The sequence below is a fragment of the Nicotiana tomentosiformis genome, chromosome 6, assembly GCF_000390325.3.
Source record: "Nicotiana tomentosiformis chromosome 6, ASM39032v3, whole genome shotgun sequence".
NCBI classification, from domain to species: domain Eukaryota; kingdom Viridiplantae; phylum Streptophyta; class Magnoliopsida; order Solanales; family Solanaceae; genus Nicotiana; species Nicotiana tomentosiformis.
In genome coordinates, this window is record NC_090817.1 from 129169221 (window position 1) to 129241309 (window position 72089).

General features: G+C 36.0%; 2 protein-coding genes and 2 long non-coding RNA genes across 4 annotated transcripts; 3 read left to right on the top strand and 1 right to left on the bottom strand.

Moving 5' to 3' along the window:
• Positions 1–17604: 17604 nt before the first annotated feature.
• Positions 17605–20819, top strand: LOC104087895 (inositol oxygenase 1-like). Its single transcript, XM_009592459.4, has 10 exons — positions 17605–17791; positions 17904–18006; positions 18625–18706; positions 18837–19041; positions 19524–19636; positions 19733–19855; positions 19983–20052; positions 20170–20248; positions 20333–20414; positions 20567–20819. The coding sequence occupies exons 1-10, from the start codon at positions 17761–17763 to the stop codon at positions 20591–20593; spliced, it is 915 nt and encodes a 304-aa protein (XP_009590754.1). The 5' UTR covers positions 17605–17760; the 3' UTR covers positions 20594–20819.
• Positions 20820–33156: 12337 nt separating this feature from the next.
• LOC104087894 (uncharacterized) lies at positions 33157–33949 on the top strand. Its single transcript, XR_684403.4, has 2 exons — positions 33157–33416; positions 33597–33949. It is a non-coding gene; the product is annotated as an uncharacterized lncRNA (long non-coding RNA).
• Positions 33950–36690: 2741 nt separating this feature from the next.
• LOC104087893 (protein CHUP1, chloroplastic-like) lies at positions 36691–40084 on the bottom strand. The gene is made up of 4 exons (XM_009592458.4): positions 39580–40084; positions 39341–39423; positions 37917–38687; positions 36691–37839 (listed from the first exon to the last, which is right to left on the bottom strand). The coding sequence occupies exons 1-4, from the start codon at positions 39719–39721 to the stop codon at positions 36970–36972; spliced, it is 1866 nt and encodes a 621-aa protein (XP_009590753.1). The 5' UTR covers positions 39722–40084; the 3' UTR covers positions 36691–36969.
• Positions 40085–42516: 2432 nt separating this feature from the next.
• Positions 42517–45245, top strand: LOC104101486 (uncharacterized). Its single transcript, XR_004508330.2, has 3 exons — positions 42517–42599; positions 43545–43625; positions 44984–45245. It is a non-coding gene; the product is annotated as an uncharacterized lncRNA (long non-coding RNA).
• Positions 45246–72089: the final 26844 nt, after the last annotated feature.

Sequence of the window (72089 nt, forward strand, 5' to 3'; positions counted from 1 at the left end):
CATCAAGCCTCTGAGGGCATCCCATCATATCATCTCAGCCACTGCGGGCAAAATCATCAACGTATACCAGCTGATCAAGTGGTGGTGCGTATATAATGCCTTAACCTTTTCCCATATCCCATATACATATAATATACGCTTATATAACGCCTTCTGGTTATGGGTCAATGTACATGTATAAATGCATGAAATCCATAAGAAATACGTCAATAAGATTTCTCGAATATCATAAAATTAATATTCCTTTCGGACAAACTTTATCAAATATATATTTTTCTGGAATCCATGAACAGAGGATATAATAATAATAATTCACATTGAGAATTAAGAATATAGACACCCGTAGTATTTCTATAAATAGAGTCATTTATGAAAGTTGCATATTTTGCTCGTTTCTTTTGTATCATTTGGATCATGCCAAAAAGAAAGAAGAGATAGCCTTAACATACCTGAATTAGGAAAAAGTTCGTATGATGTTCTTGAAAAAGGTTGCACCGTACTCCTTTAGACCCGCAAAATTTTACGTTGCTATGATTTCAATAATTCTCATTGGATTTTTTTTTTGTGTAGGAATTTGAAGAATCACGTTGCTAGTGTAAGGTTTAGAATCTGATTTGAAGTGTTTTTAGAATGAGATTTGTTGAAAACTTGCTAAGTGTAGCGTCTATTTGAAATGCTTAAATTAGGAAGATGTTATAAGACTTCTTACAGAAAACTTGCTAGATTGAGTGTTCTGTTTGAAATGGTTGAATTAGGAAAAAAAATATTATAAGATCTCTTATTTTGTTTCTTTAAGTCCAATGAAGCCAAATACTAAATGACTTACACGTACTCACTTATGATGCCACCTTTTAATTAAGAAATCATTATCAGATTACTACTTGAATATCTAATGTCCAAAGAAGCCTAAATGCTCATTTCTTTATTTAATGAGTATGACTCATGCTCTTTAAGTCTTTTCACATAATCATAGTGACTTATGAGTCACAATCCTTAGATGGCTTTGCTGCCACGTTATGGAGTTCAAAATTTATCCAAAATCATTATTAATCAACCATTAATCCTTAATTAATTGGGTAATATCTCATTACCCAATAATTAACCAATTACCCACATAATTAAGAATTATCTCAAATTACTTAAAATACTACTCACTTTTAACACACTTTATACATCTAACTATCATGGCCATGTGGTACCTTGTATGGTACTAGTCCATATATAGCGGGTATTTTAGCTTGGGTCATATTTTATCCCAAAATGTCAAACTTCGACGAAATTCATTTTCTTCGATTTGCTTATCCTCTCACCTTCACTAATTTACTCATCACTTGTTTAAAATAGCATAATGCTCATAATCACAAAATAAATTTTATTCCCGAACTTGTGTCGATTAACCTACGACGAAACTTTAACGTTCGAAAATGCGAGATGTAACATCTCATTCCGAGCTTTCATTAATTTATTTATGGCATGCTTTTATGTACGAAAATATGGGGTGTAACATCATTCCCCCCTTTGAAATATTCGTCCTCGAATGTTGACTGATGCACTTATCATTCTCATAACCCCTAGCTCTTGCGAATACTTTAATATTTTTCTTGCCATTTAGGCAACTGTTCTGTAAATAATTCCAAAGGCCAGGGCATTCCCCCCTTTAGGCCTCTTTCTCACACCATGACTTGTGGTCGAAATTCTTCCAATCTCGTAACTGTTGCTACCTTTTATCCCGCAGCCTGTATGACTTTTTTCTTGTATGCGTGCCTATGCGACTCTTCTCTCCTCTTTCCTCCAGCTTTTAGTCAATCTCTAGGACTCATTTCGCAAACATATACAGAGCTTAATAAGATGTCACTCTGGGCATCTATAGGTATATTGAAGTTCTTCGCTCGGTACTTTGTCGAACTTACGATTATTGTTATATCTTATTTCATAGATCCGGTTATCCATCCGTATGACTTTACTGCATCAAGGTAGGTCATATTATACTATAACTCTTACTTCATTTTATCGTTACTGAGGTCTGCTACCAAACTTCAAGCTACTTTCGTTACTTATCCCATATGTATAAATCTAAGTCCTTTAATGCTTCGTCATTACTTGATCGTCTTAAGAATGACAGCCTAATCTCACCTCATACTTTGTGACTTTTGTCCATCCACTGTTGATTCACCTTAATGTTGATCTATCATCTACCATTGATAAATTGATTTATAATGTAACACTGCCGCTAGGGCTCACGTCTCATCAGGGACATCTGGAGTAATTAGATTGATCCACCTAGGGGCGATACTATACTTCCATAACCTGTATTTTATAGCATCCCAATATGACTCACCTTCTTTCTTGTCATTTCTCATCCTTACTCATGTCATAAAACTTCGTCGCTTTACTATACTTTAGCTTGCAATCTCTATGTATCTATTTATCCTGTTCGCAACCTTCTTTCAACTTGCTTGCACCATAGATTTCCTTATATTATTCCGGAACATCAAGTGAGACATCACATTGTCTCAAACTCTTCTTTACTCTTTTAGCTAGACCTTTCGATATTTAAAAACCACAGGTTGGAAGATATGCCACTAACGACGCCGCTATCATTCCCATATACTAAATCCTAGTGCTTCTAGCCTTCTATCAGAAGCATGGACTATTCTCAACCTTTTGCTTTTGAGTATCTCATAGGTTGTTCACCTTTACCTTACTTACCTTAAAATCTCACATCACATATTGTATCTCTTTCATGACCTCCCTTCCATAGAGGTATGATTCACATCCACAACTTGAACCTCTATTATAATACTTGCACCTCTTTACATGATTCGGTGAGAGCTTCATACTGATTTCTTATGAGGCTGGTACTCTTCTAACTGGCTTTATCATAGAGCCGTTATAGAATATGATTGTTGTACTATCTCTCTTATACTTGTGATATTACGGGTGATCATGTAATGTTCTCACTCACGATTTCTATAATTTTTTGGGTCCAATAATCAGACTCCTGATTTACTTAGTTGATGTAACTCTTTAGTTTCCTCTTCATTCTGATCAGCCTTTATGTAGGCTTAAGCTATCTTCCGATCTGCGGCTCCTGGTATTAGTTATTACTTTAGCCTTTCATGGGCACTGGGGGATATCCATGATACAATCCTCTAACAATTCAATCCTTCGTATATGACCTGGGCTCAATTCTTTCTTTTAACGTATACCATAATCTTCTACGGCTATATATGCTGCAGGTATAAAACTCCAAACTCTTAAGTGCATTCATAACGTCGCCAACTCGGGATCATTGATCGAATAATTCCTCTCGTTCCTTCTTATCTTTCTTTAACGTAACCTATTACTTTTCCTGGTCTTTCTACCCTCTTGTTGCATGCATACTTAGCTTATCTTAGTTCCTATGCATGCCAGAGTTTTCGTGCAACTCATATGATCTCGAATATTACTTTTAATTTTACTTCCCGTTCATTAGCCATGGTATGTACCATTTTCCTTTGGAGTTCTTATAATGTTGTTGTGAGACTGTTGTTACACGACCATTTCCTCTTTAGGTCATTGTACTTAGGTTGAAGCCTTCTTCCTTATTTCCTCAGCTAGTCTTTCGTTGTAGTACTTAGGGAGGATCCTCTGACTCTTGTAAAACTATGAGCTTATTACATTGTATGCTTGACGGAATTTTTGATGTTCTTCCTCTCCTATTTAATGGCCGTAGTTACTTATCTCCACACTCTTGTGCTTGTAGGGTTGCTTCTGAAACTGATATTTTTACTGTCTTCCCAACGGTATTCTCTTTTATTTCTGTAATACTCAACATACAGTACTTTTAACTACCCCGACTCCTATTTGAGTATTTCTCAAGGTTACAATATCATACCTGCGAGACTGAATGCTTTATATTGGGGTTCACTATTTGTATCTTGCACGATCTGTTGATTTGTCCGTATCTTCTTGTCTAGCCATAACTAGGCTTCTCCTGAATCAACTACTGACTACTCGTTGGCCCATTCTCATATCAATATTCCGTGTAATCTTTCTTGGGTTATTTCCTTTGTCTTAACTTACGTCTCGCACTGACTCCTCGTCTATCAATAACATCTTGGGCAGGGACCCTTACTTCCTTTCCTTGACGTCGTGTTTGCATAATGTTCTGGAATCGTAGCATATCTGTAGGCTTTGAATCAGTGCACTCTCGTCCCTTTTTCATTCTTATCACATTCTTCCTTTACCATTTCCATAGTTACTAGAACTACTTAATTATGACCTAATCCCACATCACACCATATTCCCCCCTTTAGGGGAGCACTAAGATTTAGTGCTACGATGATCTACGTATAGATGTTTTACCCTCTCATCTTTGACGTCTTTTCACATCATCGATGATCCTTACTCGCCTCGTGGTAATCCTCCAGTACAAAGGATAACAAAATTCCTTATTCATGAGGGTGACACTTAGTGTAATTGGCACACACAGTCCCTTAAGCTTAACCTTACTCACCTTGCTTGCTTTAGGGAAGCGTCTTCTTGAATGACCTTTCTCTGAATTTCTTATGAATCATCTTCTGTTGTCGATTCTATTATCATTGGAATGCAAATCTAAAATTCTCATGATACCGACCATTATCAAATCACTCGGTCCTTAATTCATGTTTAGTTTATCTTGTTCACCAGTCCATATTGATTTCTATTACTTAGAGGTCTAATTTTTTTTTCTTCTGGTAATCACGTTAGCATCACGAACGTATTTCTCAAAATGAGGATACGACTTTATGGCCTATACTCTTTTGTCGTCTCAAGGCATGTCATCTCTCGTCCTTTCCTTCACTTGACTATAGACTCTATAATACTGTCATCTTTTTGATCTACCGTTGTCATCTATGTATCACAACTTACTCATAATGCTTCATTAACTTTCTTCTTATTTCCCGCTTATATTTATGTCTATCGCTTTATTCCGAAAACTTCAACAAGACATTGTTTTGCTTTTAGCTCCCCTTGCTCCATCCACTGGCTCTTCGGTTGCCTAACATTCTCTCTCTACTAGGGATGGGAGTCACACTAAGATAATATTTATCCCTTCCAGGCTTCCAGTGCTTATCTTTGTAGTATTCATATCTAGCTGTACTATTTTAGGGTGCACCATCGAGGTGTCTCACAAGGAGATCCATTACCATGTTTGCACCATCCTTCTGAAATTGTCAACTAACTCTACCAATCCATCCACTATTTTGGGTTACTCTATCCTCAACCGGATCCTGATAACCCGTCCTTCTCTTAAAATATGTCGGTTAGCTCCCATATGGCATAACTGAGATCGGTGTGGCCAATTGTACATACATCTGTCACTGTTGAAGGTAACTCAAAATGCTTATATCTCCCTTCCTGAATAATGATAATCTTTATTAACTGGGTACCTCGTACCTTTCTTCATCTTGTTTCTTTTACTCCTTGAAACTTGTATTTATCTTCTGAATATCTCATTGTCTTTCGCCATAAAGGTGGATAAATATTCTTGCCTTAAGGCTCCTTATCAAGAGGCTTACACGTCTTAGTACAGACATGATCTGCTGAATACCTCATGTTTATCCATCATAAGCATGATGCAAAAATTGAGTCCCTCTGACTCAACTCTTCCACAGCTATATCTCTTACCAACTGTCGTTCTGAATCTAGGCATCGTTGTATTATGACTAGGATAGCATTTAGGAAATTGAGTTCTTACAACTGAGCTCTACCACACGATCTAGAGTAAGAAGAAAGAGTGACAGTCCTGAATTCCCTGTAGCCTCCTGCTTATAAGTGTGGTGCATGACACACCCATAAACAAGACTCTACTAGACACGGCTTGTAGACTCCCTAGGACAGAACTGCTCTGATACCACTTCTGTCACGACCCAAACCGATGGGCCGCAACGGGCAATCAGTACCTTACTCAACCGAGTACCAACGTAATGTATCTTTCATATCATATTATCATAGGTAATTGAGCCGGAGAGGCTGTCGTGAGATAAGTAGAATAAAACATAAGGAAATACTCAATATAGGGTGACCCAACTTGATATACTGATTTATACATATGACATACTGGCCTATAAGGCCATACTAGTATTCGTATATATGACATTTGTATACAAGCCTCTCAGAGTACATAAATATCATAAAGGTCGGGACAGAGCCCCGCCATAACAAACAACACATATTCAAATCATACTGACCAAATAGGCAACTCCGGAGCAAGTGGAGTGCACAAACACCTTATGCTGAGCTGATAGCCTACTAGGAGAACTCTCAACCTGTCTATCGGGACCTGCAGGCATGAAACGCAGCGTCCCCAGGCAAAAGGAATGTCAGTAAAAATAAAGTACCGAGTATGTAAGGCATGGCAGTAGCATATAAAAGACATGAAAGAAACATGGAGTAAAGAACTCAACCTGTAATTCTGAATAGCTCTGTGAATCATGAAAATTTATAATGTCATGCATGTGCATATAAATGTCATACCATGCATAGGTATATGCGTACATAACATCATCAAGCCTCTGAGGGCATCCCATCATATCATCTCAGCCACTGTGGGCAAAATCATCAACGTATACCAGCTGATCAGGTGGTGGTGCGTATATAACGCCTTAACATTTTCCCATATCCCATATACATATAATATACGCATATATAACGCCTTCTGATCATGGTTCAATATACATGTATAAATGCATGAAATGCATAAGAAATACGTTAATAAGACTTCTCGAATATCATAAAATTAATATTCCTTTCGGACAAACTTTATAAAATACATATTTTTCTGGAACCCATGAACAGAGGATATAATAATAACAATTCACATGGGGAATTAAGAATATAGATACTCCTAGTATTTCTATGAATAGAGTCATTTATGAAAGTTACATTTTTTGCTCGTTTCGTTTGTATCAGGATCATGCCAAAAAGAAAGAAGGGATAGCCTTAACATACCTTTATTAGGGAAAAGTCCGTATGATATTCTTGAAAAAGGTTGCACCGTACTCCTTTAGAACCGCAAAATTTTACGTTGCTATGATTTCAATAATTCTTGTTGGATTTTTTTTTTTGTGTAGGAATTTGAAGAATCACGTTGCTAGTGTAAGGTTTAGAATCTGATTTGAAGTATTTTTGAGAATGAGATTTGTTGAAAACTTGCTAAGTGTAGCGTCTGTTTGAAATGCTTAAATTAGGAAGATGTTATAAGACTTCTTACAGAAAACTTGCTAGATTGAGTGTTCTGTTTGAAATTGTTGAATTAGGAAACAAATGGTATAAGATCTCTTACTTTGTTTCTTTAAGTCCAATGAAGCCAAATACTAAAGGACTTACACGTACTCACTTATGATGCCACCTTTCTATTAAGAAATTATTATCATTACTACTTGAATATCTAATGTCCAAAGAAGCCAAAATGCCCATTTCTTTATTTAATTTGTATGACTCATGCTCTTTAAGTCTTTCCACATAATCATAGTGACTTATGAGTCACAATCCTTAGATGGGTTTGCTTCCATGTTATGGAGTTCAAACTTTATCCAAAATCATTATTAATCAACCACTAATCCTTAATTAATTATGTAATATCATATTTCCTAATAATTAACCAATTACCCACATAATTAAGAATTATCTACAATTACTTAAAATGCTACTCACTTTTAACATACTTTATACACCTTACTATCATGGCCATGGGGTATCTTGTATGGTACTAGTCCATAAATACCGGGTATTTTAGCTCGGGCCATATTTTATCCCAAAATGTCAAACTTCGATGAAATTCATTTTCTTCGATTTGCTTATCCTCTCACCTTCACCAATTTACTCATCACTTGTTTAAAACAGCATAATGCTTATAATCACAAAATAAATTTCATTCCCGAACTTGCGTCGATTAACCTACGACGAAACTTTAACGTTCGAAAATGCAGGATGTAACGTCTCATTTCCGAGCTTCCATTAATTTATTTATGACATACTTTAATGTACGAAAACATGGGGTGTAACACAATCCTAGCGTATTTCTCTTATTTGTTACAACTACATCTTTACTCGCACGCCAAGTGTTCGATAAAATTCCTATACTAATTTTTGTAGTAATTTTAGAAGTAACTTTAGAAGTAATTGAACAACCACTATTTGTTTGAAGATTACATTAAGAATTACTAAGTTTACATGCATTTGGACACTCTAACACACACCTACTCCTTATGGGATTCGACCCCAACCTTTGTTGGGTTTATTACTGCTAACGACCGTACTACGCTTTCTTTAGAGGTGTAGGATTGGACGTCACCAGAACGGGCAGGTGAAATCGACGAACAAAACTATACTCCAAAATCGAAAAAGAGACGGACCAGTTCGAAAGGAAAATGGAAGGAAATCTTGTCTGAAGTCCTATAGGCATACCATACGACTTTGAAATCAAGCGCCGGGGCCACCCCATTTTCTTTAGTCTACGGAGCTGAAGCCTTAATACTAGTCGAGGTGGGAGAACCGAGCCTAAGGTTCTAGTATTCTACCGAAGAGCCAAATGGCGAGGCCCTGATCACGAGCTTGGAACTATTGGATGAAAGGTGGGAGGTTGTCCTGGTCCGGTTGGCCGCCCAGAAGCAGCGAATAGAAAGGTATTACAACCGAAGAGCCAGCCTCCGACACTTTCAAGTCAGGGACTTAGTATTAATAAAGGTAACACTACACACCAGGATCCCGAACAAAGGGAAACTGGGCCCGAATTGGGAAGGACCGCATCAAGTTATCGAAATAACCGACAAAGGCTCGTATAAACTCGAAGCGGGAAACGGTGTACAACTACCAAATAATGGAATGTGACACATTTAAAGCGGTACTACTACTAAGGTACGGACTTAATTCCTTTTTTAATTTTGTTATAAATCGGACTAACGTATGCAAGTAATCGGCCAAGGACGGATGCGGCTATTAGGTCTGAAAGCACGTTTTGCACTCTTTTTCCCTTGAACCGATTTTTTCCTGAAGTGGATTTTTCTGCAAGGTTTTTAACGAAGAAACAATAAACATGCTACCTTAGTTTTGAAGATCGGTCTTAAACCGGAATCGATGATCGTTTACATCAGATCAACAGTATCCGAGCCCTTACGAGTTCAGCCTCGAATATTGGGGGCCATTACCCCCAAATTAAGATCTTTAGCAAGGGGAAAAAAAATTGTATGTACCAAAAGCTAAGGCTTGGTGTTTAGGATTCATTGTAAAGGTCAAACGGTCATATGAACTATGCCCACATAGTCCACTCAAGCCACTACACAAGTTTTATGCGCCTTCGATCATGTACCTTGTATATTAAGCAATGAAAGAAATTTCTACTTCCCTCACACTTTGTTACTTCGTATTTTTCTTCTTCGATCCTGGATCCTAAAGCCTAAAGCCCACGGACTACCCCTGCTCGGGGACTTTCAATCCCAAGGGCTACCCATACTTGGGAACTATCGTCCAAAGCAAATTCGGATGATTCGGGCTACCTAATCCCGGAGGCACCAAGCCCATTAGGCGGTGCCCGAATATGAAAGGCTACAGCCACCATAAAAACGGATAAGAGACGTCCAATGTCCGTAACCAGAAAGTAAGGCCCTTACTAAAAATTGAAACCAATTAAAAGGTTGCCCTCAGCAAAAACATCATCTAAAAACACTTTAGCATCTTAAAGGCCTTCGGTTTTACCGAAGATTCGAAGCCACAAGTAACCTGAAATTGCATAGAAGTCGGGCTCCGTCCGGACCTTCAAAAAATGAATGCTCTTGAACTATATCTGATTTTATGCTAAGGCATTAAAAATAATACGCAAATAGAAAATTGCAAGATGCCGGAAAAGTAAAGACACGGTATTGCCAAAAATGAGAAAATTTTATATATTCCAAAATATGTTTACAAAGGCACAATAGAATGGCCTCGAAATAAAGAAAAACATACATAAGGAAAAATTGAAAAAGAACTAAGGCATCTATGCCTGGTCTTCACTGGGGCTCGACTCGTCGCCAGAATAGTCGGAACCCTCAGGCTTGTAGAGCTCCTTTGCCTCTGCCTCGAGTCTCCTGGCTTCCTCAATCTCGGTCGATAGGTCAAAACCTCGGGCATGGATCTATTCAAGGATCTCTCTCTGGGATAGTCGCTTTATGTACTCAGTCTTCATCTTTAAGCGGGTCTCGGCTACCACCATATCAACCTCTCCTCGACGCTAGAAGAGGTTGCACAATTTGGTCCTCAGTGCGGCATATTCTTGCCCAAGGTCATCCCGTTCGGTAACGGCCAAGCTCATCTATGCCCGGAGATCATCATTTAGCTGAGACCACTTATCGGCTTTGCCCTCTGCCACCTGGAGTTGGTTCTCGGCCGATGCCAGCTCCACTTTTGCAGCTTCTTTCTCCGAAGCCAGCAAGTCTATCCTGCCCCTCCATGCCTCGGTCGTGGCCTGGACCTCATCTATCTCAGCCCAAAGCTGGTTGATCAGTTCTATCTTCTCTTGGACATGCGAAGTTATTTTGTTACTCACCACGACTAGATACTCATTTTTAGCCTCAAAGATCTTTACCTTCTCAACCAAATCGGCGTATTCCTGCTTTAGGGTCGAGGCCTCCTTCTAGGCTTTTTCCATCTCGGCCTGAAGAATCAAGAGGTCCTTGAGGGCCTCGTCTTGCTGCTCACTAAGAGCCCTATATATGTCCTTCTTTCGGACCTTCTCTTTGAGCTCGAACTCGAGCGGGCTGATCTCCAAGCGGGACCAGAGGAAACTTTCATGATGAAGTACTGAAGCTTGAAAAAATAATGAAGTTAATAGAGCACAACAAAAACCAAAGTAAGATTCACAAAGGGGTACAAAGGGCTGGCGCCTTACCCGATTCAGCACCTGTTGCGCCTCATTGAAGAAGCTCGACGTGCACACTTCGTTCATCTTTGCCTGGTCCTTCTTAGTCACCGAGCATCGAAGGTAGCTGGCTATGCCCACCAGAGCAAATAAGACTCGGGCGTCCTTCGGGATTATAAGAACGACCGTTCTCTTGCGCTCGAGGTCCACGATCAGAGCAGGATATTGCTTCACTAGTTTTGGGCTCGAACTCGGCTCGCTCTCTCCTGATGGCACATCATTTTTTGGGACCTCCAGGTGACCAAGACTGAAAAAGTCCTCCAGTGCGTCCATATCTATGCCATCGAAGAACGTGTTAATGGCGTCGTCTTGGCCTCCACCATGTCGTTTGACTTTTTTTTCCCCGCTTGGGCCTCTTCGAGCATGGACTCAGTATAGGAGGGTGTCTCCACGATGTCAATGACACCAGCTGCCTCTTTCGGGACAGGAGCCGCTTCCTGGGGGCTGTAGCCTCTGTCTCTTCCTCTGGTTCCCAAGTTAGAGGGGAATAAACCTCGTGGTCCCCTTTCCCGGTCATCGCCTGCTCCCCCTTGTTAAGGGTCGACCCATGAGCAATAAAAAGGCCGTCATCCTCGGGCTCATCCCTCATACGGTAGAGGGAATCAGAGTCCAGTGCCCTGGACTTAGTGCCCTTCTTGGTTTTCTGAACCCGGATGGTCACTTTCTTCTTCTTCACCTTGGCATTCGGGGAACCCGAGGACTTTCTTTTTTCTTCTTCTTCTTTTTCTTCTCCTCCTTTGCGCCAGACCCGGGCTATCCCCAAACGGAGGGTTCGGCAAACGAGGACGGATCCTCGTCCTCATCCAACGGCCTGAGTTCGGTGGTCTTGGGCAAACCTGTAAGAAAAAAGAAGGCTTGGTAATGTGTAAGCTAAAAGTACGAAAGAAATTATTCGGGAAATAACCTCACCATGGGAACGGGCCACCCATTTTCCCTTCGAGAGCTTACGCCATGTGTGCTTGGAGTATGGCATCTATTTGCAGATCCCCTCGATCCACTCCTTGAAGCACAAAACTGCATTGGGAACTTGGGCAACAGCTGCACGGCGACAAACATATGCAATGAGAGAAAGAACAAAAGGAAATGACAAATACTCGAGAAGGAAAATACTTACGGGATGCGTTCCACTTCTCGGGGAATGGCAGAAACTCGGAAGAGATGAGGTCTTCAGTTTTTACCCGAACGAACTACCCTGCCATCCTCGATCTCAGTCCTCGTCGATGCTCAAGAACGGAGCCTTGCTTGCTCGGCGAACAAGCTTGATCAGGCCCCCTTGGAAGATTCGGGGACTGTATAGTTGGAGTAGGTGGTCGAGGGTGAACTGAGTGGCTTCAGTATTGTTCTTGAAATTTCGTAAGAGGATCACGATCCTCCAAAAGGACGGATGGATTTGCCCAAGGCATACCTCGTACCTTTTGCATAAGGCAGGGACTATGGGATCTACCGGGTCGAGCATGAAAGGGTAAGTGTAACCACTTAAGTACCTCTCCACATGAGTAGTGATATCGTCATCAAGCCCGAGGATGACTACCTCCTTACCCTCCCAGTTACAGTCTGCTCGGACTATGGGTAGTGTTTCCTCAGTAACGGAGCATATGTATCTCCATGCTCTCTCGCCTCGGTCCTGTTGACTAGAGGCCTTCTCGATGTTGAAGTCGTTCCCGATAGAGCAGATCCCAGGTATAAAATTCTTCAAGGGGGCTCCTGAGCCACCTCGGAAACGGCCACCTCGGCATCTGTGGTCGGGTGGGAAGATGAAGGAGCAATCTGCTGAGGCACTGACTTGGAGGTTTTCGCCATCATAATCTGGGAAATATGAAGGTTTGAAGAAAAATATGAAGATTTGAAGATGGTATGAAGGTATAAGGTCTGGGTTGAAGATCCAAAGAAAATGTATGAGGATTGAAAGATGAAGATATGAAGGTTTAAGGAGCAATGTATGAAGATTTGGAGGAGTTAAAAGCAATTAAAGAGTTCGAGGGTAAATTCTGGAATCGAAAAGTGAAAGAAGTGAAAAAAGGTCGGAACTTTTATAGAGGAAGAACAATCAATGCGTGACGTTTCGCATTCGAGGACAGTCAACCGGCGGCTGACACGTCTCCAAAGTCAGAATGACAAGACTGATGGGACTTTTCGATTGACCCGCCATCTTGGTTGTAACGTACGAGGGTTCATCTATCGCTTCGCATCATTTCGATAAACCTACTCTCCGGAAAACGAGAGGACTATCTATGTACGGGTAAAATCGGGGATAATGTCTACCCCCATTTTCGGGTGAGAAAATGGAGGAAGGGCACGGATGCACGAGATTGTAATCGAGGTTAGAGACCCTTCGTATTGAGATTCAAGAAGAGTGAACGATGTGCTCGCTATCGGGTATGATAAAGTGACGCGCCCCGGGCCGAGAATGAGTTCTAAGACTTTGAGAAATACGATAAACGGTTACACATGACGGATAGAGGGTCGTGATATTCGCACTCAACCGGATATCACAGCACGGATTTCGCTCGAGGTCGATTATGGACTAGTAATTACTGAAAAAGGAAGATTCTTACCTTTTTTAGACTTACACTAAGGATGAAACTCTCCTACTATATAAAAGTGAATTTTTTCTTTTGTAAGACACATTGTAACACGTAAATCAAAGCAATACAAGTTTATTTTTTGCCTTTTAGCTACTGTTAAAGTTCTTGTTCACTTATTCTATTTTTCGTTCACGACTGGGCTGGAACCGAGGTCCAATTGAGAATGAGGTCATTGTTCAATCTAAGTTCAGGCTTGGCCATAACATCACAATTGGTTTGATCGCTTATTTCTTCTTTAATTCATTATCTAATATTCTTTACTATTTTTGTTGAATCAAACCACGTATTCTTAAAATCGCGTACAAATTTAATTATTATCCAATTTTGGGGTAAACAAAACTAAAAAAGATAGGAGTAGTATACAACACAAATAATAGTCTGTTTGGCCAAGCTTCTTCTTAGCGATACGTGATTTTTTTGCCCCAAAAGTATTTTTCTCTCAAAGTTAAGATGTTTGGTCAAACTTTTAGAAGAAAAAAAAAGTACTTTTAAGTAGAAGTATAAGTAATTTTTGAGTGGTAGAAAAAAGTAATTTCTTTCCAACAGCACTTGTTTTTAAAAAATATATTTGAGAAAATAAATTTAGAAGTACTTTTTAAAAGTTTGGTTAATATTAATTACTGTTTAAAAATACTTTTTAAACTAATTAGTCAAATATAAATTATTTCTTATTAAAAAAATTTAATTTTTTTTTTAAAAATAAACTGATTTTATAAGCTTGACCAAATATGCTATAAGTACGGTTAGGAGAGGATATCAAAAGAGGAATGATGATTGAGGTGTCGCCCGAGCACACAGCCCACCGATTTGGTGACAAAAGCACGTTTTGTTTTATTAGTTCAACAAATTGACAGGTATCTTCACCTAAGAGTTTTCTCATAAGTGAATCCAATTTTTCAACAGCAGATGTAAGTGCATCAGTTATTACAATTCGGATATATATATATATATATATATATATATATAATTAAAACCTTTTAGACTACTTTTTTTTTAATAATATATGTAGGATTATTTAAATACTTTATGCGTATTTAATTATGTATCAAAAGTCTGTTTGCATTCAACCCCTCAAACTAATTACATTTCTTCTTCAGATATTGCACCCACTTTCGGTCCCTCCAAGCCATTCTCTTTAAAGGTCAATTGGCACAACGGTGGGATATCCCAAGATATCTCATGGGGATATCTCATAAAATTAATTATATCAATTTTTATATTGAATAATTAATCTCATCATTTTAATGTATCAAAATTAGCTAATACTTCAAACTAAACATAAAATAAAATCAATTCCAAACTTTATTCTGAATTTATTATCCTTATCTTATGTATCAAACTAACCTCTTAGGGATCATTTGGTTGAGAAATAAGTTATCCAGTAATTAATTATTCCAGAATTAATTATCTCACCCTTTCATGGGGTCTCACGGGGATAAAAAAATACAATCCTGGAATAACTAATCTCAGAATTAATTATACCGCGATTTTATCTCAACCAAACGTAGGATAAACTCATCTCAAATTTAATTTCGGAATTAGTTATTTCTTATACCTGTACCAATCGAGCCCTTATAATTTTCACACAGTCCCATACAAGTTCTTGTGATCACCACTCTCTACAAGTAAATATCCCACCAACTATAAACGGGTCGGATAGACTTATTTTTAGGAAATTTTACCTCATATAACAAAGGTATACAACCTATTTATTATAAAATAAAATCATTCTAAAATATTATTTTCTATAGCTACCTTTTATATTTTATAGCAAAATAGGTATTTATGGTATATACTACCATTGAGGCATGAAATACGATATTTATGTTTTTCCTCTCTCTTTCTTTCAATTAACACACGATTCTCTCTTAGAATTTTTCTTCTCTCTCTCTCTCTCTCTCTCTCTCTCTCTCTCTCTCTCTCTCTCTTCCTTCTTTCTCTCTATTCGAGCAACTTAAGATACACACCCTAGTATTGATGGCCGACGATACATTAGAATCTCTCTCTCTCTTCGAGCAACTAGTATTGATGACCGACGAGACATTAGAATAGAGTAGAAGGCAGCCAGGAAACAGAAAAGAGTGAATTTTTCGAATGGAAAGGAGCAATGTGATAAACTCTTATCAGAAATTTGTTGTACGAATTCGACAAACTTTCTTCTCTTCTTGGTCGGAAAACGCCATCTCCGACGAACTTTCTTCTCTTCTTTGCTTTTTTAGTCACATACAATAATACAAATACATTGTATTTTGTACAAATTCACTCAAACACATTGTATTTTTGTATAAATATATTTTTTTGCATGTATTTATGATTTCGAAGGTCTGTATTTTTTTAATACAACTGAATACACATGTATATTGTACATACAGTATGCATGAATATATGATATAAACATTAAAATACACTGAATACAAACTTTGAAATAGAATAGAATATAAACAGTGAATACATTTAATTTAAAATACAGTAAAATACATTGAATACAAATAGAAATACAGTGAATACAACCAATGAAATATATTGAATACATCAGCAATAACATGTATTAGGAATAACTAAAATATTGTTAATACAAATACATTTGAATACACTGAATATAAAATAGTGAATACGGTAAATACAAATATTAAATCTAATGAATGCAACAGTAAAAAAACAAATATCGAAACACATTAAATACAAAAGTTAAATACAACAGTTATATACAACTGAAAAATCATTCTAATTAATTGGGTTGATAATGAGACATATTAGAATTGATTTTGTTGAGTTATATTAGGCGTGTATCACACTAATTGATCATATTTTCGTTATTAGATAGCTGGACAAATCTATTTTTAAGGTGATTGTCGTTACTGTATTCATGAATACATGACGCGAATACATGTGAATACAGTCGCGTACAGTTGTAACCCCCTATTTTTAAGATGACTTTTGCTACTATATGAATACACTACCATAACAATTGAATAATAACTATAATAAATAATTATATATGATAGTTATAGAAAATTAATAATCACCAAAGAATAGTGATTTCTGAAAATTAATTGGAGTTGAACAGCTACGGCCCAATAGTTAACGGCCACAAATTGGCGTGAACAACTGGTAAATATCTAAAAAGCGTCGGCGCTCGCGAAGAGTAGTCATAGTCCTTGACTGGGATCCACCTCAGAAGTGGGTCCCGTTCCTCGAAATACGTAATCAAGTAGATATATGATATCCTACTCAAAGCTGAGTCATTTTGGACCCTACCTCCACCAAAATACTGCCAACTAATTACCGCGACAACAAATATAATACCGATGTAATCCCAAATAAATTAGGATCAGCTACATAAATTTTTATTATTTACGTCGACTAAATTTAGAAAAAAAACTTTCATATCAACAGCAATTTTTGGGAAATCTCTAAAATTTAACATAGTATAAAAAATAGTACTAATATTTTCTCATATATACACAATATAAATTACGACAAATAATATTCAACCGATCCTTTGATTATATGCTGCTCTGCCATTATATAAATCTCCAATGAAATAAAAACATTTGTTAAATATTAGATTTAAAGTACGTGTACTAATATACAATTACTTGTCTGCCTAATTTGATGAATAATAAATTTGTCTTTTGTTAAGCGTGAAATTGCGGACGAGATTAAAAGTATGACAAGAACTAATTACTTGTCTACCTAATTCTATGAATAATAAATTTGTTTTGTTTGTGCGAAAACAAAGAAAAAGAAAAAAGAAAATGGAGTTCCATACCTACTTGCATGGGCAGCCCCACATCCCCTAGAGTTGCAACTTGCTCTGGCTTTTCTCATAGGAGTAATACACTTACAGAGGAAGAAGCTAAGGCCTAAGGGGGTGGAGATTTGTATGTAGTGACATTGTTGTTTTATCCTCCTAACGTAATCCTAACACTTGGAAAACATGAATACAATACTATATAGTAATAAAAAATAGAAAAAAAAGTTAGGGGAGTTGAAATAAGTTTGAGAGATTTTCAGGGAAGGACTCAAGACGTCCGAAATCTCAGGGAAGGACTTTCCGGCAGTTATAAATACTGTCTTTCTTTTAACCTAAAAAATGCCACCGCCTATTTTCCTTCCTTTGCTTTCTCTATTGTCCCTCTTTGATTTTTATTTTTTATTTTTTATCTTTTACTTTATTACTATCAATTACTCAAAGTTTAGATTTAGGTCCTTGTGTTTTGGTTTGTTGGTTGCCTCTATCTTTCTTTCACCATGACTATCCTCATTGAACAGCCTCAGTTTGGTAAAGATTTCTCTCTTTACTTTTTAAATTTTTTGATATATGTATTGATTTTTTTTTTTGTTCTTCGAAATTTATATTTTTGTTCATAAACAATGTTCTACAATTTCCTCAGAGATCCAAGCAGAGGAAAAGAAATTCCACGACAATGAAAAGGAATTGGTATTGGATGGTGGATTTGCGGTGCCCGAAACCAATGCGTTTGGCCATAACTTTAGGTCATTGTCTTACTTTTGCGGTTTATTTTCTTAAGCTCTTATTAATCTTTGCTTTGAAATATCATATGCAAAAAAACAAAGATCTACCGGCAAAATGTTTGTGTATTTGGGACGATATTCATAAATCAGAACCCCTACTCTGATTAACCGGAACAAACAAATAAATAAATTCAAAGACGTCATATTACTTTCAGATTTGTACTAATTAATCATTTGATTAATTGTAAACACGAAGACAAAATTTGGTGATATGAACACATGGCTCAGAATTGGGAAAACTGAAGAAGGAAAAAAAAACATGGCTCTGATTTGATGAGGATGTTTAAAATTTAAATAAGTTTACTGTTTTATTAGCCCAAGTCAGGATTTGCTGAAAAGCTTGTTACCGTGGCTGTCTGTTACAAGAAATAAATAGTCCTTCAGATTCAGTACTATTTTCTTCAACCAATGAAGTTTTGAATAAATAAACCAACAGCCTATTATCTCTAAATTTTCTTTTTATTTTATTTAATTTTCTTTTTCCGGGAGGAAAAAAAAAAGAGAGGAAAAGAACTTGTTTTCAAGATGTGTTTTCTTTTTGTGGGGCATAAATTGACCGATTGGAAATATTTGAAACAGGGACTACAATGTAGAAAGTGCAAGGCAAGAAGGGGTAGAAACTTTTTACAAGATCAATCACATAAATCAGACCTATGATTATGTAAGTGACTCTATTTTTCTTTTTCTTCATTTGGCTTATAAAATAAGTATTATATCAGCTTCATTTGTTTCCTTTTAGGATTTTCCAACTTTTTTTCATGTGCATTAACTTTGACCCTGATATGTTGCAGATAAGAAAGATGAGGGAAAAATATGCAAAATGTGACAAGGCAGAAATGAGCATCTGGGAATGCTGCGAACTACTCAACGATGTTGTCGATGATAGTGACCCTGATTTAGACGAACCTCAAATTCAACACTTGTTACAAAGTGCTGAAGCCATTAGGAAAGACTACCCCGACGAAGATTGGCTCCATTTGACTGCCCTTATTCATGGTACTAATTCACTTTAACACAACTATAGTTTTAATTAATCCAATACTCTTACTCATTTCATATTCAGTATTATAATCATTATAATCGGAAGTGGAAGATCTATGATTTCTAGTACATGGCCGCACTACTAAAAAAAGAGGTAAAAATGTACTAAGTGGGACTTGATCTCTATTTCTCTTGGTAAATAACTCAATCTTCAATCAAGTGCATCATTCACCCTTGGAACATGAGCGTCAACAGTTAATATTATACCAATTTTAGAAAATATGTACATAAAATATATAATTTTGCGGAGAAACCATGAGTTCACGTGCCCTATAATCTCTTCTATAAATTTAATTTGCCCCTTGTTCGGGATTTTAATCTTTTCAGTTACCCGAGTTCTAAATTAATAATTATATATATTCAATTGATTTTTAAATTTTTTGTTGTATTAAAATTAAATGAACTAAGATTCATGTACTATTTTTTTGTTCTATAAGATCTGGGAAAAGTTCTGCTTCTTCCTAGCTTTGGAGAGCTTCCTCAATGGGCTGTTGTAGGTGACACATATCCTGTTGGCTGTGCTTTCAATGACTCTATTGTTCACTCCAAGGTTTCTTTTTCACAATATCAAATCGCATTTGAATTTTGGTTAGTACTATTTTTTTCCCTAAAGAACTAATTTTGAGTATTTTGGTTGTTAATGCAGTATTTTAAGGAAAATCCTGACTACAATAATCCAGCTTACAATTCCAAATATGGAGTTTACTCAGAGGGTTGTGGACTAGACAAGGTTATGATGTCATGGGGACACGATGATTATATGTATTTGGTATATTCTTTATATCAGAATCCTTTTAATTAATCTGAATAATTTGAAGATTGTATAACATAGACTAAGATACGACAGTCATTATTAGATGGTACGTGATTTAATTAGTAGTCTTAATCACGTGCAGGTTGCAAAGGAGAATGAGACAACATTGCCATCAGCTGGTCTTTTCATCATTAGATACCATTCATTTTATGGTACGTGAAAAACAATAACAAAAAACTAAGATTGAGACGCTTGAAATTTCTGTAAAATTTAATTTAGAGATTTATTACCGACAAATTAATGTTAATGGAATTTGTTTAATCTTGCAGCCCTGCATAGATCTGGAGCTTACAAGCACCTAATGAATGAGGAAGATAAGGAAAATCTCAAGTGGCTTCATATTTTTAAGTAAGATTACATCTTATTAATTCTTCTTTAAATCTATTAATTATATGCTTAGTGCCTGATTGTGTTGCTATACTGCGTCTGCAGCAAATATGACTTATACAGCAAAAGCAAAGTTTTGGTTGACGTAGAAGAGGTCAAGCCTTACTACATGTCTCTCATTGAAAAGGTGAGTAACAACTTTTGCTGCCTAATGTAACACTTCGTTACATTCCATTTGCGAAAATTACTCGTTCAACTAATTCAGATTCGAAATCAATAGGCCTCTTGGTTAGCATATACTCTGCTGATTTTCTAATAGATTGGCATGTTATCTTGTAGTATTTCCCGGCGAAGCTAAAATGGTGAGGAGCTGAATTTATGGAAAAGAGACATATGGAAGAGCTGACAAAATAAATGAGAAAATACTATAGATGTGATGGTATAGTAGAGGAATAACGAAGACTGTATAACTCTATCGTTGAGTAAAATTGCTTGTTTTATTTATTTATCTATATATCTTTCTGTCTTTTTAAATGTTTCGGGCGGTGTAAATATGGTCTGTCTATGGAATAAAGTTGTTATTTAAGTTTAATTGTTCTACGATATCTTTCCACATCAATGACCTTTGCTATTGCAACTGCATTCTCTTTAAAAATGAACATACGAAAAATAAGGATAAAGACAATTTGAAGACCCAATTTCAGTTCATTATTTTCTTACAAATCATTGCTCATCATGAGCAATAATTACTCTATAAATCTTGAACACAGAGCAGTGAAAGAAAATAAAAGATATTGTCTTTATCCGTTTAAAGGAAAAAGAGAAAGAAAGTTCAAATTAAGACAAATTGTTTAAGGTATAGGAAATAATTTCATGTAAAAAATTTGAATAGATTTCTTCCTACTGTTTTGCCTATCAAGTTTACCTATCAAGTGAAAGATAAAAGTTTTCAGAGAAAGATATTACAGACAAACTCTTATAATATCAAAAGACGCATGTTGGATCGGACAAATTCAATGATTAGAGAGTCGTGCACTTCTCTCTCTCTCCCCCTATCCTGTTATTTGCTTCGGTCCATAATAAATAATTATTGTATCTTTGACACATTCGTTAAGAAAATACGAATTCTCAGAGAAAAAAAAATATATTTATCAAATTAATCTTAATTAATTGTTATACTAACACATTGTAATATGTAAATAAGGGTAAATTTTGGAAAAATAAAATTAATTCTTTCTTGATTATATAAATAAATGCTTATTTTGAACAAAAATAAAAGGATAAAATAATGTGTACCGAAGGGAGTATTAATTTTTCTCCACTTTTAGAGAGTTGTTTGACTTTCTATTGTCCGTTGATTTACTTAGGTCAAACATAAGATGCATTTGAGTTTTTATGCAATTGCTATAGGATCGCTGGAACAAGTGGCGACCTACCAAAAAAAATTAAACCCCCGCCCCCGGGCTGGAGATAACTAAATCGCCATTTTTACCTCCCAAACCTCCAAATTGGGTTGAAGGTTCATGACAATGAAGGTTTGGAAGCTTTGTCAAATTTGAGATTTTTCAAAAGAGGTAATTTTCTTTTCAGTAGTATTTACTCCCTCCGTTCACTTTTACTTGGCATGTATACTAAAAATAGATTTTTATTTTTATTTGTCACTTTACACATATCAAGAGAAGACAAAAAGAAATTTCCTTTTATACCTATAGTATTTATTACTCATTTCAAATCATTTTCTCAAATCTAATAAAATATGCATCAATTAATATGGGTACCATGGTAAATTATGCATTTTATTTATTATTTTTCTTAAGGAACGTGAAAAGTCAAAACATGCCAAGTAAAAGTGAACGGATGAAGTAACTTTAAGATGTTAAATCAAAGCATACCCCGCAATGTTAAAATAAAATGTTATACTTGAATAGAAGCATAATTCGCAATGTTAAATGTTAATTTTACCACTTAGAAAGTAATTGTACGCATAATATTATTTTTGATTAAACAATAATTGAATTTATGCCAATCACAAAGTGAATTAGCTTAATAGCATTTCCTTTCTAATTAATGACACAATATAATGATAATTGCGACTTTTATGGTTTTATTCTCTATTTTCCTTTTATGTTAAGAAAAAACAGTATACAAATTAGCATCGGTATTCAATAAAAATGCAATGCATATGAACTTGTATAAAATCATAACAAAGTATATTGAGCTACTCATTCCTTTATCCGGTGAAAATAGACAGCGAACTTGGCAACCCTACTCTAAATTCGTCTTCTATCATTAAAAGGCATGCTGAAAGCTTGCAACTAAATGATTAGTATGACAACTTCTTATAGCTTAAATTTTATTTCAAAGATATGAGAGTAACTAACATGTGAACTTAATAGAATACAAACTAGATTATAAATATGAGAAAATGACACTGTATAGTCGCTCTCAAAATAATAGTCGAAAAAAAAAATATATATATATATATATATATATATACAAAAATTATACAAACTTTATAAACTTTTTCGGCAACCGAATGTAAATAATTTCTGTCACGGGCTAAAAGCGAAAAAAGTCCCTATAAATATCATAAAGAATGAGAAGTAAAAACTGGGCAAGTCGGGCGGATTGAGCTATATATTATTCATTATTTAGCCCATTAGGTGCTAACTTATCTCAGCCCATATGATTTTAGACAAGGTTGAGCGATAACTAATTTTCACTCGCTTAAATTCGGGCCAAACCGCACCCGTACACTTTAGGGAGAACTATATTTGTTGCTACATTTGCGTGAATACCAAAAAGGGGAAGTTACATGGTATACACATTTGTATAACTCACTTTCATGGTATACCTAAGTTTTAAAAATATATCATATATCCCAAAAATTATACCTCCATATATTCTAAAACATATCACAATATTCTACTTTGAAATACAATCCAAACCTAATTTACTATAATATTCTAACTAAACAGACCATAATATTTTAATTTAGATTATAATATTCAAACTAATAATACCACAATATTTCAATTAAAAATCCAAACATAGCTTACCATAATATTCTAATGAAGAATACAATATCCAAACTAAACATATCATAATATTCTAATAAAACAATTACAGTATTCTACTTTGGAATACAATATTCAAACCCAATATATTACAATATAGCTTACCATAATATTCTAATGAAGAATACAATATCCAAACTAAATATACCATAATATTCTAATAAAACATACTACAGTATTCTAATTTGGAATACAATATTCAAACTAAATATATTATAATATTTTAATTTGGAATACAATATTACAATATAGCCTACCATAATATTCTAATGAAGAATACAATATCCAAACTAAACATACCATAATATTCTAATAAAACATACTACAATATTCAAACCAAATATATTATAATATTTTAATTTAGAATACAGTATCCGAACCAAATATACTACAATATTTTAATTTAGAATATAGTATCCAAAGCAAATATGCCATAATTTTTCTAAACATGCTACAGTATTCTAATGAAGAATACAATATTCAAACTAAACATACCATAATATTCTAATAAAATATACTACGGTATTCTAATTTGGAATACAGTATCTGAACCAAACACACTACAATATTTTAATTTGGAATATAAAATCCAAAGCAAATATGCCATAATTTTTCTAAATATGCTACAATATTCTAATTTAGAATACAATTTCAAATTAAATATATCACAATATTCTAATTTGAAATATACAGTATTATATTTTAAAATAAATTAGGTATACATGGTAAAATAATTTTATAAAATAGGTATACAGAATAAAATAAATATTTTAATTATATATGGTGTTAACTGATATTTTCAATGAGCATACCACATAGATTCCCCTACCAAAAAACTATAGGTCTTTCAAAACAAGAAGTGAATTGTCAAACCCAATTAACAAATGCCCATTCTTGTAGTGGGCTGGTGCAGTCAGCATTTAGCCATGCGTTCTTTTCGTGTTAAGTTCACTAATGACTTTACAAGGAGTTGGTCTTGATATTAAGGGAAAAAACTTCAAGTTTAACAAACTTTGTCCTATGAGAAAATCTTTTTAACTTTTGACCTTAAATATTTGTCTATTAATTAATTGACATGCCCCCGAGAAAGAACTTAAAGACCCCCTTATAGTGTCATATTTTTGCCATTTTTTGGTTCTCTTCCTCCTCAGGCATAGCATGGAAAGTGCCATAAGCATAGCAAGTCTGTGGATTATGGACTCGTATGCGGAGAAGTAATTAAGTAAATAAGTGTCCTCCTTATGCGTGTTTGATCATATCTTTTAGGTTAACATCTAAGTTCCAACAAAATTGGAAGTACAATCTTCAGTAATGTAAGGTGATCCAGTAATTATACACAAAATATATTAATACTACTTTTTTATTGATAATATAATTGGGCAATTGGTACAATTCCCTGTCATAATTTGATAGCGAATTTTGGTTTTGTAAGATGTATTCCTAATCACCTGTTGGAATAGATTTGATCATTTTCACTAGGGTATCAAGTTCTCCGACCAAAGCCTAATAACATATAAGCACCAAAAAAGGACTTAAAACAGATAGTCCAAGTATAAAATATTAGAATCCCACTTCATGTGGCAAGCAAGTGCATGACAAAAGCAATCATATAGCCTAGCGTGTAGATATATTGGGTTGGTTCAGAAATTTCAATTACCAAACTAAATTAATAGTGTCGGATTTTTAAATCTACAAACCAAACCAAACTAGACCAAACCAACAAAGTCGGGTTTTTTATTTTTTTATGGATTTTCGGGGGTTTTCCGGTAAAATATTCATAACACAAAATATGTAACTTGTGCTCCAAATATTTTTTTAGTCCAAGTAAGATCCAGCTACATAATGTATTTTTCAAAAAAATAACACAATAATATGAGATAATTCATAGCATTATACTAAAATATGTAAGCACGTAATTTTCGACCCGCACATATTTTAAAGATAGTTTTAGCATTCTTAGTATTTTAAAATATTTACTTGAGTTACTATAGAATTTTAGTTTATTTTTATTTTTAATTTCAAAACATAAATTTGAAAACAAAAAAATAGTTTCATTTTTATTTTTATTATATATTTTCTCATTTACTTAAGGTCATTAGTATTTTTGTAGTGATAATTATTTTAATTTTACTATGATTTTAACCTATTGTTCTCCACTTTTATTTAGTATAATCCTTGAAAATACAAAAAAATAGTTACATTTTATAGTATAGTTTAATTTAATTTAGTACTTTATTTTATTTGACTAAGATTTATTAGTAATTTATTTTAATTCATTTTTAAGAAAAAGAGTTGATTTAGACTAAGTTCTTGTCCTAATGTCTTGCCCAATTCAAAAGTCCAACAAAACCTAGGCCCAACTAATTCTCTTCAGCCCATAACCCATAAAACCCGCCCATCCAACAATCCATTTCTCAGTGCCATCTCATATATATGAACCTCGTTATAGCCTCATCCCAAACTCTAATCACCAAAGCTGCTGAAAATACCCAGCAAAAATGTCTCTCTCAATTCCCACAGACTCCAGATGTTTATCTTGTTTTGAAATTCTGAAATTTAAATTTTGTCAAGGATGCACGTTTCAGATCATTGTGATGAATCAAACTTGGGTGATTAATGTTTGGTTGATTACTTTGGAGGAGAATTAATTTTTCACGCTAATTTTCTACGACTTCAAATTGTTGAGGACATGAAGTATTTTATCGAGACTCGTCTGAAGGAGTCGTCTGTTTAGGAAGAGGACAAGAAAGGTAGATGTGGGGCCTATATAGCCTCTCTCGAAAGGAAAATTGAAGAACTAAAAATTGGAACTAAGATCACTATTTCCTCTCTGGTTTCTAATTTGTTTTTGGGTCACGGTGAGCTTGCCACTTTCAAGCTAGAGGCTGACATTTGTAGCATTAAAGATTGCATGTTTTACGTTACATGTAAAACATGTAATGATATGGTTACCATTCGATTGTCGAAGGGCTTTAGGTGTCCCAACTGCGTTCGAGATGATTATGCTACTGTTAGATGCTCTTTGACTTTTGAAGTTGTTGATGCTAGCAGGGAAATAATAGGGACAGTAGAAAAATCCCTAGCGCAACAATACACCTTCTCCATTAGGTTCATTCACAATAACTAAAAATTTCATCATTTTTGACATCCTTCTCCCTCATGTAGATCCCCTTCATAGTTAGCCATGAAGCCATCTTAGCAGTACTAAAATTCAACCATAAACCCGCAAAAAATACAATCCACTCGTCTATGACTCTAACACCATAGCACACCTATTTTTATCTAAAAACCTCAGTTTTGTTTTCGTTTATTGAGTTAATGGAGTTAATTTAATTAAAAGTGTGGGCTTGATGTGAAGAAATAGATGGCGGATAAGATTATTAGACCGTGGGATTATTTGAGTTGAGAATGGGCTTGAAATATTTTTGTTGCTCTTTTATTCCGACTCTTATTAATTGGACCGTTAGGAGCCGATCACATTTGGGTAGGCAATATTAGGACACTTATTTTAGTTTTGATTTCAAGGCAAGAGGTTGTCCCCTTTAGTTTATTTATTATTTATCAGGGGATGTCCCGAAGTGTTTGTATATTTTTATCAGGGGAATGCCCCGAAATACATGTACATGAAAGCTGAAGATGGATGTTCTCATGGAGGTGTAGTGTAGGATAGTTTAGATGTATTTTTGTTATTTTTCTTTCTCTTTTATTAGGTTGGGTCCCCATTGTCCAATATGACAAGATAAAATTATCGAGATAGGACAGGACGAAATTTTATCGGGATGGTGATGGGACGGGATAAACAAGACAACCCGGTAGGTCCATCTCATCCTACTAACAAACGGGATGGGACGGGACGTGATATGGATAAAATTGGAGCTTGTGTTGCTGGACTAGTAGGTGTTTTATCTAATTCTTCTTCCTTATTTAAAATATAATTGTCAAATTATCTTTGTAAAGTTTCATGATTTACTTGTTCTCCGGATTAATGTTATAAAATACAGGAGGTTGGGTGAATGAAGTTTTATCAATATGAGTCCTTTCATCTATATATTTTCTAATTCTAGGAGAAAGAGTAGGATTACTACAACTAGCACATTTACTACTTTTTATAAATGGGTTAATTATGCCAAATACTTTTTTATGAGCCATAATTTAAATATAAAAATAAATACGAAAAGTTAACACAAATATTAAACACACAAATATAGCACGAAAACAAAACACGTAAAGTAAACAAAAAAATTAAGCACTAAAATGATACGCAAAATTTAAATATTAAAATTAATAGATGGAACGAGTGCACCGTGATTAAATATTAAAACTTGAAGAAATTGCCCAAAAATTATTCCAAATACTTGACGAATAAATCTGAAGCTTGAAAGTTACTCCAAATATTTGCCCAAATACTTGAAACGTAGTTGATTATGAGAAAATTGAGAGAAGAATATAGATAGAATCTAAGACATTTGAGAGAGAGTGACTAATATTTTGTAAAAAAAAACTTAGGAGTTCAATTAAAATTTTTTTTGGAGGGGTGTGTGTGTGGGGGGAGGGGAGGGGGGGGCGTATATGTAAGGTCACGAGTGTATAAGCGTAATTTTGAAAAAAGCCTTTGGCCAACGATTCCTTTTTAAAAAAAAATAAAATAAAATAAAATAAAAGTGGGACGGGATGGGACAGGACCGGGGCCTTAACGGGCCAGCCTGCCGGGACCAAATGACAGCTTATCCCATCTCATATATCGTTTAATATAGACCCAGTCCTATTTACTTTTTAGTAGGCCGGGATGGGATCGGGATGAGACCAGGATGGGTCGTGCCGCCCCGTCCCATTGTCCAGCCATGGGTGGGGATAATCTTGAACCTTCTTTTATTTCTGTATTTTGTTTGCATGTTTTGTTTGTGCGGTCTCTATTTGAGTACTCTTTAAAGTCAATTCGATCAAGTATGCAACCGTGATTTTCGCGGGATTTGGGGAATGCCTAACACCTTCTCCCCTAGTCAATTGAATCCTCTTACGTGGAATCTTTTCGCAAATCGGTTTTTAGAGTCAAATGTGTTTGAAGGAAAATAGTTTTTTTAAGTGGTGACTTGGCAAATCAAAATTTTATGTGAAGTGGTGAGTCTGTAATATCCCTTGTGAATACAATTTTTGTTATTTTCAAATTGAAAGCCCTTTTGGTCTTAAAAAATATAATAACATTTATCTATTTTAGAGGGTTCAGTATAAAGGGGCATGACATAACCAAATTTTTTTTTCGCAACAAGTTTTCTGGAGTATGTTTGGGCATACACGGCCTTTTCGTGAGTCACCCATAATATTAGGGGGTGACGTGGGAGTGTGGAGTGGGCGGACAGGCAGAGCAGCCGCCATCGATCACATGCCGCTCCGAATCCCATTCTAGTCAAACCCTCAACTTAGCTCAGCCTTTGGGATATTTTTATTTACATCATATCATTTCGACCTAGTAGGACTCGGTCCCATGCACCGTGTCCCTTTGTAGGAGACCTATCCAAATCATGCCAAAATGGGCCCTCGGTCTAAAAAGGTATTAAATCATCCCTATGTGATATTTGTTATATTCTTTAAGAGTAAAAAGGTTATTTGGCAGACCAATATTTATTGGAGACGGACGGAAAAGAAAATAGGGTGAAGTATAAAAAATAAAGCAAGTAGGGCCCATTTATGTTTTTCTTTCAAAGTTTTTCCAAAAAAAAAGAGTGGGGCAACTGTAAGCACGTAATGTTAAAATATTTACTTGAGTTACTATAGGATTTTAGTTTATTTTTATTTTTAAATTCAAAATATAAATTTGAAAACACAAAAATAGTTTCATTTTTATTTTTATTATATATTTTCTCATTTACTTAAGGTCATTAGTATTTTGTAGTGATATTATTTTAATTTTATTATAATTTTAACCTATTTTTCTCCACTTTTATTTTAGCATAATCCTTGAAAATACCAAAAAAGTTATATTTTATAGTATAGTTTAATTTAATTTAGTACTTTATTTTATTTGATTAAGATTTATTAGTAATTTGTTTTAATTCATTTTTAGGAAAAAGAGTTGATTTGGACTAAGTTCTTGTCATAATGTCTTGCTCAATTCAAACATCCAACAAAACCTAGGCCCAACTAATTCTCTTCAGCCCATAATCCGTGAAACCTGCCCATCCAACGGTCCGTTTCTCAGTGCCATATCATATATATGAACCTCGTTATAACCTCATCCCAAACCCTAATCACCAAAACTGCTAAAACAACCCAAAATAATGTCTCTCTCATTTCCCATAAGCTCCATATGTTTACCTTGTTATGAAAATTTAAATTTTGTCAATGATGCACTTTTTGGGAAGAGGACAAGTAAGGTAATTCGAGGAGAATTGATTTTTCAAGCTAATTTTCTACGGCTTCAAATTGTTGAGGACAAGAAGTATTTTATCGAGACTCGTTTGAAGGAGGCGACTGTTTGGGAAGAGGATAAGAAAGGTAGATGCGGGGCCTATATAGTCTCTCTCGAAAGAGAAACTGAAGAACTAAAAATTGGGAATATGATCATTATTTTCTCTTTGGTTTCTGATCCGTTTTTGGGTCATGATGAGCCTGTCACTTTCAAGCTAAAGATTGGCATTTGTAGCATTAAAGATTGCGTGTTTTACGTTATATATAATACATGTAATGATATGGTTACCATTCGACTGTAGAAGGGCTTTAGGTGTCCCAACTGTGCTGGGAATGATTATGCTACTGTTAGATGCTCTTTGACTTTTGAAGTTGTTGATTCTAGTAGGGAAACAATACGGACAGTAGAAAAATCCCTAGCGCAACAACACACCTTCTCCATTAGGTTCATTCACAATAACCAAAAACTTCATCATTTTTGACATCCTTCTCCCTCATGTAGACCTCTTCGTAGTTAGCCATGAATCCATCTTAGTAGTACCAACATTCAATCATAAACTCGCAACAAATACAATCTACTCATCTATGACTCTAACACCATAGCACGGCTATTTTTATCACAAAAATAAAAACCTTACCTTTTTTTTTTTGTTTATTAGTTACGGATTTCTATCCAAACCTCTGCTAACCTCAGGATAATTTAGATGTATTTTCGTTATATTTCTTTCTCTTTTATTATGTGGGGACAATCTTGAACTTTTTTTTATTTGTGTGTTTCGTTTGCGTGTTTTGTTTGAGTGGTTTCGATTTGAGTACTCGTTAAAGCCAATTCGATCAAGTATGCAACCGTGGTCTTCACGGGACTTGAAAAATGTCTAACACCTTCTCCCCTAATCAAATAAATTTCTTGTTCGGAATCTTTTCACAAATCACTTTTTAGAGTCAAATGTGTTTGAAAAAAAATTATTATTTTTTTAAATGGTGACTTGACACAACAAAATATTATGTCAATTGGTGACTATGTAATATCCCTTTTGCACACAAATTTGTCATTTTCAAATTGAAAGCCCTTTTGCTCTTAAAAATAAAATACCTTTTATCTTTTTTAGAGGGTTGGGTAAAAAGGGGTGTGATAAAATATTCAATAACAAAGATAATATAACTAGCTACATAAAGCAAATATTTCTAATTAATAAGCATAATAAAAATTAACATAATTTAAAAATACTATATAAGTCATACTAAAATAAGTTTAGCTAATAAGTACTATTAATTACATAACTAATTACTAGAGAAAAAGATAAACTAAGTTATGCATTTTTATTATAAACTAATATAAAACTAAAAAATAGATATTCAACACTATCATCATTCCTAGTGTTGAATTGAATTTCTTTTGTTAGCATTAGTATTGATTTGAACTTTGTTTGAGTTACTACCTATGAGTTATAAAATTTATTTACCATTCAAGAATGTTAAGTCCAGATTTGAAATAATACTTTAAAAGATAAAATTGTGAAAAAGTTTAAGAAATATTCATAAGTTACATTACAATAAATATTTATATGTATAAAATATTTTTAAAAGTTGTATAAATGTACTATCGGATTGGTTTGGTTTTGGTTTGACTTTTTTTTAGTTAAAACCAAACCAAACCAATGATGATCGAATTTTTTTTTTCAATACCAAAACAAGGCCCAATTTGTCCATAAATATTTTTTCATTTTTTTTTTCAAAAATGTGTTTGTACATGAAATTTACAAGTTTTTGGAAATTTTTCGAAAATGAGTTTTTCAAAAAACTTTCAAAACTTTTAGAATTTTTTTTCCTTCACAAAACTTCAACATTGTTTTCAAGTGAAATGCATGTCCAAACAAAATTTCAAAACCATTTTTCAACTTAACTTCAAATACTACTTTTTTCAAAAATTATAATTTTTATGTCCAAACGCTTATCAAATTTAACCAAATCACAATCGAATTTTTTTTTTTCCGATTTGACTCGGATTATCGATTTAGTACGATTTATTAGTTTTTTTTTTGTACACCCCTAATATTACCATCTAATCCCACCCTCACACACGGAAGGAGATCCACTACTAAAAATATGATCTTTTTTAGAGAGACGGTTATCGATGGATCTCGCCAGGACAGTTTTTCGATAGAAAAAGCGAAAGAGATGCACGGAAATAGCAAATCATATTTTTTAAGGAGCCGATGAACAGCCGTTGGTTTTTCTTTTTTAACTCCAAAACCTGAAAAATAATTTTTCTTACCGTGTAAATTAAATGGAATGAGGGCCCGAAATTTGTTGTTTCATAAATCGATGGACATTGTTGGTTTCGTATTTAAAACAAACGAAAAGGATAGGAACGAAGCAAATTTCTTAATAGATAATGCATAAAAGATGAAAGTTAAATTACCTAATCAGCTCGGCCACGGAAACTACATAAAGTTTGTTTAAGCACTAAAAAGATTTAGTTCTGTTCTAGTATCAATCAGTCAAATTAGTACTTAATACTAGTATATAGGAAGAATTTTTAGTTTAAAAGCCTAACGTATGCTAAAAATAAACACAAGTAAACTTCGAGACGTGTATGACAAATGAATTTAGGAACTTGAAAGAGTACAATACTTGGGGTCCAAGTCAATTTTTTGACAAAAATAATTTGCACGGAAGTTCCTCATTTTGGATTATTTTGATAATACAATTTCATGAAACAATTACTGAGAACAGAATTTGCGCAAGAAGAAACTTGTGTTAAAGTTATGGAATTTGTTATTTGTTTACACTCCACACCCCACCCCCACCCCCCCCAAAAAAAAGCAAAAAAAAAAAAAACAAAAAAACAAAAAAACAAATACCATTTGGCATCTAAATTGCACTTGCCAACTAATAATTAATAAGTGTAACACTTTCAAAAAGATGGTGAACATAAAGCTCCCAATATACGAATTTTAAGTCACAGATTATTGTCAAGTTAAATACAGGATGATATCAGCAAACCATTTATAAAAATGAGGGTAAACGCAGAAACAAAGAAAATAAGGAAAGGTGGAAATTTCTTGTTCTATTCTGAATAAAGACCTTAGTAAACTCATCTAAATCAGCTTAGGCACGAAAAACAAAAACTTAGGCACGAAACTATACAAGGTCGTCTCTAAGCATTAATTTAAAGTTTAGAACACGGCAGAAAGTCTGTTAAAATAGAAAAGTAAGCAGCAGGAAGACTTTTTTGATAAAAAGCCTAACGTGTCTAAATTAAACACAAATTAACTAGAACAATTAGTTAATCATGTTTAAAAACACAAGTGACAGACATTATTCTTCTTATAAAAAAAAACTTCTATTATTTTGACTAAATGTGGTCGTCCATTGATTAAGTCGACGGTTTCATACCAATTAAGTATCATAAGTACCAAAACAATGTACATATTAAATGATATCATCAGAATAATATTTAAGATTGAGGATAAATTAAACCGTGTGCACTACGTCAAAATTCATATAAATACTTCCATAGGCATTGCTCGAAATTCAACTCCTAAAACATTTTCAAAATTGTTGGTACTTTCGTATAGTATAGGTTTAAGCAATGGCATCACTTTCAACCTCCGTAAGGTCCGTAGTGATAACACTTATGATCTATGCTATTCTCCTCTCTTCTTTGCTACTATCGTCATGTGACGCAGCCAGAGCCCCTCGAGGTATATTTTACGTTCATTTATAAACATATATATAGTACTACTAGACACTTATAAATTCAATTTTTTTTGTGACATTAATATTATGAATTTAGACCGAGGCGGATCTCGCATATAAGTACTAGGTATACGTACATAATTGCCATAATTAATACATGTATTTTTCTGTTCGCGTGTATGCAGTACTCTTGGGGAGAAGCAGTTTTTCCGTTGCATGTCTTCACTGTGTGGGATGTTGCGAACCAACGCCCCTAGGTACCTGTTGTACCCGCTGTGGTTGTTGAAGATGATCACCAATGAAGTCACCATATATGGCTGTGAAGCTCTGAAATTTATCTTTTGTACGAATCACAGAAAAAGTCTGATCAGCGAATTGGTGCATCTTGGAGTAATATGTGCATGTTATTCAATAAAGAAACAACTTGGTTTCTTTAGGTTATTAGGCCTGTTTTCTGTACACTTGTTGGAGATGTCGCGTTTGTAACGTTTTGTGTTTCAATTGAATAAATTACGAAAGAGAGGGATTGAAGAGGAAAGCCTTATGCGTTATCTTTTTTTGTTGGTTTGCTTATATCTATTTAACTAAAATATGGAAAGAGGGGGAAAAAAGAAAAAACACCGCAGGAAAACTTTCATTCTTCTGATCTAATTTTTTCCATGTCTTTTGATATAATTGAAGATCTAAATCACTTACAAATCGGTAGGACGTAGTAACTCAAACTTAGTTCGATTCTGTATTATAGTAGTTTCTAATTCCATTTTGATAATAACTTTTAGGTTAACGTTTATGGCCGAAGAACAATTATCGATATTCATATTTGTTGGTCAACAATTTTGAGTCGGTTGAGTTAGACAGTTGTAAAAGTCGAATTTACCATACGATGATTTACAATCACCTTTTGGCAATTGCATTGAGAAGTAAACTATGCTCCTTGACTATGGATTAATAAGATATACTATAGAACATGAATAGCAAGTTAAAGAAAAAACTGATGGATTAGTTTAGATTTAGAACATGTGCGCTTTAACCAATTTTTTTTTTTTAAAATTTCATATTCCTTACCTTATACCATAAGTAAGGATATTCGTGGTATTTCAGAATAAATAAAGAGATAATTGCATAAAAGTACAGTTCACATAGGTGCTTTTCATCCGCATAGCCATCATTTTATATTTTCATCCGTATAGCCCATGAAACTCTCATAATATGACATTATCGCATGGATATAATTTTATAGATCTATATGTGATTATTTTGTTCTTTGCACATAACCAGCTTAAATCGATCATATATATTCCTATTGCAACTACAACAATGCAATCCAACTATAATGCAACTTGAAAAAAATATAAATTTTCTTCTTTTCCAAGTTCTAAATAGCAGAAACAAAAGAATAAAAAATAAAAATTGAAAAAAATTGCTACAAGTTCGCAATTTGGTAGAGAAATCAACAAAAAATTGACTTTATTCATCGATTGTTCGAGAAAAAGTGAGAAAAATTTATTTTCAGTTTTAAGTCCGCATATATTGTACATGTATAAAAATGTATAACTATGTATAAACTCGTATGTGAAAGAGGAACTTACTTCAAAGAGAAAAACCACTGCACTAAAGTCGAACATAAATCGCGAATAGAAAGAGTAATGTTGTATAACACTATTTACACACCTAATATACAACATTATATACTTATTATAATTTTGTATAATGTTGTATAATATTGTATAATGATGTATAATGTTGTATAATGTTGTATACGAAAAGTGAATTTCACCTTTAATTTTCTTTTTCAACTGGTATAATTCTCAAAACCAACGTTAATTATGCTCAATCAACCCAGTATTCTAGATTTAAGTTACTAAAAGCTTTTTCAATATTTTTAGCTTCACCCAAATAATTTCACCGGTATTAATCAACACCCATTTGATTTTTTTCACCAAAATACATCTTCCTCAAATTTGTTTAAAAAAACTCATAAATTGAAATAGCTTTAAAATTTCAGTCCAGAACTTCATTCTTGAAGAAATTTCAACAAAAATCAAGAACCCGGTTCGGCTTTTTCAATCAAGAATTTTAATCTTGAAGAAATTTCAAAGAGTTGCAATGTAGTCCAAATGAACCAAATCTCTAGGTTGAAGCTTCTTGGATCAATTAATTTCAATAGCACCCACTCAAATTTGAGCACGATTCTTTCACAAATTTTCAGATCTGAAAAGCTTCTAATTCCCTCAACCTAATTTTTGGTTTGGATATCAAAATCTTGACTTCATAACAAACTTAGGATAGGTGGCCACCGAAGTGGAGAGAAAAAGAGGAGAAAATATAGAAGAGATGAGTGAAGATTGTTTAGGTTAAACATTGAAACTTTTATTTCAAGATATATACAATATGGGTCTCAGCGGGTAAAATCTCAAAATATGGGCTCTTTATGGTTATAGAACTGGGTCGGATGATATACAGTGTAATTGTTCCATAAATAAACATATACGCCAAATAAGAATTTGAGATTTCACGTTTGAAGAGGCCGTGGAGAAGATCTTTTCTATTTTCTCTTTTGTTATAAAGTAAACTAGACAAGTTGAGTATGACAAGCAATAATTTTCTAAGATGATGATGAGGAGGAGGATTGTGGCTTCCTTGTAAACATGTCTAAGCATCTTTGAAAATTAAGCATGTTTTACTCCTCATCAGTCATCAGTAAGCACTAAATATGTAAATCTTATCACAGGCAACATATCCCTCTAATTTTTAATTTCCAACCCCCGTTTTTTCATTTTACTTTCCATTTTCCATATTTTTGGGCTATCTTTGAAAAATCGTATTTAAATGGTTAAATGGCCACTAAATACTTATAAGGAATGCAAAGGCTCTTTTTAGGGGTTTTCCAGCAACACACGTAGTTGCTTTATTCTTGCATTAATGAGAATTGACATATAACAGAAATAATAAAAGGGCAGTAATAGCTCAGTAGATACTTAACACAAGTTGCATTAATGGATGGAAGCTGAAAACTGAAATTGACCGAGCAACACATTTGAATCAGAAGATTTCACATGAACTTGGTTCCTTGTCCTCCACATGAAAAAAATCACTTTCTCCTTTCTGTCATAATTAAGAGATCAAAATGTTTATTGAAACAATATTTAATTTCATTTTTAAACGTATATGACAACGAATAAGCACTCGTGTCAAGGGGTTAATTGGATTAAAGAAAAAACACCAGAAGCTACATAGAAAACCAAATATTTATATCTAATACAGTAATACACACAAGTATAATCTTCTCTCTGTTTCCTTTTGCTAATCAAAATTTCCTCATTATAACTTCCATGTAAGAAGGTGCACTAGTTTTTATGTTACACTGGGAACTACATACACTAACAACTGAAGTAATCATGTTGCAGTAAGTTTATTCCCATTATAAAGGGATTCCCCACCACTGAACCTATGCTATCTCTATCCCTGAAGAGGGGCAATAATGTTGGGGAAACAGAAAAATGAAAGAAGCAACAAACATGTTGCGCACACTGGTATAGTCTTTTATATTTACAAAAGTTAGAAGAAACTAACTGATGCTGATCTCTTACGAAATGATGTTTTAGAACGAGACCCTTGCAAAACTTCTGCATATTTCAACAACTCAGATTTCTGGACATTTTCCGGGTCATGGTTATTTCTTTCTTGTTGAGGTGAATCAGCAAGATGTTTTGAGATATAATCCAATGAATCACTATATCTCCTCATACCTGTCAAATAGTTGTTGCGCTCTCCCTTAACGTTCCTTGAACCTTGAGATACTGGATTGAAATCCATAAACTGTTTGGATGAACCCTGAGATGAGATTCTTGATCTGCTGCGGAGCCTAACAGCTCCAGCATCTATAGCAGCCGTATCTGAGTTGTATCCCGAAGAATAACTAGGGCGTCTTTCTGTACTGTGAACCATTTCCGGAGAACTCTGACCGTGATGATGGTCCTTTCCCCGTACTAATCTCATAAGCTTACCAAAGACTTTGCTTTTGTTTGGAGCATCGGTCTTATGGGCTGAAGAATTATCAACAGAAGTATCATCAAACTCACCAGAGTCCGAAAGATAGGATGCTTGAGAGGATAACCAATCAGAATCAATATCTGAAACGTGGATCCCCTTATCCCCTTGGCCTTCTTTATTTGCATATTCAAGAATTAGTTGCTTGGCTTTCTTCTCAGATTTGGGGCTTAATGTTTTACTGAGGTCCCTTGCAGTTGTTTTGCCAGGGATGGGCTGATAGTTCCTCAGCTCATACCGCAAGCAAGCATTCACCCATCGAAGATAGACTAGTTCCTCGGCATCATTGCAGCGGTCTGCTTGAAGCTGCTCAAGTTCCTTTATCAAATCTTCATTTTGCTTTCTCAGTTGTAGCTTTTCTTCTTCCAATGCTTTTGTCTGCGACACATAAAAGGTCAACAAAGCACATGAATTTGACAAAGTTGAAAATAAAAGTTCACGAATTAAAGACTTACTTCATTATCTCCCGGAACAGAAGTGGCAAGGAACTGAACGGATTCCAGTCTCTCAGCCAGCGTCGAGTTTTCTACTCTTAAGCTGTGGTTAAATTTCCTCAACTCATCAGCCTCGCTCTCCAAGTCCTTCAGTTTTTCCGGCTTTAACTGAACATCTGATTCCGCTTCAACAGGATTCTTTTCATCGCGCAACTTCAAAACTCTTTCTTTAAGGGATAAAATCTGTTCCTTATTTTGATCAGCTTCCAACCTGAGTTTCTTTTTCAGCTGCTTTATCTTCAATTTCGCAGCTTCAAGTTCTGACACAACCTTTGCATAATCAGCCACTTGAGCCTCTAACCTCGTCTTCTCTGCCTTCAAGGACTCGGCTTTAAGACCCAAAAGCTTAGCCTCCATATTGTTTATTTTAAGCCGATTTTGAAGCTCCATTACAGCAGATTCTTGCTCCTTAAGGCCATAATACTCAAGTAGTTGGATCTCAAGAGTCCTCTCCCTTTCTTTAAGAGTTTTAACAATATTCTTAAGGTTCTTAATCTCTTGCTCATGGTCATCCGCAACAATTTTATGTTCTCTGGGTGAATCTCCGTCGTGCTGTGGTGTTTCAACATCCTTCTTTGGAGAAAAATTAGCCTTTGAAAATAAACTGAATTCCTCTACAAGTTCATTGAACTCTGGCAGAAGAAACCCATCTCTATCTCCATCAGACCTACCACTTGTAGATGGACCACTTATAGAACTCTCGATAATGCGTTTTGGTAAGGAGAAATCCTCCTGCAAGAAGAAGCATAGAAGTGATTAGCTTGAAGCAGGACAACAAATCAACAGTCTGATAACAGGAAAATATTCAATTCTCCCCCCCCCCCACCCCCCCACCCAATCAGAACTCTTTTCCTGGTCAATGCACAACCGGTATTCCAAAAGGGAACTATTATGCAGAACCGAAGCACAACCAGAGGAAAAAGGAGAAGGAAAAAAAAATCAGCTTTACGAGCAATTAAACGATTCAAAGTTACAAAATTAAGCAAAACACTAGGACACCATGAACATTACAGTAACTTTTTCTGCAACTGTAAATACAACAAGGGAAAATAGGAAGAAGCAACATAGGAAATTCATGAACTAAATTAAGGCTATGCCTCAACTCATATAAGGCAAAATACAGTGGTTGAAAACTGTGATCATGCTTAAATTTTTCACTTATAGGAAATTCATGCAGCTAAATTAATCGTTTCCACATTTAATCCACTGTCACTAACTTAACAGCTATTAAAGCAATCTATTACCAATACATCCTGTGCTGAGAAATTGAATCAACATAAAATCAAAGAGTTGACCCTTCAAATCAAACAAAATCTAACTTAAAACCTAAAATCAAGTAAAAATTCAGAACATCAAAATAAGAATCACCAGTCTAATAAACTTACATCTCTCTCTGGCACATCAAAAACTGAATTGCACGAGGCAGGAGTCTTCTGATCATCATTTTTGAGCTTACCTTTTTGACCACCTGCAACTCAGCCCATCATATAAAATCAATCCCAGAAAGAAAAATAGGGAAAAGTCCTCAACCCTCCCCCCCCCCCCCCCCCACAACAAAAAAACAAAAAAAAACAAGAGGTTCCATTTTTGTCTTTTCTTAGGGCTAGAAGGTTGAGGAGCTAACCTGAATTGGGAGACGGAGAAGAATTGGAGGGCTTGATTCTTTTGGTTCTGAAAAAGGCAAAGAGAATTCCACCAAGCGAGAGAGCTAGAGCAACCCCAAATTTCAAGATTACAGGCCTTAAGTCCCTCTTGTCTCTCATCATCCTTTGCTAGCACTAACTGCAAAAGTCAATCATCTCTTCACTCTGTAAATGAAATATCACAGGTCTCCTTCTTCATCATCCGCCATCTAAAAATTAATATGAAGAGTGAGTAGGAGAAGGAGCAAGATCCTCTGTTAAAGAAGGTTTCTGGGCATGGAAGTTGACAAATAAAACGAAAATTCCAACAGGAAATGAGAAAGAATCAAGTTAGAAAACGTAATTTTGATGTGAATTTGTTCTGTTACAGTTTATGTTTGTCTGACTCGAGCACACGCAAAGGCAGATGGACAACTTTCATTTAATAATATTCTATTTTGCTGTTTTTTTAATGATTAGTAGAAACATGTGTAACGCGAAACTATTTGTGGCACAAATTTAAAAAAAGGGGGAACGGCTTTTGAATTTATGGCATATATATATATATATATATATATATATATATATATATATATATATATATTTTATATGATTATAAATGATTTTCTTTTTTTTTTTACGAACTAAAAAAAATAATTACAAACCAAGGGAATATATGCCAATGAAGTTGAAGCGTTGAACCAACCAGGTCCACGGTCCGTCTGTATTTGTCTTTTCATAGAACCGCGAATATATACAAAAAATAAATTGTCTTATGTCAGGTGGGTTGCAAATTGCACTATGCCCCTCTGTCAACTTCTCCACTTTATGATTTAAGTTATTCCAAAAGTAAAGTAACATATTTTTGTATTTGGAAAACTTTTAATTTTAAATTTTCTTATGCTAATGATATAGTTTTATAGTAATATAAATATTATAATAATATTTAATATCATAAGTTTTTTTTAAAAAGCTAGTATATCTTCTTTAAGCATTATTATATACCAGTCAAATAAATTATTTACATTAAAAAGACGGTGGAAGTAACATATTTCCGTCGCATATTTAGCTGTAACTCTTTATGATTGGAGTAGATAACAGAGATTAGATGCTTGATTCCAGTGTAGAATTAGATTTTTCAAAATCTTTTAAGCCGAGTTTGTGAATAATTAAGAGGAAACATTGAAAGATGGAAAGGAATTCCACTTATGGGAGAGAGAAAAAAGACTCAAGGATCCGATTATTGTTTAAGGATAATATGACTTGCCTTCTACTCGCTATGAAGTGGTATTTACCTTCTTTTTCTCCATGAAAATAATAGTGTATAATAATATTATTAACATTAACTTAACCAACGGTCAACTAGCCATAAAAGTCACAAAACTCAATTAGAATTTATAAATGAGCATTAATTTTTCAAAGGATCTATAAAACTAGAGAGATTACGAAGTACAAATACATTAATTACAAGAGAAAGCAAATAGAACTTACACCGCCAAATGAAGGATTAAATATGGCTGTTCTGGGAGAATGAAATGTTCAATATTTACACGTAACATAATTTAACGTTTTTATAGAATGAACTGCTTCAACAGAAAAAAAATTCCAACATATTGTAATTGAGAAATATGAGAGTGAAGAACAGAAGAAGCAAATAAAAGGTATTTTTCATGCCATAAAGATGATGCTTACTTCTTGTAAATTGTAAAGCAAATTCCACTGATTGGATTTTACGCAAATAGTCCGTTGGATTCACTTTTACCTTTTCTAGTTGGTATACATAGATTATATATAAATTATATATAATTATAACATATTAAGTATAAATTATACATATATTATACATCTGCTGACTACTTTTACTTTAAGTGGTTGGGTAAGCGGCTATTTAGGTTAATTCTTCAAAAGAGATGTAAACTGAAGCCCACTTGAGAAGGGCTGTAAGACTGTCGGGCAGAGGGAATTTATCGTAAGAATACAGGGTATTATTACTTTTAGCCTATGTCAGAAACTATTTATATTCGGTAGCCGAAAAAGTGTATAAAATTTATATAATTTTTGTATATAACATACAAAATATATATAAATACAAAATATATATAAAAAAAAAAAATCAGTTATTATTTTAAGAACCACTATACATTATCATTTTCCCTAAGAATATTTGAAGGCCCAACACCTTATCTTCTGCAATATTTCGTTCCATTCCAAAAGCTCCTACCCCAACGTAAGAGATACCAAGTCTTTTCCACTTCTTCCTTAACGTGTATATAGTTGAAATATTTATTTTTGGGTATTATGTGTGCGATGTGAATGTGAGATAATACAGTGTCTGATTGTTGACTTTAGCCAAAAGGATTAAGAGTTTAAATTAAGTGGACTAGTAGTTTGAAAAATGAGAACTTGTTTCAACTAGATATTTAAAGAGACAAGATTATTTATTGAAATGGAATTGCTGTCGATAATAACTGCTTAGTAGGTTTCACATAATTAAATAATGGGATTAATCAAATCGATGCTATATTTTTTCATTTACTACAGAGGCGAAGTCAGAATTTAAAATTTATGGATTCTGAATTTGCCTCGGAACCCATAGATCGTCTTAGTTACTGGGTTCACAATTAAATATTTATACATATTTAATAAATTTCTTCATATAAATACAGTGTTTAAGCAACCGAACCCGCACCTATAAGGCTAGCTCCGCCTCTGACTCTCTCTCTCTCTCTCTCTCTCTCTCTCTCTCTCTATATATATATATATATATATATATATATGATTATGAGGTTGAATTTAAAATATTTTTTATTATATAGAAAAGCCAAGTGTGGTCGACCAATGGCATAACTGTAAATTTAGCTCAAGGGTTAAACTGTCATTGCATTCAAGCAATAGCTCCATTAATGTTTCATGTTCTCTGAAAATTGACTGCTTCTCGATTGTTCTTCAGCATCTTCTTCTCTTTCAATCTTCTCCTCACTTCTTTCTTTCGACCTTTCTACTTTGGGTATTACAAATTCAGGTTAGTGTCTCTTCTATTTTTGATTTTATTTGTTTTTTCTATTTTATTTTTCATATTTTGTCTGCGATTCTCCTTTGTTGTTGCTGCTCTTTATTTTCGGTTTTTTTATATTCCCTTTGTTTCTCTTTATATTTCATGCCATTTGTTTTCATATGCTAGATATCTACTAATATACTTTCTGCTTTAAGTTGTGGTCTAAGCAATTGGCTTAAGATTTCAGTTAAATTTGATTTTTGTTTCCTTTTTGTTTGGTCTTCTCAACTCAAATTTCACTTTACTCTTTTCTAAAAACTTGTTCTTTAGAAGAATATTCCGTGAATAGCTGCAGAGATATCGAATACGAATAAAAAGCATAAAAATAAGCAAATATTGGAAGAAATACAATTTGACAAAAGGGTTAGGAGACGTGAATTAAATAGACTGATCACTGATGCCACCTGAAAAAAAAGGCCCTTTAGCATGAGATGAGGAAGCAGAATTGAATTAAAAATACGACGTCTTTCTGATAGTTCAATTAACGTTGAATAATCTAATGCTTCGTGCTCTGATTCTGCCAATGTTTATATCAATCAGAGCTCTCTTATCATAAGAAATTCATCGCTTCTCGCAAACAGGTTAACATCAAGCACAAAACATAAACTGCATACTAAAGAGTCAGAGATAATAATAAATCAAGATTGTTTAAAAATATTCTATTAGGAACAATAGTATTTACCTCTTTTTCAAGTTAATATCTTCTTGTATCAAAGTTCTAATATTTTGGGTGTGATTTCAGAGAATTTAGTTGCTCGAGTATTATCTTTGTTTCACTTTTATAGTAGATTTAGTGGTTTGTTTTTTCTCCCCTGCTACATTGCCTCATCTTTTTTTACTGTGATAAGTTGTTTCTCTTTACATATGTTGAAAATTAGTACCTGACTGTTCTTTTTTGTTTCCCGTTTATAGGTTCTACCTGGAAGAGTTTTAGTTGTGTTACTCGGTCTCTGAAGACAAGGGAAGACTTAAAGTTGTCAATGAATACGAAAGGTTGAATTTGTCTCTAGAAATACCTTTGAATTGTTTGTGCTCGAACCTAATAAGGAGCCACAAGATGATGATTAGGAAAAAAGATGATCGACCTATTAAAAGAATTTATAATACCACCTGAAAATGGCCTTCCATGGCGGCCTTTAAAATCTTGATCTGTTACATCTTCTTTAGTTAACTCTTTTGTTACATAAAATTAACTTTGACGTGCACCTCTACATTTGTCCAACTGAATTTTTTAAATTATTTGCAATAATCAATACTAGAGAAGTTTGAAATATAATAGGCATCCTAGCTTCAACACACATAATGTCATTATTCATTATGTGTAATAATTTGGCTGATGGTACATTTGAAAACAGAGAAGTATTTGTTTGATAACAAGAGGTGTAATTATATTTCATCAAAAGTAGTTAGGATTTATATATTATTATTCTTTATCTATTTTTTCTTCCGTTAGAGTTGAAAACTTTGTAGAAGGTTGATAACTTTTTTATTATGAAGTTAAAATTGTAATGGCCTAAATAGGATAGAGGGTGTCAAGCTGATTCTGAAATTTGCCTAAGAAGAACATTGTGATAACGATAATATCACGACAACTTATTTTGATAGTTTTTTCTTTCACTTAGTTATGTGGAGATATTATTTGAACCAAATCCTGAATTTTTTGTTTATTAAAATTTTCTCTTCAACAATTAGATTCCTTTGTTCATAGGCAGAGTTACAACCATATATGGTAATTAAGGACAATGCCTTGAAAAAAGGTATGTCAATTACCAATAAAACTTACAATGATGAATGATCTATCGTAGTTACATTAAATTCTTAAATTATTCAATCTCTTTCATAACCTGGAGTCTTCCAACAATTGTGAAAGCCAAATAGGAGCTTTCTACAAACAACTCCAGGAAAGCTATGAAAAATTTAATAAATTTCACAGCAATTTATTTTCAGGGACTAGTATACCTACAAACACATTATTTTTTGTGGTTAATGCCTGATTTTTCAGGTAGTAAGATATCATTTCTAGACTGAACAACATGATTTAAAAGAGTAGGTAGGCAGTAATATTGTCAAATTAATTAATACATTATGTTATACGGGTTTTGAAACTTGATCTTTTTTCATAATTTTACATATATCAATATCTTTTGTTAATAAGTAAACAGAACTCCGATGTAAAAATTGTACAACTTTCGAAGTAGAGTGCATCATTTTTGTTAATATGTAAATAGAATATGTAAATAGTACTCTCATGTATGTTAAAACTATACAACTTTTCAATGATGCCTCTTATCTTTTTTGCAATTTCTTATAATAACAAAGTTAATTGTGAATGATGATTTCAAATTTTACAGTATTGGGTGATATTATCTATGGAGCAAGATGAGTCCAAGGCGATGGCTAATGGTCGAGGGACTAAGACGAGGACTGGCAATTAAAAACATGAATAAGCAATACTTCTTTAGTACTGTCCATAAACTAATAAACTACGACAAGTCAGTATATTGATAATTAATTAGCAATGGTTCGCTACATATATATTGGTATGCTATACATAAAAGGACTTCATACCACAGACATTGTCAATTTTCTATGTTAGTCTCCCATTTCCTAATAGCATCAAGTCTAAAGAAGGTTTGTGTAATAGTTTTATGACGTGGATTTTAGAAGTAAAACAACTCATGTAAAGCGAAAAATGTAAAAATGACACAACTTAGGTATCCTAAATTTCAATCATTACAAATGTTACGCCGCGTTAGACAACGAAAACGTTACTAGTTGTTTGCAATTTTATAAACATGTTTTTTTGCAACTCACATAAACGAGCTGAAAGCATATCTTATTATGATCATATTATATGATCAGTTGGTGGTGGTCTGTGCACAGAAATTATATTAAATGGTAAAACGTACACTTGGAAATCCAATTCGTAATTGTAGGATCAACGACCAAAAGTTGAATCGGCTTTTTATTTTTTATGTTTGTTGTTCTCTTTTTTGAAGGTGGAGTGAGGCATAAGAAAACACGCCGTACGATGGCTATTTATTAATTTTTCTATCGTGTTAATCAATAAATATATATATAAAAGAATAAATTTATTCTGCATGTACCCATACACTCTTATAATCTAGGTAAACCGATCCTTCGCAGGCCGTCAGCCAGACACTCCCAATTTAATTTTTTTTTTTTGAGTCTTATGTTTCTTCTCATCTCAAAAATTTTCATTTAACTCTAACTTATGCACCACACGAGAAAGTAGGAACACTTTAAAAGAACTCATTCCATCTAATCCCTTCCTAAACAATTATATTTATGGAATACATAATTTATATATATATATATATATATATATATATATATATATATATATATATATATCAAAGTAAAAATATAACATGAAAATAGAAAAGTTAAAAAAAAAAGGAAAAAATGGATTTTACGTTTTTTGTTTGACAAAGTTGCTGAAAAATTTCCTGTAACAAAAGTAGTTAAGAGTTTCCTTTTACAACTTGTTTGGATAGTCGTTACATATTGTATCGTATCGTATTGTTATTTTAAATACGATGTTTGTTTTGGTTGTTACGTAAATTTTATTGTATCGTATCGTTAAATCCGTCGTTACGTAACAACGAAATGTGCCACTTTATGTAACGACCGATTTGGTGTGGTTGCGTCGTTATCTTGTCTTTTTCTCTCATCTCACCCTTCACTATTATTAAATAATTTTATTTTATCATTATCCTACCTTTTTATGTAATAAATTTACCCGTATCATAATTTTTCTTTATAATATTGTAAACTTATTCTTCATATTGTTGGTGCAGATATCATAAAACAACGACAAACGATACAATCTATCCAAATATTGTATTCATCAAACGATACAGTACAATACAATACAATATAATACAATACGATACATTATGAAACGATGTGTAACAACCATCCAAACAAGTTGTTAATGTATTGTCCTTTTCTATTTATGTATCGAAAATATTAGAATTTAAAATAATTTGATTCCTTCTTGAAATATATATTTCCTTTTAATTAACTTAAGATTTTAGGAATTGAAGATATTTTAGTTCCTTCTCTGAAACGTACTTTTCTCATTTATTTATGGTAGGTATTTTAGGAATGTGTTTTTCACTTTTCTAAATCAAGGTCCTAAATTGGAAAGTAATTAAATGAGTATTTTTAAATATTAGGAAAGTAAATTGAATGATTAATACTATATATAGAAAAATAATTAAATGACTATTTTGTCCAGTGTGAACTCTATTTTAAAGGGGTAAAAAAGACGAACGATATTTTGCTAAGGGCCTTCGTGCTTTTAATATAATATAGATTAATTTATTTCCATCACTTTCGTTTAATAATTATGAGCATCATTAAATATCTATTCAAAGTTTAATCACTTGTTTTTCACAAATAATTATTAAGCACTCCTTTTGGTTCATAGTAAGTGACCATTTTACCCTTTTATTTTGGTCCAAAATAGATGTCCATTTATATAATCAAGAAAGAATTAATTTTATTTTTGTAAAATTTGCCCGTATTTACTAATAAAAGGTGAAAAGTGCATGTTTTGAATGTGTGTGTTATTTCTTGTGTGAGTTGCGAGAGCTCACGCCGCTTTTGAAGTGACAATATGCTCATTACGTGTTTCTTATGTGTAGGAATAAACTGATGCGGAAAAAGATCAAATAGAGAAAAAATTGGTGAAAAAAGAGCTGAAAAGAAAAGTCCCGGACAGCGAAGCGAAGTTCAGTTCGCTAGACCGGGACCGGAGCAGAAGAAATCAGAAAAGTCCTGGACAGCGAAGCGAAGTTCACTTCGCCAGACCGAGACCGTAGCAGAAGAAACTATCTTTTCCAATCCGAAATAGAAGAAGAAAAATTCGCCCCATACAAACCCTAGTCGCTATAAATGCATCCTAAAGCGTGCTTTTGAGGGAGATACCACTTTGGAAGGAGAGAAGACTTTGGAGAGGCAAGAACACGCTTGGAGCAAGGAGAAGGATTCAACTTCACAATTTTTCCTCTTTCTTCCTATTTTCCATTGCTATGGATTCTAGTCTTGTATTTGAGCAAACAACTATAAGTTGCTAAATTCTCATCTAGGGTTTGATGGAACCTATTCAAGGATGATTTTTCCATTGCGTTTAATATAAATATACCATTTATTTTTCTCTACTTGTTCAACTATATTATTATTGTTGTTGATTGAAGGGCCCTCAAATGACTATGCCTATTTAGTGTGTACTGCCCGAGAGAGAGAGAAAGAGAGAGAGAGAGAGAGAGAGAGAGAGAGAGAGAGAGAGAGAGAGAGAGTATGCATTTAGGTAGTTGTTGAAAAATAATATCACTCCTAACGTCTTTGAGAGATCAATACAGAGGGTTTAAAGGCGAGATTAGAGATAACGAAACCTTGGTGCGATCGTAGTGAGCGGTGAATTAGTGCTAGCTAGCGTAGTTCGAGAGAATACGTCTAGTAAATTATGGTATGGTTGCTCGAGAGAGAGATACGACATCCAAAGTACTCACGATCGGTAGAGAATATTGGGCGAATTCATAGGAAACATAGCGGGGGAGATTCCGACAATAGGGGAAATCAAAACCCTAGACTTTTCTAATCTTGTCTTACAATATTTGCTTTGTTAGTAATAAAATTACTGCTTTCTAAGCCATTATTTAACATTTCTGAAGGTTGATTACTTGAATTCTTGCGAAACTAGTAGTTGCGATTAGTAGGTTAATTCCCTATGGGATTGGACTCCGGACTTGTAACCGGATTATATTTACAACGATTTCTAGACCTCTTAGGAGGCATAGCTTGACGTGATCAAATTTGGGCGTTGTTGACTAGGAACTAATGGTATAGCCGTAGGTGTACATATTGCTAGGTTTCAAGTTTAAACTTTTATTTTATTTTTTAGTAATTGATTTTTTTATTTTAGTTTTATTTTTAAATTTGAGAAACATGACATCGTGAAATTATGGGAGTTTTGATGTTGGTAATTCTATTGTTGATCTTCCTTGTGTATATTGTGGAGGAAAATAATTGTAGCAAAATTATCAAAATATTTCCGAGAGCGAGTTATGTGGACCAACTCAATCTTATGTGTGGAATGTATGTGATGTTTGTGGTGTTCAAGATGGTCAGTTTTATAGTTGTGCTTATATGTATTATCCTCCCTTTATTATGATGGTTCTACTTTTTCTTGTGAGGTTAAGAGGAAAAAAGAACCCGGTGAAGCTAACCTGAAGGAGATCAAAGATAAAGTATTTCATGGAACAAAGTAATGAGAAATAAATGCAAATACAAAGGCTATGAGATACTATCCAAAGGCAAGGGGCAACTATTTATAACCTGGAGGCACAAGCGAGTCAATTGGTTGAAGCATTTAATGCTCAACAAGCTAATATTGTTGATAGTAGCCAAAAACAACATGCATTAGATGCAGAAATTGAAGTGCTAATGGAGGAGGTCAGAGTAAAACACCAACAATCTATCAAACTAGAATTTGAGGATGTCGATGTTGTAAAAGAGATACTAGAGTCAACCAAGGACATTGATGATACAAATTTAGTTGACTCTAGTGTCATTGGTATTAAGGATGTTGACAGTCCCAAAGTTTATGTAGTTGAGCGCATTGGCCTACATTTCAAGCATTTTTTCACATTGTGTTTGGATGATCATATGGAAATAGAGTCATCCGAGCAAATTGAGGAGTCAAGGAATAAGGAACAAGGTGCCTACATTCTGGAATTCTTCTTGATAGAAAGTCAGGATTACACACCTCATCTAAAGGCCAAGAAGTGCAGAATACTACATTGTTTCTTTGGGCCAGTTAGATTCTTTCCACCACCCCAGGAGCATAATCATAAGCTTGAAGCAAAACTTAGGGTTCAATTCATAAGCTAGAGGTGGAGGCAAAAAGTGATTTGCGTCGTGCCGCGACGTTAAATCAAGCGTTTGTTGGGAGGCAACCCAGCTTTACTACTTTATATATATATATATATATATATATATATATATATATATATATATATATATATATATATATATATATATATTTTTATTGTTGTATTATTTTGTAATATTATTTTTTTATTTCTCTAGGAGGATAGGAAGCAAGGCTATTGGAAGAAAGCAAAAGCAAGTGATATGATTAGAATTAAGTGTGGGGTTCCCGCATAATGAACCAAGTATGGGAGAAGTCTGAGTACCCTATGAGCTGTTAACACTTCGGCCGTTGGCATACCAGAGAGTGTTTTTTACCCTCTTGTATTTATAGGTGTGTATTGGGGATAATGCACAATTTTAAGTGTGGGGTGAAGAGACTGTTTGGGAGTTCCTATACTATGTTAGTTGTGTTATTTTATGTGTGTTGAAAAAAAAATCAAAAAAATAAAAAAATTAGGTAGAAATAATCCTCAATGGGTTTTCTTATGGCCACGGTTCTTTTTCAAGGGATGACTCTTTGAACCGGGTAGTATTCCTTTTTAGGTAGAATGTTCAATAAAGTTTTGGACTTTCCCCGAGGATGGACTTCCTAGACAGTTTTTTTGAGGGTTTAACGTCCAATGAAAAACACAAAAAGATTTTTGTTTTTTTTCTTTTTGAACTAATAATGGAATGAGGAGAACTTGAGTATCTATGTTTTTTGACATATTTTATATCGGGGCTTAGGTTAGGAATATTTGAACTAAGTACTTTCTTCATGGTATTTGTAATTACATGCCTCGAAAATATGTGAGAGGCTTTCTTTTGACACCGAGGCTCATCTTTGAGTAATTTTCGTGTGATTAAATTTTATGATGACTATGCTAGTTGCTTTAACTTGAGAGTCAGTTCCGAGTCGTCCTGAGTGAGTCATCGGCATTGTGTGAGGTGAGCTTTTGGTGTATTCTGTGCCATCCTTGCTAGTCTAGAACTTGCCTCATGTGTGAGTCGAAGCGAAATAATTAAGTCATATAACTTTGGGAACTGATATAGGCTTTCCTTTATTGATCATTTAGCCTATTTTCCTACCAGTGCTAATATTATCCGTAGTCATCCCTTTTGAGCATGTAGACTTTTTCTTTGGCAACGACATTACAAGCCAAACCCCCTTTGTGTTCAATCAATCTCGTTGAACCGTTACCTCCGAAAGTACTTAATTAGCTAGAAGAGTAAATAAAGATATTGGGTAGCTTTTGAGTGGAACCATAGAAATGCCGACAAGGTGCACTTGTGTACAAAAAAAAGGTACTTGCCGAAAATACCAAATTAAGGAGAGTGAAAAAAAAAAGAAAAAAAAAAGAATAACACCTCTCATATCTTTGTCTAGGCTAGTAAATATCTATATGTTGATGTGCTTAATGAAGAAAGGCTTAAATGTGTATGGTTTCATGGAAAGACATTGAAATAGTCATGGCAAAGAAGGTGCTTAGAAGCGAAGTATAGTGAATTAAAGTGTTTAGGAGGGTTAGTCACTATTTTCTTAAATATATCCTACCCGTCCTTTAGCCTACATTACAACCTATAAAGTCCTACTTGATTTTAGACTTTGTGATCTTAAATTAGTAGAGACTTATAATACGGGCAAGCCTATAGTACGAACTTGGATGGAATAAGAGTTTCTTTGTGAGAGTGAGAAAATTCTTCCAATTTGAGAGTCCTTAAAATATACTTGAACTTATATTGAGTGTGTGGACTACTTTCTCTGTGGTTTGTTGGTAATAGCACATGATTTGCAAAGGATTGGTAGACACCTTGATTTTTGAGTTGGCACAAGGAGCGAGTCATAGTTTGGAATGTATTAGAGTCAAGTTTTGAGGCAAAAATATTAGAAAGAGCCACATGAATATTTTAAATGATCTTGTCATTAGTTTTAAAATTGAGAAAAGATATGAAGAGAGCATATGTTGGGTTCTAAGCAATGATATAAACCATTTTCATTGGTGTGATACTTGAGTATGTTTTGAAATATGTTTCTTGCCGATGCGCTTAATTTTGAGTTGCTCGAGTACGAGCAAGAGTTTAAGTGTGGGGTGGTGATAAATGATGAAAGTGCATGTTTTAAGTGTGTTTGTGTGTTATTTCTTGTGTGAGTTGCGGGAGTTCAAACCGCTTTTGAAGTGAAAATATGCTCATTACATGTTTCTTATGTGTAGGAATAAACTAATGCAGAAAAGGATCAAAGAGGAGAAATATTGGTGAAAAAAGAGCTGAAGAGAAATTTTCCGGCTAGCAAAGCGAGGATCATTTCGCCAGACCGGGATCAGAGCAGAAGAAACCAGAAAATTCCTGGACAGCGAAGCGAGGTTCACTTTGCTAGACCAGGACTAGAGCAGAAGAAACCAGCTTTTCCAATCCGAAATAGAAGAAGGAAAATTCGCTACATACAAACCATAGTCATTATAAATACATCCTAAAATGTGCATTTGAGGGAGATACCACTTTGGAAGGAGAGAAGACTTTGGAGATGCAAGAGCACGCTTGGAGCAAGGAGAAAGATTCAACTTCACGTTATTTTCTCTTTCTTCCTATTTTCCATTGGTATGAATTCTAGTCTTGTATTTGTGCAAACAACTATGAGTAGCTAAATTCTCATCTAGGGTTTGATGGAACCTATTGAAGGATGATTTTTTCACCGCGTTTAATATAAATTTTCCATTTGTTTTTATCTACTTGTTAAACTATATTATTATTGTTATTGATTGAATGAGCCTCAATTGACTGTGCCTATTTAGTGTATACTGCTTGAGAGCGAGTACGCATTTAGGTAGTTGTTGAACAACACCACTCCTAACGTCAATACAGAGGGTTTAAAGGCGGGATTAAAGATAACAAAATCTTGGTGCGATCATAGTGAGCAGTGAATTAGTCCCAGCTAGCGTAGTTCATGAGAATACGTCTAGTAAATTATGGTAGTTGCTCAAGAGAGAGCTACGACACCCAAAGTACTCACGATTGGTAGTGTAATGACCCAACCAGTCGTTTTGCCTTCTAGAACTCTATTTCCTTAAATAAAACTCCATGTATGTGCTTTTACTATTTTATAACTTGCGGGATAATTAGTTCGGGATTTAGAAGGGTTCGGGTTGAAATCGGAATACTTGATTCCTTGGTTGGCTTTAAAAAGGCTAAGTTTGACTTCGGTCAATATTTTTAGAAAACGATCCCGGAATCAGGATTTGATGGTTCCAATAGGTTCGTATGATGATTTTGGACTTGGGCGTATGTTTGAATCAGGTTTTGGATAACCCAGGAGCGTTTCGGCGCTTAATAGTGAAAGTTAGCTATTTGAAGGTTTTAAAGTCATTTAAATTTGATTTGGAGTAGGTTTTTGAGCAATCGAGATCTGTTTGGAATTTTGAGCATGGGAATAGTTCCGTGTGGTGATTTAAGACTTGCTCGTAAAATTTGGTATCATTCTGAGTAGTTTAAGTATGTTTCGGGGCATTCAGAGTAAGTTTGAAGAATTTGAAATTTCTAAGTTGAATCAATTTGGTTTGGGGTATGATTCTTAGTTTTGATGTTCTTTTATGCATTCCGAGAGTTCGAGCGAGTCCGTTTTATGATTTCAAACCTGTTGGTATGTTCAGACGGGGCCCCTGGGGCCTCGGGTGTTAATCGGACGAGGCTCGGACCAAGTTTGGACTTAGGAGCAGCAGCTGAAGCTTCCAGCTTCTGCTGCAATCGCACATGCGCTTGGCCAGCCGCAGGTGCGAGCTCGCAGAAGCGAGCCAAGAGCCATAGAAGCGAACTAGCCAGGGATGCCCAGGGATCACAGAAACAGATTTTTTGTCGCACCTGCGAGCGCGCAGGTGAGGAGGAAGAGGGCGCAGAAGAAGACACGCAGAAGCGATCCTAAGGCCGCAGATGCAGAGCTTGGTCAGGTGGGGGAAACTCGCACCTGCGAGGATTGTTCTGCAGGTGCAGGACCGCAGATGCGGCCGAGGCTCCGCAGGTGCAAATATCGCAGAAGGCAGAACCTTCATTTAAGTCGGGGCTTAGCCATTTTGAGCTCATTTTTCTCCATTCTTGGGCGATTTTGGAGCTTCTTGAGAGGGATTTTCACTAGCAACTTGGTGGTAAGTTAATTATACTTATTGTGAGTTAAATATATATATTATGGATAGATTTTAACATGTAAATTGTGGAAAGCAAAGGTTGATATGAAAAACCTAAATTTTTATAAAAATGAGATTTTAACCACGAAAACAGTTATGGAATGGGATGGAAATTTTATATTTGAGTTCTTGAAATTATGAATAACGATTTCCTCCAAATATTTTCGGAATCTGGGCACGTGGGCTCGGGGTGAATTTTAGGAATTTTACCATTTTGGGTCGGGTAATTAATCTAATAATCTAATTTTGAATTATTGAGCATGTACTGATTAAATTATATAATATTTGGCTAGTTTCGGATTTTTCGGCACCAAATTGAGGCTTTAATGCAAAAATTTGAATCTGGAAGGGAGCTTTGAGGCGAGGTAAGTCTCTTGTCTAACCTTGTAAGAGAGAATTTACCCCATAGGTATTGTAAATAAATATTTGCTCCTAATTGTGGGGGCTACGTACGTAGGAGGTGACGAGAGTCCGTGCGTAGCTACTATTATGCTATTGTTCAGGTAGTTTTAGGACCTAAATTCATGAACTATTTGGAAATTCTTGCACTATACTTGTTAAATTAAAATGCCTAATTTATTAATAATTGTTGGAGAAATTGTGAAAAACTGCTAATGAAATCCGTATTATTTTTGTATAAAACCTCATTAATATCTAAATCAAATGCTTATAAAGTATTCCTTTTCTTCTTGTGGAGCGGGTCGAATGACTCGGCAGTAGATAGAGGCATTTACGGATCATGACGCATGTCCCTCGGCAGTATACATGACACTCTAGATTGGGCCGTACGACCTCAGCATAAATCGTGCTTAAAAATAATAACCTTGACATTTTATTGCAGCTTGTGAAGATAAATGATTAACTGGAAATTATTGAATTTGAAAGAATTATTTATTTTCGCTTGTTAAGAAAATTATTGTTATTCACATAAACCATGTCTATTTAAATATTTCTATTTAAATATTATTGACCCATAGTGAGTGTCAAAATCAATCTCTAGTCACTACTTCTTCGAGATTAGACTTGATACTTACTGGTTATACGTTGTTTACGTACTCATGCTATGTTTGCTGCACTTTTCGTGTAGGACCTGAGACAGGTGCAACGGGTGGTCCTACCAGCGCGTACCTCAGATATCCCGAGGCTTAGTGGTGAGCTGCTTCCTGATTCGTACTGCAGCCCTGGAGTCTCTCTCTCTTTTGTATTTTGTATTTTGTCTATTTCATATTCAGACAGTGGTTAGAAATTTGTATAATCTACTAGATGCTTATATACTTGTGACACCAGGTCTTGGCACACACACTAGTAGAATTATTATTTTTCTTGGTTTTTATTTAATCAAAACCTTTTATATTTTTTTTAAATTTTGCTAGTAAGAAGATTTTAATTACTCGAAAAATTATTAAAAGAATAAATATATGTTTAATTCACTAGTTGGCTTGCCTAGATGTGATGTTGGACGCCATCATGAACTATAGGTGAAATTGGGTCGTGACAACATGGTAACAGAGCACTAGGTTCACGTAGGTCTCACAAGTTATGAGTAGGCCTAATAGAGTCTTGTGGATCGATACGGAGACGTCTGTACTTATCTTCGAGAGGCTATAGGGTGTTAGGAAACTACCTTTCTTCATCTCCTATCGTGTCGTTGGTGTAGTACTAAATATATTTCTCTTATTCTCTCACAGATGGTGAGAACGCGCTCTTTGGATGTTCCAGACCAGGGAAGAGCTGCTCCCCATATTGTTAGAGGCCGAGGGAGGGCTCCAACCTTTGGTAGGGGACGAGGACGTCCCAGGGTTACTCCAGCTATGCTACAAGTGGGTCCAGCGGCGGATCCTATTATTAAGGAGCAGGGCGAGGTGCCTTCCGCAAAGCCAGCTCCGGTGGATTTCACGTCCGCACCGGGATATCAGGAGGTCATGGGACGTATGTTGCGGTTCATAGACACTATGACGCAGGCCGGTTTATTTCCGGCACACCCAGCCACATCTCAGGCAGGAGGGAGAGCACAGACCCCAATCGCACATGCTCATAGGAAGGCAACTGCTGTATATCAGACCCAGGGTGTCTACCCGTGGGTGGAGCCCAGCCAGTGGCAGCAGCTACACCTGAGTCCAGACCAGCTGCGGCCGGCGAGCCGCAGAAGCTATTGGACAGATGGACCAGACTACATCCTCTTGTATTTAGGGGTGAGAGATATGAGGATCCCCAGGACTTCGTTGATCGGTGCAGGGACAGATTGCACAACATGAGGATATTGGAGTCTCATGGGGTGGACTTTGCTACTTTTCAGCTGGAGGGCAGGGCCCGTAGGCGGTGGAAGTCCTATCTTCTTGGAAGACCAGCAGATTCTCCTCCCATGACTTGGGACAAGTTCACCCATATTTTCCTGGATAGGTATATTCCACCCTTCTAGAGGGAAAAGTTGCGGTTTCAGTTTAAGCAGCTCCAGCAAGGTCAGATGTTAGTGACCAATTATGAGGCGAGGTTCTCTAAGTTGTCTCGCCATACACTTATGATACTCCCTATTGATGTGGAGAGAGTGCGAAGGTTTGTTGCGGGTTTGCACACTGGCATTCAGGACACTATATCTCGAGAGGTCGATATGGGGACTTCTTATGAGTTGGTTGTAGAGATTGCCCGGAGGATTAAGGGTGTGCATCAGCGTAGCCGAGAGAAGGTTATGTGACATAAGCGGTTTAGATATTCTGGAGAGTTCAGAGGTGCCCCGTCTGGTGGGGTAGAGGTTAGTTCGTGAGAGGGTAGTCTAGCTGGCTCCCATATCTAGCACCACCGCCTCCTCAGGGTGCTCCGGTACGACCTTATTTCAGTGCTATGCCAGAGAGTTCTTATCGCCCATTGGCTATTAGGGGTTCTTCCAGTGGGTATCCAGGTCATCAGGGCCAGATCTCAGGTCTGCACTCCATCGTACCGAGGGGTAGTTTCGAGTGTGGGAATTTCAGTCATATGCGGAGATTCTGCCTCAGGCTTCGGGGTAGGCCCGTGCAGCAGGGTCAACAACCTATGATTACAGCACCAATTGCTCTACCAGCCATCCAGCTGCTCGGCGGCAGAGGGCAGATGGGTATGGGCCGTCCTAGTGGTAGAGGCCAGCCAAGTGGCGCTCCATCTCAGTTCTATGCTTTTCCGGCCAGACCAGATGCAAAGGCCTCAGATGTCGTGATCACAAGTATTATTTCTATTTGCAGCAAAGATGCCTCCATATTATTTTATCCAAGGTCTACATATTCCTATGTGTCATCTCTATTTGCTCATTTCCTGGGTGTTTCTCGTGAGTCCTTGGGTACTCCTGTTTATGTGTCAACTCTTGTGGGCGATTTTATTGTTATGGATCAGATCTACCGGTCCTGCATTATTACATTTTGTGGTTATAAAACTACAGCAGATCTTCTACTGCTTGAGATGACTGACTTCGAGATCATCCTGGGCATGAACTGGTTATTTCCATATCATGCCATCCTAGATTGCCATGTCAAGACTGTTACCTTGACGATTTCAGTGTTTCCTAGGTTGGAGTGGAAGGGTTCCTCTGCCAACGCATCTAATTAGGTTATTTCCTTTCTGAAGGATCGACACATGGTTGATAAGGGTTGTTTAGTTTATCTAGCCTATGTTCGGGACACTACTGCAGAGACTCCAGTGATTGATTCAGTGCCTGTAGTCCGGGAGTTCTTCGATGTATTTCCTTTAGATCTTCCAGGCATGCCACCAGATCGTGATATTGATTTATGTATTAACTTGGATCCAGATACCCAGCCTATATCTATCCCACCATATCACATGGCTCCGAAAGTGTTGAAGGAGTTAAAAGAACATCTTGAGGAGTTACTAGCCAAAGGGTTCGTCAGACCGAGTGTATCTCCTTGGGGTACACCGGTATTATTTGTGAAGAAGAAGGATGGAACTATGCGGATGCGTATTGATTATCGCCAATTGAACAAAGTTACCATTAAGAACAAGTACCCGTTGCCATGTATTGATGATCTATTTGACCAGTTGCAGGGTGCTAGGGTATTCTCTAAGATTGACTTGAGATCGGTGTACCATCAGTTGAAGATTCAGGATTCGGATATTTCGAAGATTGCTTTCTAGCCTAGATATGATCATTATGAGTTTCTGGTGATGTCCTTCGGTTTGACTAATGCCCTAGCGACATTTATGGATCTGATGAACCGGGTGTTCAGTCCATGCATTGATTCGTTTGTGATTTTCTTCATTGATGACATTTTGAGCTACTCACGCAGTAAGGAGGAGCACAAGAAGCATATGAGAGTGGTGCTTCAGACCTTGCGGGAACAAAAACTATATGCTAAGTTTTCCAAGTGTGAGTTTTGGCTAGACTCTGTAGCATTTTTAGGGCATATTGTATCGGGCGAAGGTATTAAAGTTGATCCCAAAAAGATCAAGGCAGATCAGAATTGTCATCATCCCACTTCGGCGACTGAGATCAGGAGTTTCCTAGGGTTACAAGGTTATTATCATCGATTCGTGGAGGATTTTTCATCTATTGCAGCACCTTTGACTAGATTGACCCAGAAGGGTGCTCCGTTCCGATGGTCCGATGATTGTGAGGTGATCTTTCAGAAGCTCAAGACATCACTGACTACAACACCAGTGTTAGTGTTGCCTTCCGGTTCAGGGATGTATACAGTGTATTGTGATGCTTCACACGTTGGCCTGGGTTGCGTATTGATGCAGGATGGGCAAGTTATTGCATATGCTTCACGTCAGCTGAAGCCTTACGAGAAGAATTACCTGGTACATGATTTAGAATTAGCTGTGATTGTTCACGCTCTTAAAATTTGGACGCATTATCTTTATGGAGTGTCCTGTGAGGTTTACACCAATCATCTCAGCTTGCAGCATTTGTTCAAGCAGAGGGACCTCAATTTGAGACAACGCCGGTGACTCGATTTACTGAAAGATTATGATCTTGCCATCCTTTATTATCCGGGCAAGGAAAATGTAGTTGCAGACGCCTTGAGCAGAAAGGCGGAGAGTATGGGTAGCTTGGCCTTCATTGCAGCAGAGGAGAGGCCATTAGCTTTGGATATTCAGTCCTTGGCTAACAAACCTCTGAGGTTGGATATTTTCGAGCCCAGTCAATGTCACGACCCAAAAACCCACTAGTCGTGATGGCACCTAACCCAACCCGTTAGGTAAGACAATTTTCAACTATCCAATTCCAATGAAATTAATTAAAAGAAAATATCTAAAACCGATATATCTCCCCAAGAACTGGTAGTACAAATCATGAGCTTCTAAGAATAGAGTATGCAAAGCGGAAATGAAATAAATACATAGTCTGTTTGAATAATACATAAACAGAGCTTTTATAAATCTAAGGCTACCCTGAACAAGAGGCAGCTACAACAGGAACGCAGGTACATCTTCAAGTCCCGCAACCATCGAGCACAGCAACAACAATAGCCAACATCTGCACGCAATGTGCAGAAGTGTAGTATCAGTACAACCGACCCCATGTACTGAGTAAGTAACAAACCTAGCCGTAGGTTGAAAGTAGTGACGAGCTTCCACCAAGTCGGGTCCAAAACTAATAGTCCACAACAATCCATAACAACATAAAGCAAATAATACTAGAAGTAACTCAAAGACAAAATGCTCAGCCAAATCATAATTTCAAAATAGTAGTTCTTTCTTTTAAATACATCAGTGAAAACCCAAATCGTTTGCTGGAGTTGCCAAAAATATGAATAGTTTGAAAACAATAAATTTCTCCCAAAATCTTGTCAATAATAAATAAGATGTTTCATTTTCCTTCCGGATAACCCGTGGAAAAAAAAAACAAATGCATCACTTTGCCTATCTGTCAACAATGTGTGAAAAATCATGAATGATGTGATGCAGTACAGCACGAGAAAATACATCTCTATGCATGTATGTCATGTGTGCTTGCCAATGCAATGCAACTCAATGATAAAAATTATAAATAGCCCCTCGGGCAGAACATCACTCATATACAGCCCCTCGGACAACCCTCACAGTCACTCGTGCCACTCGGGCATACCTCACAATCACTCTTGCCACTCGGGCATACCTCACAGTTACTCATGCCTCCCAGTCACTCATCACTCGGCACTCAACACTCGGCACTCGCACTCAGTAGGTACCTGCGCTCACTTGGGGTGTGTACAGACTCTGAAGGGGATCCTTCATCCCAAGAGTTATAATCTGCACGGACAACTCACGTGCCATCATATCAATACCTGGATCCGCATGGTCAACTCACGTGCTACGCGGACAACTCACGCGCTATGGTATAAATACCTGGACCCGCACGGTCAACTCACGTGCTACGCGGACAACTCACGCACTATGGTATTAATATCCTTACAATCAGGCCCTCGGCCGATATCAAATATGCTGCGGCGTGCAGCCCGATCCCATAAATATACAACATGCTGTGGCGTGCAGCGCGATCCCATAAATATACAACATGCTGTGGCGTGCAGCCCGATCCCATGAATATGAAACATAAATCAGGCCCTCGGCCTTACTCAGTCATAAACCTCTCAAGTCACTCAGGCATCTCAGTAAAACAGGGCATTCGGCCCAAAATATTTTTATGCATCAAAATAGAGTCATAAAACTGAGTCATGATATGTAATGAAATAAATATGACTGAGTATGACTTTTCAATTTAAAATAATAATTCACAGTAATATGACCTCTGTGGGTCCTAATAATACTGGCACATAGCCTCAACATGATTTGTAATATGCTTTTCAGCTCAATTTCTTTAACACATAAAACCGCATGGAAAATACCAAGGTTATTTTACTATAAAATTCCACATAAACAATTATGTCATAATTTCTATAGTGCACACCCACACGCCCGTCACCTAGCATGTGCGTCACCTCCCAACAATTCACAAAATATATATATTCAGGGTTCATACCCTCAACTCCAAGATTAGAAGAGTTACTTACCTCAATCCAAGCAAATTCTTTATTCCAATAAACCTTTTCCTTTTGATTTGGCCTCCGAACGCCTCGAATTTTAGTCAAAATAATTTGATACAATCAACACGAAGTATAGGAATCAATTCCATATGAAAATGCTAATTTTCCATAAAAATCCAAAATTTAGCTCAAAATTCGCCCATGGGACCCACATCTCGGAACCCGACAAAAGTTACAAAAATGCTAACACCCGTTCCGATACGAGTCCAACCATACAAAAATTATCAAATTCCGACATCGGATTGACCTTAAAATCTTCATTTTACATTTTTGGAAGATTTTATAAAAATCTGATTTTTCTTCCATAAATTCATGGATTCATGATGTAAATGAGTATGGAATCATGAAATATAATCAATATAGGATAAGGAACACTTACCCCAATGCTTTCCCGTGAAAATCGCCGAAAAATCGCCTAAACCAAGCTCCATAAACTCAAAAATGAGTAAAAATGGCAAGAACCCTGTTTTATAGACCCTCAGCTGTTTCGGGCGTCACAGGTAGCATGGGGCACTGCCTGTGGTGCAGTTTCCAGCATCCCAAAATTCCCAGCGCCAGGGCTAGCGCCCCACGCTACCCTGGGAGCTCGCGGCGATGGAAAATTATTTCCGACACGGAAATAGACATAACTCTCTCATACGATGTCCGAATTCAATGATACTTTTTGCTATGACTCCGTAATTTCAATACGGATCTAATACTTTAATCAAAACTGAATTTGGAGCTCATTTGCTTAATGTGATACCACATATTCTTGAAGAATCGACATCCGATCACTATTTTAACTTAAGCTTTAAACCTTGGAGCTAGATATTCCAATTCATTCCAAAATCTCACTGGACCCGAACCAATTGCCCCGACAAGTCACACAATAACTGTAAAGCCCAATTTGAGAAGTAAATGGGGAAACGGGGTTGTAATACTCAAAACGACCGGTCGGGTCATTACATTCTCCCTCACTTAAACATACGTTCGTCCTCGAATGTGCTAAGAGTTGTTTCCAAGCCATCAAATTATTGTTCCATCTTACCATACACGTACCCGGGGGTGAACCCACGTCACCCTATTTCATATAGGCTTGACAACACAATCCAACTGAATTCATTAATTTAACTCTAGCCCATAAACCTTGGAATTAAATTTCCAACCTTTAGAATTTCTTTCAAGACACAAGTCTTACATTTACACACCGTATAAATCCGAACAAGTTGCATCGAGTTATAACTATAACCACGGATATAATCAACCAACATATTACACAACTCGCATGCTCGTAGCACCATTCCTGATCGTAGTGACTGCTCCAAAACTAACCGCATACTAGTATTAAACCCATATCGAACCAAGCCTCATCCCAAAACCTTCGTACACTGTTGATAATAAAAGAAACACACGAAATAAACAAGTCACGGAGCTCTCTCTCCCCAACCAGAACCATAATTGCTTTTTGAGCTGACTTTCAATATTATCCTCCCTAACATACCGTAATCAAACATGATAGTACCCATTCGAGGCCCAATGACCTTATATTACTAAACACAACTATTTCCATAGACATGCCGCACCAATATAACTCAGAGCCACAACCCGTGCCATTTGTGCACCAATACGCAACAATTCAAATGTACTCAGTCATGAGAAATGACTCAAATGAGAGAACTGCCCCGCAATATTAATAAGTATCGCCACAACGAAATGCTGAAAATTCATCATACACTGTAGAACCATCACCCGATTCTAATACAAGGTTCATACCTTAATATAGCTCTGTTGCAATGTGTGTCCCCATCCAAACGTTGGTCCATATAATATACCCCGAGCCACCCTGCTCAAAATCAATAATCACGGAGAGGCAAATGACAAAAATGCCACAAAAACCTGAAAGAACATAACCATTACGTAATCGATCATGCAATACCCAAATACTCATCACGCTCAAATTCCACTATAAAACTCAAATAGGACCGCACCATCTGTGCACATAACCAATGAATCACAACTCCTCGTAGCATGAAGGAGTAACTCACAGATCATCTGAGAACACAAATAAGCTCAACATCAACCGAATGACACATCCCTCAACAATAGCAGTATGGAGCCAACCATTCCGGCTCGGTGTAGAATACACATCTTAATTGGGCCTACCTATGGAACCCCAAATCAACTTGGGTTACCCATAATAGATAAAAATTCTTCCGTCAACTGACAAAATTTGAATATCAGCAATCTATAAACCATGTGAGTACCGCAATACTAATTTATACATCTGTAAGTAAAAATACAATGCGCCTTCTGAAGTCCGCCCCTTTTCTCATACAACACCAAGTAGTAATAGTATTTATCTAGTTATTTGAAACTGTTCATGTTGTCCAACATTCGTTACCTTCTTTTCAAGAATGTACTGCCACCTTGTACATGAAAATCTAGCTTTCGTATAACCCATAAGCAACTGTACTCTTCTTAAGCACCTTTAAAACTACTACAACTGTAACCCTTACTCTGAGAATACCTTATGTGAATTTGAAAATTTTCTTCTTACCTTCCTTATACAAAAGTGTAGAATCCATAGTTATACAGAATTTCCGTAAGTCCAGGCACCATCAAACGAAAATCTCAAATTTTATCCATACGCGAGTTCGAAAACATTCTCAATTGCTATATATAATTCTCATACCCACTAGAATTTTCTCGAGAGTCACCCATTTTGCTCAAAGCCATAGATTAAAACATTCCATAACTCACAATACCAATACTCTCTTACTGCCATAATGTCACAGTCAGTCCAACGAAACTTCTTCCCAAGTTCATATAATGCCAACCATAAAAATACCTCAATCATCCGCTAAGCTCGTATTCATCCTCTTAACACACAAGTCAACTTTCTCAACAAGATTTAGATTCAAATCTCCACCCATACACCCCATCGTTAGAAAAGAAACTCTCTACTCATATCATAAGGAATACTCCTACGTAGATTACTCTGCAGGGGATAATCCACCTGCTTAGCCTCAATTTGGTATCTTGTTATACCCTTTCGCATTCACAATTACTATGCAATCACTTAGTCTATCTGATTCTCACTTAACCAGACGTGAGAATTTAGTTTTACCCCAAAATTTAATAATGTGAAAGATCCTTCAAAACATTCATACTGGAGACTGTACGCCACATCAATTCGAAAATCAAGCACCCAATGGCCTTTCCTTTACATTTCAAGAAACACTTCTCGTCATATTCACATCGTCTTAACACATCCCTCAGTTACATCATACTCATCACAAAGCCATTTCACCGCTCATCGAGCCATAAATTCCACTCGTAGGGACATTACCGGACATATGAGTCCAAATGTACATGTTATAACTGAAGCTACCGAGCTCAAGCTGTGGTCTAACCATGGCCTCAAGTACTCCAGACTGGCCCATCACCAAAACACAGAATACACATCTCGCACATCATCCCTGAAATCACAAGCCGGCGATGCACAGCTAATACCGAGCGCTCATGTGCACATACGAATACGTGGAAGGAATTCAAAGAGTTATATTTCAAGCTGAATCAATTCTGCACGATAAGGAAAGAAAGATGGGAAATTATCCTAAATGCCCTGTAGCCTCTCGAAGATAAGTATGGACGTCATCATACAGATCCACAAGACTCTACTAGACACTTGCTCATGACTTGTAGAAGCTATGAACCTAGAGCTCTGATACCAACTTGTCACGACCCAAAAACCCACTAGTCGTGATGGAAAGCTACCGAGCTCAAGCTGTGGTTTAACCATGGCCTCAAGTACTCCAGACTGGCCCATCACCAAAACACAGAATACACATCTCGCACATCATCCCTGAAATCACAAGCCGACAATGCACAACTGATACCGAGCACTCATGTGCGCATACGAATACGTGGAAGGAATTCAAAGAGTTATATTTCAAGCTGAATCAATTCCGCACGATAAGGAAAGAAAGATGGGAAATTATCCTAAATGCCCTGTAGCCTCTCGAAGATAAGTATGGACATCATCATACTGATCCGCAAGACTCTACTAGACACTTTCTCATGACTTGTAGAACCTATGAACCTAGAGCTCTGATACTAACTTGTCACGACCCAAAAACCTACTAGTCATGATGTCACCTAACCCAACCCGTTAGGTAAGCCAATTTCCAACTATCCAATTCCAATGAAATTAATTAAAAGAAAATATCTAAAACCGATACATCTCCCCAAGAACTGGTAGTACAAATCATGAGCTTCTAAGCATAGAGTATACAAAGCGAAAATAAAATAAATATATAGTCTGTTTGAATAATACATAAATAGAGCTTTTATAAATCTAAGGCTACCCTGAACAAGAGGCAGCTACAACATGAACGCAGGTACATCTTTAAGTCTCGCAACCATCGAGCACAGCAACAATAACAGCCAACATCTGCATGCAATGTGCATAAGTGTAGTATCAGTACAACCGACCCCATGTACTGAGTAAGTAACAAACCTAGCCGTAGGTTGAAAGTAGTGACGAGCTTCCACCAAGTCGGGTCCAAAACCAATAGTCCACAACAATCCATAACAACATAAAGCAAATAATACCAGAAGTAACTAAAAGACAAAATGCTCAGCCAAATCATGATTTCAAAATAGTAGTTCTTTCTTTCAAATACATCAGTGAAAACCCAAATCGTTTGCTAGAGTTGCCAAAAATATGAATAGTTTGAAAATAATAAATTTCTCCCAAAATCTTGTCAATAATAAATAAGATGTTTCATTTTCCTTTCGGATAACCCGTGTAAAAAAAACAAATGCATCACTATGCCCATCTGTCAACAATGTGTGAAAAATCATGAATGATGTGATGCAGTACAGCACGAGAAAATACATCTCTATGCATGTATGTCATGTGTGTATGCCAATGCAATGCAACTCAATGATAAAAATCATAAACAGTCCCTCGGGCAGAACATCACTCATATACAGCCCCTCGGGCAAACCTCACAGTCACTCGTGCCACTCGGGCATACCTCGCAATCACTCTTTTCACTCGGGCATACTTCACAATCACTCATTCCTCCCAGTCACTCATCATTGGGCACTCGCACTCAGTAGGTACCTACGCTCACTGGGGGTGTGTACAGACTCCGGAGGGGATCCTTCATCCCAAGCGCTATAATCTGCACAGACAACTCACGTGCCATCATATCAATACCTGGATCCGCACGGTCAACTCACGTGCTATGGGGACAACTCATGCGCTATGGTATAAATACCTAGACCTGTACGGTCAACTCACGTGCTACGCGGATAACTCACACGCTATGGTATTAATATCCTCACAGTCAGGCCCTCGGCCGATATCAAACATGCTGCGGCGTGCAGCCCGATCCCATAAATATGCAACATGCTAAGGCGTGCAGCTCGATCCTATAAATATGCAACATGCTGCGGCGTGTAGCCCGATCCCATGAATATGAAACATAAATCAGGCCCTCGGCCTCACTCAGTCATAAACCTCTCAAGCCACTCGGGCATCTCAATAAAACAGGGCATTCGACCCAAAACATTTTTATACATCAAAATAGAGTCATAAAACTGAGTTATGATATGCAATGAAATGAATATGACTGAGTATGACTTTTTAATTTAACACAATAATTCACAGTAATATGACCTCTGTGGGTCCCAATAACACTGGCACATAGCCTAAACATGATTTGTAATATGCTTTTCAGCTCAATTTCTTTAACACATAAAATCACATGGAAAATACTAAGGTTATTTAACTATAAAATTCCACATAAACAATTATATCACAATTTCTATAATGCACGCCCACACGCCCGTCACCTAGCATGTGCGTCACCTCCCAACAATTCACAAAATATATATATTCAGGGTTCATACCCTCAACTCCAAGATTAGAAGAGTTACTTACCTCAATCCAAGCAAATTTTTTATTCCAATAAACCTTTTCCTCTTGAAGGCCTCCGAACGCCTCAAAACTTAGTCAAAATAATTTGATACAATCAACACGAGGTATAGGAATCAATTCCATATGAAAATGCTAATTTTCCTTAAAAATTCGAAATTTAGCTTAAAAATCGCCCATGGAGCCCACATCTCGGAACCCAACAAAAGTTATAAAAATTCAAACACCCGTTCCGATACGAGTCCAACCATACAAAAATTATCATATTCCGACATCGGATTGACCTTAAAATCTTCATTTTACATTTTTGGAAGATTTTATAAAAATCTGATTTTTCTTCCATAAATTCATGGATTCATGATGTAAATGAGTATGTAATCATGAAATATAATCAATATAGGATAAGGAACACTTACCCCAATGCTTTCCCGTAAAAATCGCCGAAATATCACCTAAACCGAGATCCATAAACTCAAAAATGAGTAAAAAATGGCAAGAACCCTGTTTTATAGACCCTCAGCTATTTCGGGCATCACAGGCAGCGTGGGGTGCTACCTATGGTGCAGTTTCCAGCATCCCAAAATTCCCAGCGCCAAGGTTAGCGCCCTACGCTACCCTGGGCGCTCGCAGCGATGGAAAATTATTCCCAACACGGAAATAGGCATAACTCTCTCATACGATGTCCGAATTCAATGATTCTTTTTACTATGGCTCCGTAATTTCAATACGGATCTAATAAGTCAATCAAAACTGAATTTGGAGCTCATTTTATCAATGTGATACCATATATTCTTGAAGAATCGACATCCGGTCACTATTTTAACTTAAGCTTTAAACCTTGGAACTAGATGTTCCAATTCATTCCAAAATCTCACTGGACCTTAACAAATTGCCCCGGAAAGTCACACAATAACTGTAAAGCCTAATTTGAGAAGTAAATAGGGAAATGGGGTTGTAATACTCAAAACGACCGGTCGGGTCGTTACAGTCAAGTTCTTGCATGTGTTGTTGCCCAGTCTTCACTATTTGAGCAGATCAAGGCTCGACAGTTTGATGATCCATACTTGTTAGTTCTCCGAGAGATGGTACTACGGGGTGGTGCAAAGGAGGTTACTATCTGCGGAGATGGTGTTCTCTAGGGTCGCCTATGTGTTCCTAAGGTAGATGGGCTAAGGGAAAAGATTCTAGAAGAGGCACACAGTTCTTGATATTCTATTTATCCAGGTGCTACGAAGATGTATCATGACCTGATACAACATTATTGGTGGCAGGGGATGAAGAAGGACATAGTTGAGTATGTAGCTAGGTGCCTAAATTTCCAGCAGGTTAAGTATGAGCATCAGAAGCCATGTGGCCTACTTAAGCAGATGACTATACCAGAGTGGAAATGGGAACGCATTACTATGGACTTTGTAGTTGGGTTGTCGCGGACCTTGCAGAAGGTTGGTGTAGTTTGGGTCATTGTCGACAGGTTGACCAAGTCGGCACACTTCATTCCGGTTGTGACTACGTATACTTCAGAGAGGTTGGCCCAGATTTATATTTAGGAGATAGTACGGTTGCACGGTGTGCCAATTTCCATCATATCAGATAGAGGCCCTCAGTTTACTTCACATTTCTGGAGAGAAGTACATAGTGAGTTGGGGACCCGTATGGAGCGCAACACATCCTTCCATCTGCAAACCGACGGGCAGTCGGAGCGGACAGTTCAGATTTTGGAAGATATGCTCAGGGCATGTGTGATTAACTTTGGAGGTTAGTGGGATCATTTCTTGCCTTTGGCCGAGTTTGCTTATAACAACAGTTAACAATCCAGCATCTAGATGGCTCCATTTGAGGCTTTATATGGTAGGCGATGTCATTCTCCCATCGGATGGTTTGAGCCCAGCGAGGCTAAGTTATATGGTACTGATTCGTACAGTACAGTCCAGACAGAAGAGTTATGCGGATCTGAAAGCGCGTGATTTATTATTTATGGTGGGTGAAAAAGTTCTCTTGAAGGTTTCGCCGATGAAGGGAATCATGAGGTTCGGAAAGAAGGGCAAGTTGAGCCCAAGGTTTATAGGCCCATTTGAGGTATTGAGAGGAGTTGGGGAGGTTGTTTACGAGCTTGCTTTGCCTCCCAGTTTATCGGGAGTTCATCCGGTTTTCCATGTATCTGTGCTCCGGAGGTATCATGCCGACCTGTCATATGTATTAGACTTCAACATAGTTCAGCTAGATGAAAGCTTGGGTTGTGAAGAGGAACCAGTCGCCATTGTTGATAAACAGGTTAGCCAGTTGAGGTCCAAGAAGATTTCTGCGGTAAAAGTTTAGTGGAGGGGACAACCAATCGAGGAAGCGACTTGGGAGGCCGAGGAAGACATGCGGAGCAGATATCCACACTTATTCAGCACTCCAGGTATGATTCTAAACCTGTTCGAGGATGAACGCTTGTTTAAGAGGTGGAAAATATAACGATCCAACCGGTTGTTTTGCCTTCTAGAACCCTGTTCCCCTAAATAAGACTCTCCACATGTGCTTTTATTGTTTTATGACTTGCGGGGAGGGTTAGTTCGGGATTTGGAAGGGTTCGGGTTGAAATCGGAACACTTGATTCCTTGGTTGGCTTTAAAAAGGCCAAGTGTGACTTCGGTCAAAATTTTTAGAAAACGACCTCAGAATCGGGATTTGACGGTTCCAATTGGTTCATATGATGATTTTGGACTTGGGCGTATGTTCGAATCGGGTTTTGGACAACCCGAGAGCGTTTCAGCGCTTAATCGTGAAAGTTAGTTATTTGAAGGTTTTTAAGTCATTTAAATATGGTTTGGAGTAGGTTTTTGAGCAATCAAGGTCCGTTTGGAATTCTGAGTATGAGAATAGTTCCGTGTGATGATTTAAGACCTGCCCATAAAATTTTGTGTCATTCCGAGTAGTTTAAGTATGTTTCGGCACGTTTGTAGTAAGTTTGAAGAATTTGAAATTTCTAAGTTAAATAAATTTGGTTTGAGGTATGATTCTTAGTTTTGATGTTGTTTTATGCATTCAAAGAGTTTAAGCGAGTCCGTTTCATGATTTCAAACCTGTTGATATGTTCGGACGGGGCCCCGGGGGCCTCGGGAGTTAATCGGATGAGGCCCGAACCAAGTTTGGACTTAGGAGCAACAGTTGAAGCTTCCATCTTCTGCTGCAATCGCACTTGTGCTTGGCCATCCGCAGGTACAAGCTCGCAGAAGAGGACCTGCCAGGGATGCCCAGGGATCGCAGAAGCGGAGTTTTTGTCGCACCTGCGAGCGCGCATGTGCGGAGGAAGAGGGCGCAGAAGCGGCGAGGGCTGCAGGTGCGGAAGAAGCGTCGCAGAAGCAGGCACGCAGAAGCGGTGCTAAGGCCGTAGATGCGGAGCTTGGTTAGGTGGGGGAAAATCGCACTTGTGAGGATTTTTCCTCAGGTGCGGCCGAGGCTCCGCAGGTGCGAAAATCGCAGAAGGCAGAACCTTCATTTAAGTCGGGGCTCAACCATTTTGAGCCTATTTTTCTCCATTCTTGGGCAATTTTGGAGCATCTTGAGAGGGATTTGCACCTAGAAACTTGGAGGTAAGTTAATTCTACTTATTGTGAGTTAAATAGATAGATTATGAGTAGATTTTAATATGTAAATTGTGAAAACCAAAGGTTTAGATGAAAAACCTAGGTTTTTATAAAAATGAGATTTTAACCACGAAAATGGTTATGGAATGGGATGGAAATTGTATATTTGAGTTTTTGAAATTATGGGTAACGATTTATGCCAAACATTTCTGGAATCTGGGCACGTGGGCTCGGGGTGAATTTTAGGAATTTTACCATTTTGGGTTGGGTAATTAATCTAATAATCTAATTTCGAATTATTGAGCATGTATTGATTAAATTATATAACATTTTGTTAGTTTCGGATTTTTCGGCACCAAATTGAGGCTTTAACGCGAAATTTTGATTTGGAAGGGAGCTTTGAGACGAGGTAAGTCTCTTGTCTAACTTTGTAAGAGGAAATTTACCCCATAGGTGTTGTAAATAAATATTTGCTCCTAATTGTGGGAGCTACGTACGTACGAGGTGACGAGAGTCCGCATGTAGATACTATTATGCTATTGTTCGGGTAGTTTTAGGACCCAAATTCATGAACTATTTGGAAATTCTTGCACTATACTTGTTAAATTAAAATGCCTAATTTATTGATAATTGTTGGAGAAATTATGAAAGACTGCTAATGAAATCCGTATTATTTTTGTATAAAATCTCATTAATATCTAAGTCAAATGCTTATAAAATATTCCTTTTCTTCCTGTGGAGTGGGCCGAATGCCTTGGCAGTAGATAAATGCATATATGGATCATGTCGCACGTCCTTCGACAGTGTACACTACACTCTAAATTGGACCGTACGACCTCAGCATAAATCGTGCTTAATAATAATAATTACACGATGCCTTGACATTTTATTGCAGCTTTTGAAGATAAATTATTAACTGGAAATTATTGAATTTGAAAGAATTATTTATTTATGCTTGTTAAGAAAATTATTGTTATTCACATAAACCATGTCTATTTAAATATATATATTTTAATATTATTAACCCATAGTGAGTGTCAAAATCGACCTATCGTCACTACTTCTTCGATATTAGACTTGATAGTTACTGGTTATACGTTGTTTACATACTCATGCTATGCTTGCTGTACTTTTCGTGCAGGACCTGAGACAGATGCAATAGGTGGTCCTACCGGCGCGTACCCCAGATATCCCGAAGCTTAGCGGTGAGCTGCTTCCTGAGTCGTTCTGCAGCCCTAAAGTCTCTCTCTCTTTTGTATTTTGTATTCTATCTATTTCATATTGAGACAGTGGTTAGAAATTTGTATAATCTATTAGATGCTCATATACTTGTGACACCAAGTCTTGGCACACACACTAGTAGAATTGTGGATTGAATTATTTTTCTTAGTTTTTATTTAATCAGAACCTTTTATATTTTCTTAAATTTTGCTAGTAAGAAGAGTTTAATTACTCAAAAAATTATTAAAAGAATAAATATATATATATATATATATATATATATATATATATATATATATATATATATATATATATATATAATTCAATAGTTAAATATATGTTTAATTCACTAGTTGGCTTGTCTAGCTGTGATGTTAGGTGCCATCATGACCTATAGGTAAAATTGGGTCGTGACATGTAGAGAATACTTGGGCGAATTTATAGGAAACGTAGCGGGGGTGTAACGATCCGACTTGTCGTTTTAAACATTTACGCTCCTTTCAACTACATGAAGTCTTGAATAGCTTCATATGAGGTATTATGACATGTGTGAATCGTCGGTTTTAATTTTTAGGTATTTCGGGATTAGTTCGGATGAATGAAATTCATGT

Excerpts from the sequence above, each read along its gene's own strand:
- LOC104087895 (XM_009592459.4), top strand. The coding sequence starts at position 17,761 with ATGACTATCCTCATTGAACAGCCTCAGTTTG. Across the intron at positions 18,707-18,836 it reads TAAATCAGACCTATGATTAT|ATAAGAAAGATGAGGGAAAA; the intron begins GTAAGTGACTCT and ends GATATGTTGCAG. Across the intron at positions 19,856-19,982 it reads ACGATGATTATATGTATTTG|GTTGCAAAGGAGAATGAGAC; the intron begins GTATATTCTTTA and ends AATCACGTGCAG.
- LOC104087893 (XM_009592458.4), bottom strand. The coding sequence starts at position 39,721 with ATGATGAGAGACAAGAGGGACTTAAGGCCTGTAATCTTGAAATTTGGG. Across the intron at positions 38,688-39,340 it reads TTGATGTGCCAGAGAGAGAT|GAGGATTTCTCCTTACCAAA; the intron begins GTAAGTTTATTA and ends TTCTTCTTGCAG. Across the intron at positions 37,840-37,916 it reads CTGTTCCGGGAGATAATGAA|ACAAAAGCATTGGAAGAAGA; the intron begins GTAAGTCTTTAA and ends TATGTGTCGCAG.